Source organism: Macrosteles quadrilineatus, unplaced genomic scaffold (assembly GCF_028750875.1).
Source record: "Macrosteles quadrilineatus isolate MER2022 unplaced genomic scaffold, UCM_ALF_1.0 Scaffold_6__1_contigs__length_79288215, whole genome shotgun sequence".
Classification (NCBI taxonomy): Eukaryota; Metazoa; Arthropoda; class Insecta; order Hemiptera; family Cicadellidae; genus Macrosteles; species Macrosteles quadrilineatus.
The window spans coordinates 70,867,735-70,939,823 of NW_026542599.1; the positions used below are offsets into that span (position 1 = coordinate 70,867,735).

Genomic DNA, 72,089 nt, shown 5'->3' on the forward strand with positions numbered 1-72,089 from the left:
TCTTTCAATGCGAATATACAACAAAGGGGAACGGTCCAAACCCCATAATGTGGTTCGGGCGTGTTTAGCGTGTCTTATCAGCCAAGTGAGAAAAGTAATTACGCTTATCAAAAGTGGGAAACGTACAAGTCTTTCTGATAAGAGTTGCGACATTGTCCTTGGTTTAGTTCTTGCTTCTACTATCAGACTTCAGATAGAACTGGACGTTTCGTTCTATTGAAACGTACAAGCCTTTCTGATAAGAGTTTCGACATTACCCTTTTACTATCGACGACTTTTCGTCAAGTGGACGTACTGACTTCCTAATCTGAGTCATTCTAATAATTTTGAAATTCGATCGTTAATACCATGTGCACCACATATTAGCTGAGCAGTAGCAGTAGTTACAGTACCTATTTATTGCACAATTGAGAAGGGCAACGACACACCCCAACTGTACACCGTACACTTGCAGTTTGGTGCGTGCGAAAGTACAGTGAACGGTTTGCACGAGCTCGTAATTAGAACCCTGGGAAATGTGAAGTGGAGACGCATATGCCATATACATAAAAGGCATGTATCGAATAGTCAATATGAAACAAAAGGTATTGTTGTGAAAAGAAATGGAGAGGTTTCATTTTTCTCTGCCATCTAGCCTAAAGGAAACGTATCATACTGAATACACCTGAACTAGGCCGGTTTCGTATATCTCTCTAATTTTTTATAAAAAAGTCGGCAAGAAAATTATCGGTAGACTTATAATCAAGCCTGTTCGCACACACCGACAGATTTTTCATTATTTATCATTCCAACAACTTTAGAGAAAAATCAACAAATAAAATAAAGTATTAAGTGTTTGCAATATCAAGTAATTTAATGCCATTAGGGTATTTTCTTCCGTGTAAGCTTTCAACCCTTATTAAAGATGGGACCGCGACAAAGTCGGACAACAACAACCCGTTTAAGCCACGTTTAAAAGTGTTCTTCTTTGTCGTCGTTACACTTTTACGGTGTCTGACTTAATCGTTGTCCGACTTTGTCATCATACATACAGATTATTGTTCTACAATCTTTTGCTAGATTATGGCAAAATCAAGTAGGCACCTCGCTTAATTAAACAGATTCAACCAACGAATCTCAGAAATTACTTATAGAAAATCTTGCTATTTCTCTACTGGATTAGAATTGTCAAGTAGTTAAACGAAATAGAGAGTTAACACAAATACTGATCTTTACTGGAGGAAATCATTAAACAATAATTGTTTAAACAATAATTATTAGAAGTTAAGCGTATGCACAGTGAATGAACTATCGCATTTCAGAATGATTAGAATGATTCAGCTCACATTGACTAATAATGATACCATTGACTTAAGTATAGTGAAGTTGACATCCCGTGTACATGCTTGTAATTTACATCAACGTACTCTGTCGATGGCTTTGTTAATTTATTTTAATGGAATGTCATGTTCTATTCATAGTCAATGATGGCACTCAAATCAGAGGACGCTGAATAAAAAAAAATCCATAACTTGGATTATTCCGTAACAAGTTTGCATTCTCTTTCGTTCTTTTTTCATCGTATCAAGTAATTTAATGCCATTAGGGTATTTTCATCCGTGTAAGCTTTCAACCCTTATTGAGGTATTGAGTGTTTGCAATATCAATATTTTCTTCAACCCCTATTAAAGATGGGACCGCGACAAAGTCGAACAACGACAAACCCGGACAGTTTTAGTGTGTGTGTTTTTAAAAAAAGCTCCGATTCAATGGCGTCAAATAGTGTTTTTTGTAGTGTTACCCTGTTTAAGGTTTAAGTTTTGTAAAACAGTATAGATGTCAACTCAGTAGTGATGGCGGTCTGCCAAGAGCTAGCGGTTCCGAGAACGACCGTTTGACAACGCATTCATTTTTTTTAACTGGCTAGTTGCAGCTGTTGCGGTTTTTCAGTTTGAAAAACTACTTTTGTTAAAGATACATTTTGTGTGAAAATGGGTCACGTGATTTCAGGGTTCTAAGATTTTCATGAGTTAAAAAATTCCACAAACAATCATATCATTACCATTCTCAAATGAGATGGTAACGCCACCTAGGTGTGTAAACCCAAATATGAGTGAAGGAGAGTGTAGAAATTGAGATTATCTGTGTAGCTTTGTTACTGGCTAAGATCAGCTGTTTCATCAGTCAGGATCATTTGAAAGCCGGGTCAGGGACAGCTGGGTCCAGTTTCGGACCATCAAAAAGCTTTTGACTTTACTGAGGATCGAACCATCGACCTTTTGATTGAATAACGAGTACCTTAACCACTTAAACTACCCATAACCATAGACTAACCAACACAAGGGAGTGTTTTATCATTGTCTATTGGTTGTATTCATTGCTATTGGATTCTGAAGTGTAATAGAATAGTCAAAGGTTTTACAGTATCTATGCCCAGCATGTTAACTTAGATAACCAGTCACCAACAAACATATTTGTTAATACAATTATGACTTGCATATAACTGACTGATGTGTTATTTTCAACTATGATTTCACACTTTGTGTATTTGAACAGTAAATAATTTATCTTCATGTAGTTAAGATATGTTTTCTCTTAACAGTGGTAATGTATAAACAAACACTTGAATTAAACCATTGCCTTATTTATCAAACATAAAAATATCCGGAAAATCGACTATGCACATGTAAACAGCTTAATTTTTTAATTTAAATAAATAAATACAGTAAGTAAAGATACACTACAATTTAAATTATACTACTTATCTGTACATAAACCACCACCAATGTAATTTTTATTGACGCACAAAAAATGTTACACCATGCTTTAACGTGCAAAATACCTATATATTCCAATTGGTCGTTAGCCTCAGCTGGCAACATACGTCACAATGACGCACGAACAACACAACACAGCTGGAAGTCGCATACAGATGTGTCAACAAAACAGCTGATTGTTGGAACAGCTGTGACAGCTCTACTTCGTCAACTTATTAGGTGCCGATGTAGGTAAATAAAACTCGATGAAGGAATCAAAGATAGTAAAGTAATCCCAAATATCACAAAAGCGTCGTGGAACAAATAACTCGTACGGACGACCACAAACAAAAGTTTAAAATGTAGTTGATTGCATGATAGTTATACGAGTCAATCATTTCCATTCGGTATACGTTCGTAATTGAAACAAAATGCCGATTCCATATTTATTGTGAACTATTGGTTCGTTGTTCCAAAACTCCAATTTCCTAGTTAAATTGTTCGAAACAATCTATTCACCGATTGTTTACACAATTTTTCTGAGACGTTATATTGCCTAATATTTTTAGCTGCACTCATTTAACCCTTTGGTAACCCTTTGCATGGAAGAAACAACTAACCTGTAAGAACAAATTCTACTAAATAAGGTAACAAATAATTCAATTTTCTAGTTCTTGACTTGCCACTGGGAATATAACATACTTTCTGCTTACATTATTACTTCTTCGAGTTGTCAGTAAACGAATGTTTGCTAGTTCTGAACCGTATTTTTTTTGCGAAGGGTTTCTACAAAATTCACTTTTGGCTTAGCTGGAAGTAGGTTTTCTCTACAAACGCTTTTCACTAGTTCATTTGGAATCAGCACAATAATTTATAATAGTCTTGATATTGTTCATCAGAAACGGTAAAACGATAGTGCTGATGCGACAACTGGAATACTAGAAATCTGGAACCGCTGAAAATGGATCCCTGAGGAATACCGGGAACTGAAATCTCGCAGAGAAGACCTCCAGGAAATATGCAACAAGTTAATAATTATAAATACTGTCCGACCTACCACCACCATAAATACGTATCATTACATAACTCCTCAAGTTTAGCACAATACCGGGTCCACGGCGACTAGAAAAATTTAGGTTGGTGATAAAAATGATCAGTTCTTTTCTTGAATCGGAAGAGGCATCATGGTGAAAACATGTGCTATACATTGTTCTGGTTTAACAGATGTATCAAACAGCTGATAATTTGATAAGTTAACATTGCCGTTTATTCCAATTGCTCCAATAATGAAAAATGTGATTCTTTGTTGGCCGATTTCAATCAGTGGTATTCATCATATGATTAGGTATTTTTATTCATTCACCATAGTTAAGTACACAAAACTATAGTCGTACTAGCTGTAACCCGCGGGCTTTGCCCCGTTTAACTTCTTAATATTCAAGATTATCTCGTTCGCATGGCTCAATCACGTCCTGGTTGAAGTTTGTTCGTTACGCTCACTCACCTTTAGGTTGGAGCTCGTTCGCTGCGCTCACTTGCCTTCAGGTTAGCTCGTTCGCTACGCTAACTCACCTCCAGGTTGAAGTTCGTTCACTACGCTCACTCACCTTTTGGTTGCAAATTAGCTGTTGTCATAAATGTAAAAGAAATAATAGTGCTGCACCCTGTTGGTAATCCTTGTAACTTTAATGCTATTGAACATCATAGAACAGAACCAACTTGTTTAATTGAAACCAAAGTTGTTGTTAAGATTCAATAATTCCATTTCTCATAAGGTTAACACGGGAAACTCCAGAGCCACTGGGGCGGAGCCCGAAAGGATTTCTTAAATAAGAATATGCCTATATGTTAATCGGGAATGTGAGCTATCATCATGCCAAATTTCAGCCCAATCCGACCAGTATTTTTCGCGTTCACTTGTCACAAACATACATCCATACATCCAAACTTTCTCATTTATAATATTAGTAGGATTGTATCGTATTTTATTGTATTGTACAATACGTAAATTATAGACACGTTTTAAATAGTTTTAGCATTTTTGGCAACATGACATTACAGTATTGAAATTTTCGTTTATCGGTAATAGATGAGTGAACGAAGTGAACGAATCTATGTATCGTGTATAGCGGAGTCGGAGAAAAGTTGTCCGCTTGTCTGTGAGTGAGTCCGTGAGTCAGTGTGTTCGCGTCAAATCTCAAGAACCGTTGCACTTATAGCGTTCAAATTTTGCACACATAACTATGACACCAGTGGGAAGACCTCATTAAAATTCTAGACGATTCCGCTCAGTAGTAATTATAAAACCCTAAAAAAACATTTTTAAATTCGTCCCATAAGAATAACATTAGAAGCTACCTTCTTCTTCTTTTTATTTGTTTACATTTTGCGACCAACAATTTTGTTGTCTACTTAAGACAGAGAGAACGACTTTTCCTCTAAGCTCTTTAATTCATGGAGTAAAGAGTTTGACGTCTATGAATATATGCCATTATAATTTCACAACTTTTAGAATAATAAACTGAACTTTACTATACCTATTAGTCGGCGTTTGTTGTATACAGTTTATGTACAGTATTAAAACTCAGTTTTACCTCACAAATATGAATACATTTACTATCAAGCAGCTGTTTACATTGTTCAATTTAATGTTAGTCTATTTTCATACTAAAAACATGCTGTAGGCAAACCAACAAGCAAACCTATAATCCTACAGATCTAAAATAAAAAGTAATAATTTTACAAAATTAAATCACAACGGCTTTGGTTTATATTAAAGTTTGAGAAGTTGAATCTTACATAGGCCATAAGATGAGAATAGATTTAACAGATTTATTGCTGTATGCGCTTGGACGGAAATAAATAACCTATTAAATTATTAGGCCTATATGCTGCGTTGTTAAATGCGTGAGAAAATGTAACAACGTCATCGCTTAACAAAAATACTAGGCTTCACCTATTTTATCTGTAATAACTGTTTTTGAAACATGATCATAGTAGTCTGCAGGTAAGTTGATAGCTTTCACTGGTTTCAGCTACCAGGAAAAATAATAGTTTTCTCTGATAAGTTAATTGATTTGCCTACCTTAAATAATTTGTTAGGGAACTGATTAAAACACAAAGTTAATGTACTGATAAACAAATTAATTCTCATCAAAAAATAAAATTATAAATGTTCCAAATTTTAACAAAAGATGTATAGTTACGAATAAATCGCATTAAGTATAAGCAAAATCATTGATAAAAAGTTTACGATGCATACAGGATACGAAGTGGCCACCTCACGTTTATCAACCGAGTACGCTATCCACTACACCACGAACAATTTTAAAATCAATGATGACGACACGGTTGTGTTGTTCCTAGATCCCAGTAACTAGCCCGGCAACAATACTGGCAAACAGATGAAGAACTTTCCACGATCCCAGTGGCTAACCCGCTTCAACAATTACTGGTACAGCTGTTGTGCATACATCGGGTTTTGTTTGAATGTTGCTATTTGAATGTTGGATTGTAGAGTACTACCATTATACAACAGAATCCAGAAAAATTCTTCATACAAGAGGTAAGTTAATAATAATAAATATAACAATAATACTCAACAACAATAACAATTATAGCTGTTTGTTTAATAATACAGGTTGCTACAAAATTAATAACAATCTGTCCTTTGTGGCATACTACATTACTTAGTGAAATTCCTGCCGATGGATTAGGCTAATCGTTGCGTACACGTTGAAAACTATTAATTATTGTTAAATAAGTAACTTACTAGGCCTAGGCCTTTTTAGACCTGAAAATACAATGTTGATTTTACTTACTTAAATCGTTGTGGCTTTGGTTTAAGTTAGAGGTAAGTTTTTAAGCTGTATAGACCATAAAATAAGAAAGGACTTTGTGTCCACTTAGATCAAAATTAATAACCAATTAAATTAAACTTAGGCCTATATGCTTTGTGGTTTAATTCATAAGTATAGATGTAAGGACGTCGTTTGAAAAAAATACAAGAGGCCTAGCCTACCACCAATTTATCTATACTTACTAATACTTACCAACACTACACACTATTGCATAACATTAAACATTTTATTAGTCTACACAAATAAGTTGATAGGTTTCACTGGTTTAAGTTAGTTTAAATAATTTTACGAATCGATTACCTTAAGTAACTTAGCCTATAAAGAAAACCTATGTTAACTTAGGCTACCTTTAACAATCTGTCTGGGAAATGATTAAAAACGAAGTTAATAACAAATAATTCTGTTCATAAAATACAATTGTAAATGCCTCAAATTCTAAAAAAAGTAGCCAACAGTAAAGAATAAATCACATTCTAAGCAAAATTTTTGTCAAAAAGATAAAGCTGCTGATGGGATTCGAACTCACACCTCCAGGTTGTCAGCCGAGTACTCTATCCATTAGGCCACGACCACCGTTGGCTCACTATCCGTATCGTTGCGCTAATGGTGTTCCATAAAAGAATTGTGCTGGTTATACACATGTTCATATTCATGTTCACATATTCTTTTATGTGAATCAAATGTAGGTACCATTTGACTTTAGATAATGCATACAGACATTTCAATAATGTGAACATAATATACCATTGACTCGAGTAATTTTGTCTATGGTTTTACCTTTAAGTCAGGTATTTATCAGATTGTCAACATGAATTATGATTTTACTGTTCATCTGTTTACGTAACAACTTCAATAGCCTATGTAACCTAAATTTACTTGAAATCTCAGAATTTAAATTATCACATGCACTGAAAAATCAGGCTGAATGTCCATTCCATGTGGACAGACTATTTTAAACAAAATTATGCTAGGTAATCAGTTAATTATTACTCCTACACTCCATTTTATTTCATGGTTTAATAAAGCTTAAAGGTCATGTTATGAAGATGTACAGTACCGTACCGGTAAGTATTACATTTATTTTCCCATACAATTGACACATACAACAATAATCTTTGTAATATTAAGCAATTAGTGTGTCTGGTATTATTTATTGTTTTGGAGTTTGTTACATTAAAAACTAATAGAATTCAAATGTTTTTGGTGTAATGATACAACTAGATGCCTCGAATGAAGAAGAAAACAAACCAAACTAAGCAAAATGAAAAGGCTCGATTGCGAATGCAAAAGTTAAGGTAAGTGTAGGTAGAGTTTTACATTTCACAAAGAATATTTATTAAAACTTAAAATGATTCATGGTGGCAATAGAATTGTTGCATATTTTTTCTCATAGGCCTATTCCTCTCACTCTCACATTTGCAGTCGCCTATTACACCAAGTTAATTTATTACACATAAGCTCCAAATAAACAGTGAAAGATAATTATATAAGAATGAGAAGGACATTTATAAGTTGCCCAATTTCGGACGATATCTTATAATCATGAATGTAAACTTCGTACTTATTTATCTAAATAACACAACATATTAGACAAGCATATTAGTTGAAAGTTATCTATTGATTATAATTCCAGATCTTGCGAGACTCCAGATCAGGCGTTTCATCGCCGAATAAAAAACGCACAGCGAATGGCCATTAAAAGGTACGTATTATTCTCAACGCTTTTGTTGGAAGTGAAAAGTTATTATGTATCTTTGGAAATTACCCATATTCGTTTTCTTATGTTTACTTTTTAAGGTACATAAAGAATATTACTATTAAATTATACAGTCAAGGGGTATGTTTGTAACAATTTTTTATGTTGATAATTCTGGATGGTTCAGTTAATTAAACAAACTAGATTTGCATCTTTGGTGATAATAACAATAAAACTGCCATATTAAATTATAAGCTACCTAACAATCATTGCACAAAGCATTTGCACGTACAGTATCAGAAGACGATTTCTAGCCCAAATAAATTACATTGAGACTGTTTTAACAGCTTATCTGATCTGTGTTTTCCCAGACTTCAGCCTTACTATAGAAACTACAATTACAAAAAAGTCATACAGGGGAAATTTGTCAATGGTTCCACGCTTATGTCTTACCATGCTATAAATGGCTTCTTTCCATAGGGAAAAATCCCAAAGTAAAAGTGTTAAACTCCAATCTTGAGCTAAACCAACGGTAACTGCTATGAAAATTCTACAAATAATTCAAGGACTTTAGTTTTCATACTATAATGAATCTGACTTGTCCCTTTACATGTCATTATTATGTAATTGCTTTTGTGTAATACCTCTAATATATACAAAGAAGATATAACAGTTAATCAATTTTAGGGCTACTGAGACACCTGAAGAACAGTCAAGGAGAAGAAAAACAGATGCAATCCTTAAAGCCAATATCAGGTACACAGTTTAATATAAACATTAATTGTAAAACAAAAAAACATTAAATAATGCAAGATTTGCATATGAAATTAAACTAACCATGTATACGCAATATTTAGTATCCTGATTATTACACACAAAATACAAATAAAATGTGAATAACAAATATTTGGAATGTGATGAATGTTGCCCATATCTAAAGCATACATTATATAATCATGAATGGTTATATAAATTAATTTATTTATATATTTTATACAAATAACATTTTTGAATGCTATTTATTGATTATTCCAGAACTAACGAGACTTCAGATCAGGCGTTTCACCGCCGAGCATTACATGCGAAGCGGATGGCCAAAAAAAGGTAAGTATTATTTTCAATACTCTTGTTAGAAGTGAAAAGAATTTGTATTGTATATTTGGAATTTACCCATACCTTTTTCTAATGTTTACCCTTAATGAACAAAAAGAATACTACCGTTATAATTATACAGTCAAAGGATATGCTTATGACAATTTTTTTATGTTGATAATTTTGGAGGGTTGAGTTAAAAATTGATTTGCACCTTTGGTGGTAATACTTAAAACTGCAATATTAAATTATAAGCTACCTTACAGATCATTGCACAAAGCATTTGCATGTACAGTATCAGAAGATAATTTCTAGCCAAATAAAATTGCATTGAGACCGGTTTAACAGCTTATCTCATCTGCGTTTTTCCAGGCATCAGTCTTACCATAAGCTACGATTACAACTTCTTCATACAGGGGAAATTCGGGCATAGTTTTAAATGGTTTCGTGCTTATGTCTTACCAAGCTATAAATGGCTTCTTTCCATAGGGCAAATCGCAAAGTAAAATTGTTTAAAACCAGCAATCTCAAGCTAAACCAAGGTTAACTGCTATTAAAATTCTATAATTAATACATGGATTTTAATTTTTATACTACTGTATAATCATTTTGACTTGTCCCTTTACATGTCATTATTATGTAATTGCTTTTGTGTAATACCTCTAATATCTACACAGAAGGCATAACAGTTATTTTATTTTAGGGCTACTGAGACACCTGAAGAACAGTCAAGGAGAAGAAAAACAGATGCAATCCTTAAAGCCAATATCAGGTACACAGTTTAATATAAACATTAAATATAAAACAAAGACATTAAATGATGCAATATTTGCATACAATTAAATTAAACTAACCATGTATACGTGCTATTTACTATCTAGATTATCACACACAAAATACAAATAAAATGTGAATAACAAATATTTAGAATGTGATGAATGTTGCCCATATCTAAAGCATACATTATATAATCATGAATTATTATATGTATTGATTTATCTATATATTTTATACGAATAAATTTTTGAATGCTATTTATTGATTATTCCAGAACTAACGAGACTTCAGATCAGGCGTTTCACCGCCGAGCATTACATGCACAGCGGATGGTTATAAAAAGGTAGGCCTAAGTATTATTTTCAACAATCTTGTTAAAAGTGATAAAGTATTTTTTTTTGTATATTTAAAATTTACCCATACCTTTTTCTAACGTTTACACTTTTTTATGATCAAAAAGAACACACAAAATACAAATAAAATGTGAATAACAAATATTTGGAATGTAATAATCTATGTCTAATCTATGCCTGCCTTCTTTCTTACAGTTTAACTAACATATGTTTTATTAATTATTATGATTTGTAAACAGTGTCCAAATAAATACACATCTTTTGTAAAGTCCTATTAATTTGTCTTGTCTGTCTTAATATTTTTAACATGGAATGTGATGAATGTTGCCCATATCTAAAGCATACATTATATAATCATGAATTATTATATGTATTGATTTATCTATATATTTTACACGAATAAATTTTTGAATGCTATTTATTGATTATTCCAGAACTAACGAGACTTCAGATCAGGCGTTTCACCGCCGAGCATTACATGCGCAGCGGATGGTTATAAAAAGGTAGGCCTAAGTATTATTTTCAACAATCTTGTTAAAAGTGAAAAGTATTTTTATTGTATATTTGAAATTTACCCATACATTTTTCTAACGTTTACACTTTTTTATGATCAAAAAGAATACTACCGTTATAATTATACAGTCAAGGGGTATGCTTATAACGATTTTTTATGTTGATAATTTTGGAGAGTTGAGTTAAACAAACCAGATTTGCAACTTTAATTTTACCAGTAATACAGTTGATTAAAACTGCAATATTAAATTATAATCTTCCTTACAAATCATTGCACAAAGCATTTGCATGTACAGTATCAGAAGATAATTTCTAGCCAAATAAAATTGCATTGAGACCGTTTTATATAACAGCTTATCTCATCTGCGTTTTTCCAGGCATCAGTCTTACCATAAGCTACGATTACAACTTCTTCATACAGGGGAAATTCGGGCATAGTTTTAAATGGTTCCGTGCTTATGTCATACCAAGCTATAAATGGCTTCTTTCCATAGGGCAAATCGCAAAGTAAAATTGTTTAAAACCAGCAATCTCGAGCTAAACCAAGGTTAACTGCTATTAAAATTCTATAATTAATACATGGATTTTAATTTTTATACTACTGTATAATCATTTTGACTTGTCCCTTTACATGTCATTATTATGTAATTGCTTTTGTGTAATACCTCTAATATCTACACAGAAGGCATAACAGTTATTTTATTTTAGGGCTACTGAGACACCGGAAGAAAAGTCAAGGAGAAGAAAAATAGACGCAATCCTTAAAGCCAATATCAGGTACACAGTATAAGTAATAACATTAATTGTAAAACAATATGATATTGAATAATTTAGTATTAGCAATAACGCAAATAGAATTTATTGCGTTAGCGTTATTACACTATTTCATAACGTAATTCTATGAACTATGAAATTAAATGGCTGATTACTTTTCCATTATAATTTTGACAGATAAATAGACGAAATATAAAATTTGAAATAGGCATATATTTGATTTAAACAACAATCTTTCAATCAGGATATTTTAATCTCAATTATTTTGAATACGTTACTATTGGTATGAAAAAAAAAACAAATCTAAATACAAGTAAGTTAAAAGGAATATATTCATATCTTTGTTCTCATTCTAAATCATTCACAGGTTTATCGCTAAACAAATACATCCTCATTTCCACTCATCAAATAAGACAATTTAAAAACTGGATTCCTAGCTATAAAAACCAAAATAATTAAAAACATAATAAAGTCATATTATTTTAAAGTGAATTATTATTACAGCAGGGTTTTTTTAAAATCATAATTGTTTTATAGGGCCCGAGCAGAATCGATTCAAAGAACACCTCACCAATGGAAAGTGCTGAAAGCTCAGTTGTTAGTACGACGATATTGTTCTCAACAAAAGAAGCAGTACCAGTCAACTCTAAGAATCCTTCGCCGTCTCCGGAGCTCAAACGCAGCACATTTCCGGTCAATGCCTCACCGGCTTCAGACTAGGGAAAATTCTGAAGCTTTGGAGCAGTTATTTGAAGAGACAATGCTCTCTGTGGATTGGCAGAAATGTCCCCACTGTCAAAAATCTGTTCTTAGCCATAGAAAAAAACGCTGTGGGAAGCGTTGTAGCCAGTTTTCAGCTGTCAATGACATGGACCCGGGGCCAGTTCCGGAGGAACTGACCGGCTTGACGTATCTTGAGCAGCAGCTGATTGCCAGAGTACATCCTGTTGTCAGTGTCTACCGGATCAAGGGACACCAACTAGGCTACAGCGGCAACGTCATCAACTTCCCACAAGCGGTTGAGGAGTTTGCGGCCGTTCTGCCTCACCGTATCACCAGCTTGTCTGCTGTGATCGTTGTGCGGATGAGGAACAGTGCCACTGACTACGTGGACTTCCATGTTAGGGCCAGTAAGGTAAATATCAATTGTTTCTAGGGGTCCCGTGAGCAAACTGTACATTTTTGTATAATGTTCAAATTTGTTTTCATTAGCGATTAGCAGTTAGAGACTACTTTTTTTAATACATTTAACACATTTAATAACCTAGAGTTTACATTCCAATTTAATAACCTAACAAACTTATTATTTTGAAATAGGATATAGATGAACCCTCATAGAAATACGAAGAAGAATTCATGCAATATGTAAAACTAAAAATAAAAATAAGATAGACAGTGTTCTTCTTCTGTCTTATTCTAAATTATTCACCAGTTTCCTGATAAAGACCTAATGCAAAGCTAAAATATGCCAAAATAATGTTGTTTTTTTATACTCAGCTGGAATTGGAATGCTATAAAGTTAGATTGATATAATTCATACATTTTTTATGGTTTAATCTTGTTCGTCCAGCATTCGTATTTGTGTTGTTTTAAAAACAAAAGTGTGCCTTTAATTTTATTAGGTTTTCCAGCCAGAGGGGAGTAAATAATTACTAAAGAAGGCTCGGTTATTCTGGTGCTTTATTTAAGTACAAGTAGGCATGTTTTAAGAAAGATCAGAGTATGACGTGGTGTAGTTATTAAAAACATCACATAACAATTATTAATGAAAGAAAATTGATAGTTAAATTATTGATTCAATAGGTCAAGAATGCCCTTATGTGGCTCAAGCAGAATAACCGATATTATTTCAATATAACAATATCTGATGAAAATATGGCGTTACTGCCTGAGGATGGGGACGCTTCAGCATTTCTGCCTTCATTTTTTGATCCATCAGAAGGGGTGTCAGAAAATCAGGATCCTTTGGAAAATGAGGTATTATTATCTTTTTATTTAAAATCCGATCTGATTAATGAGATAAGCTTGTTTTGCATTTACTAATATTTGGGTTAGAAGTATTAGTACAGTATTTTAACACCATGATAAGATTTTGTTTATAATTTTACTTTTCCCATTATTGTTACGAAACAAAAATTAACATGAAGTCATACCTTTGCATAAGAGAATAATCTTTAAAAAACAATTATTTATTAGATTTTTTTGTGTATAGCAAATCCACTAGACTGGTGAATATTCTTTAGGAGTGATTGCAGATCATAATTTAAATGTATTATTTTGTAATTATTTTGTACTTTTTCTAAAAGGGGGTTAGTTTAAAAAAGTAGTAAAGAACCAAGAAATAAACAATTAAATTTTAAACTAATTTAAAAATATAAATTTATACAGGTAATAGAAACTAGCGTTCCCAGTATGACGACACCTCACCAGGATTGCCAAGTTGCGGCTGTTCTGGATTGGCCTCCCATCGGCAGTAACCCAATTGAGGAATTCAGGACTCCGGGTTACATTACACAAGCATTTCCAGCATTATTCCCAACTGGAAATGCAGATTTGTCTAATCCTCGAGAGAGTAAGATTTCCCCAACTGAGTACTTCAAGCACCTCATGCTCTTTCATGACCACCGATTTGCCAATGATCCTCGGTTCAGGTTAGTAGTCAAACAGTTTCTAGATTTTGAGTCATTTTTCCTAATAATTGTCTTCAATCAGAATAACCAGGTTAATCATGGCACTATAAGTAAACCTCAGAAAATATGAGGAATATTATATTTTTTGCCAATAAAAAACCTGACGTAACATTTTTTGTAAAAATTCACAAGTTTAAAATGGTAGGTTCTGTAAAGTAAATCCATTGCAATTTAAGAAAAAGGAGGCAACCCATGATCCCCGTCGTAACATATAGACAATAGAACATTTGATTATAGAAATTAAATATTTTTCAATAAATACAAATATGTATATATAGAATGTTCTTTTGAGAAATGATTAATTTATGGTACACAATTCCCTCAAAAAAACCTCTGCTCACACAATCCTGACCTAACTCAAACTGAAGTAATTTAACAGTAGTTTATAAAATGCATAACTGACAGTTTTCTCTTAGATATTAAAGTCAAAGGTAAATATCACATAAGTGGTAACACAAAGTATACCAAGTGCAAGTCTTTTGATATTTTCAAAATATTTGTAACGTTTGAAATTGTTATTATAAGTCTGTGTAATTTGTTTTAAAGGTTTTTTGCCCTTAACTCGGAAATGAGGTGGAGCGCCCTTAGATCTGGCAATTTGTTTGTACGGCGGCATGAGGAGTTGATTGGAAAATCAATTAAGGATCTAAAAGAAATGCTAAAGCGAGATCCATCCATCGTAAAAAAAATTATGTTTTATGCAAACAAGCTAAGAGGTAATTGGCATTATTTAGTCAACTTTATAATTATTATCTATACAAAGCTTTACTTGAAACAGCCTTAAAAATTTGTCAGTCACTGACTACACATAGATGCTTGACAATGTTTCTGTACCATATTTTTAACGTATAGAAATTCAAACATTTATGCATAGCATATTCGTTCTTAGTATCTTTTAAAAAATATTCATTTTTTATTCCGTTTACAAATTGAATAATAAGGGATTAATATGACTTTTCTTTCTAAAACTTGTGGAATTGATCAAGAACTTGTATTACCAATCTGAATACTGTAGTAGCCTTACAATCATCCGAAAAATATTTTTAATATTTACATTAGTTTGGTTAATATCAAGTAATAAAAAAGTTCATTACTTTATTTTAATTAGCCTATATCATGTTAAAACAGAAGTATTGCAATATTAAAATAAATAGTTTACTTTAAGGTTATCAAATTACAGGTACTCGGCCCTACTGGCGAGCTCGGCTGGGAGAGCTTCTTGACATGGAAGCACAGCTTGGCCTGCCCACAGTGTTTTTAACACTGAGTGCCGCTGACCTTCACTGGCCAGATATTTCCCGAATTTTTGGCAATGTTGAGGCAACTGATCTTGAAAGACGTCGACTTGTGGCAGATAACCCACTTACGCCAAGTTGGTTCTTTTACGAAAGAACAGAATTCTTTCTCGACCAAATTCTCTCGAGGCAGCTTGGTGTGAAGGACTTCTGGCGACGATACGAGTGGCAGCATCGCGGAAGCCCACATATCCACATGCTTCTGTGGCTGAAGGATGCGCCCGATGTCACTCGACTATCACAGATGACAGAGGAGGAATTAAATCAGGTTGTTGGGTGAGTATTGATCCTTAATATTGAAAAATTAAAATCAACAATTTAACTTGTTTATTTATGAAAATGTGTGATATAGTATTTCCATGTTAAAAACTGCATCCAAAACTAAAACTTTTGTATTTTTTTTTTGTAAAAAAACTTCAGTTCAAGTATACGATTGCGGCGGAGATGCTAATAGTGTTAGACTTTTAAAAGTTAGTGCTTTCCCCATACGCTTAAATTTACACAAATTGATACAGAAATTTATGTTTTTATATTTGATATTAAATATACCCCCGCCACAGCAAACCTGCAGACTAAGCGAATTTCCATTTGCCTGATTGGATTTACACTCAAATGTCTCTTTAAAATTATCACATGTATTCCCTATTTAAATATATTTAGTTTAACGAGTACTTAAGTTTGCTGCTACAAGAAAGATAAAAATGTTTTTTTGTTGTTAAACGGTAATACTGTCGTTTAGTAAGAAATGTATTTTCCAAATTTAATCAAAATATGTTCATAAACAAACAAACTATAACAGTTGATTTATTCTCCATAAGAATAACATGGGAATTTTTAATTTACAATTTTTTGGAATTTTCTCCATAACCATTAGGCGCATAATAACGCTTCAATATACTAAATTATATTTGTTTTTTTTAAGCTCTACGTAATAGTTTGGAATGAATTGTGAAATTTTGTGTTTTTAAGGTCGTAAATGGGAAAAACATATTTTTACCCCATAAGCCCCCGTCCCCATAGTCCAATCACGCTGGTTCGCGAACTCGTTTGAATAAATGTAGGTTTACACGTTTGTACCAAATTTCATCAAAATCGGATCATTTTTGTTTGAGTTGAGTTTTCGTGCTAACGGACACACACACACACACACACACATATATATATATATATATATGAATTCGAACGGATGGTGTTTTTGGCCTCTAGGGAGCTCAAAACAATAAAGTAAATCGGTCCCAGGTCCAGGTCTTACCATGAGTACTACGGTAATAGCTTATTCCCTATATGGGAAATTCACTAATACACACTATCAAGTTATTTAACTATTTTGTTATAATAGGTGAGGTATTTGAATGCAACTGTCACAAACAAAATAATATAATACAAATATTTAAAAAAAACATTTGAATAGAAAAAAATCATATAACTATAACACAACTAGACATTCCATCCCCATTTTAAAGTTGTCGCCAGCTTTTTAATCAAATTTGTCTTAGTTGATGTGAGCAACCTACAGATTGTGCTGGTATAAATTACTGATTTCTGCTGATTACACGGTGGTTTTTACCAAGTAAAACTAATGGAATGACTTATTATGAACTATAGCAACTACTGTTATGACCCAGTAACTTCTGTATCCAATACTCAATGCTATAACGATCATTTTCTTTAGGTATTTCGACAACCTGATTTGTACCATGAATCCGGGGCTCAACACTCCACTTGCAGAAATACATCCATGTCGGAAACGGTTGTTGGAAGTGGAAGACCGGCAAGTGGATCTCTCAGAATTGGTGAATAAAGTACAGCGACACACCCGCTGCTCTACCAGTTATTGTCTCCGAAAAAATAAAAGGACAAACCAATTAGAATGCCGGTACAAATTCCCATTTGATCTCAGTGACATAACCCACGTTTACACCAATGAGAAGGGAGTCATGGAACTTGTAACTAAGAGAAATGACGCACTTCTTAATAAATATAACCCGTGGACGTTGCAGTTGTGGCGAGCCAACATGGACATCACGGCTGTCATGTCCAAAGATGCCTTCCTCAACTATATGGCAAAATATGCCAGTAAATCGGAGGTAAGAAAAAATGCAAATATAATATTTTTTACAATGACATATTCCTAAAGTCTTGTACAAGTAATGTTTGCTTAAGTATAATATATGTATATATGCTTGCTTGCACAATTATCTTAATAAATGTCTTTGGGTATTTTCTTCAAATGCTAAAACTCACTAATTTACTAAAATTTTAATTTGAAAACTTGTAATGAAAATTTGAACAAAGATTACTAATATAAATTTTATTATAACATGGGATAGGTTATAAGTTTTAAAATGACACCTTGATCATAAAAATATATTAAGTAAACGGTGTAAAAAAGGATTTGACAGATAAAACCCCTAATGAATAAAAAATATACGTAAAAATTATACATAATTTGATTTACTTTTAATTGCCATTATACAATGTTCATCCCTTAAAAATTGGTACCATAAGGTTTGCATAGATTTTTATATTGTAACAATATTGTTAATTTATTATTATTATTGTTATTATTGTAGGTCAAATCTAAAACAATGGCAGAAATGTTTGAGAACATTCTAACTAAAGTAGATGACACTGAGCCCGCAAGGAAGGCTGTACAGAAGCTATTGGTGCAGACTTGTAGCGAGAGAGACTTCTCAAGCCAAGAAGTTCTCCATCTAACAACTGGGAAAAAACTATTTTCTGCATCAAGGGCTTTTGTAAAACTGAATTTCGGAGGAGGAGAGTGGATCCCTGCTAGAGTACATCAAGAGCCGACAAGTGAACATGTAGTAAGTGTATTAAATTATTAAATTACTGATCAAACAGGTATAGGAAAAAAACATAATGATAATTTTATTGATATGTTTTATCAACATTAACTGGTATAGATAATAAATATTACATAAACCTTTTAATTTTAGGTGAATAATGTGCTTAAGAAAAGTGTTATTTAGGTTTGTCAAATGCCAAATTTTCTCACAACAACATTGATATTACGGTATTTATTTTTGTTATAACAAATTATAAGATTTTTTAAACTAAGATATCTATATAAAATTATTTATTGAAAAGCTATTTCTAAGAACTACTCATCAAAATTACGTTAAAAAGTAAATGTTAAATATTCCACGATATGAAATTTTAAATTGAGAGTTTTAACACAAACAAACTGTTTACGTATTTAAATTAGTAACAGTTTAAAATCGTAGTTTTCACAGCAAATAAAATAAATACAATAGTTGTAATGAACACTCTTAAAAGGTCAATCATATATTTATTTATTATTTTCTAGGATGAACACGTTAACACCTCTCTCATAGAAAAGTACATCAAACGTCCTCTGGAGTTAGAGAATGTTTCACTATGGGATGTGGCAAGTTTATTTGTTCCAAAGAGGCAAGGAGCGTGGACTCGTCGACGTGCCCCAGCTATTGTTAGTGTCTTCCCTCGAAGGAAGATAACCTCTGATCCTTCATTGAGGGAGGCCTTCTTTCGACAGGAAGTGCTCCTTAAGGTCCCTTGGCGAGATGAAAATGTAGCAAAAGGTATTACAATCTATATAACCACAGTCAATAATCATGATAATTGTAATCACCTAAATTTTAATGTTTTATATAGTACTAGCAGAGTACCTGTCTTTCGTACGGGGTTGGAATACAAGTTAGAATGCTCATTGTAGTTAAACTCGTGCTTTGCGTCTGCAAAGGGAGAGGAAAATGTTTGAATATTTGGTTATTTTAATTAATAGCATGATATAGTATAGCACATCTACAATAGCCATAATGTTCCATTTCTGCCCCTGAACAATAAAAAAATTGAAATTCTCATTTTTTTAGAGCTTTTTAATGCTAACTGAATACAAACCCAGCAGCACAATATACACCCAGCACCTGAGCACAATATACCAAAGAAGCGCAATGTCTTTGTATAAAATTCGGTCTTGAAATATTTGAATTTTGGATGGGTTCAAATTAGATGATAATTCAAACTAATAGTGCTGCACCCTGTTGATATACCTTATAACTTTTTAATGCTATTTAATAACATAGAACCAACTTCTGTAGTTGAAACAGTTAACAAAATTATTTTGTTCCTTTTAAATAGGAATACTCATAAGGTTAACATGGGAAATTACAGATCCACTGGGGCTTCGCCCAAAAGTATTTTTGAGATAAGAATAGTCTATATGTTAATCGGGAATGTAAGCTATCACCACACCCAATTTCAGCCCAATCCAATCAGTATTTTTCGCAATTACTTGTCACAAAAATCAATCCATCCATACATATATCCAAACAGTCTCACTTATATTATTATTAGGATAGAATTTGTATATTGCTACAATCACGTCAAACCTGAATTGGTAGTCATGCTTAAATGCTCAACTATGTATTTTAGAATTCTATTAAAAAATATTAACAGAATGCTATTAATATTTGAAAATGGACAACATTTTCATACTTATTTAACACTCAGTGGTTAACTGTCATAATCAGTCGCTGATCTAAGAGTTAAAAACCAACAGTTGAACCAAGATTTAGGGGAAGTTTTAATGTATGATTTATTTATTAGAAGTAAATGAATGATTACGTTTGATGGAAAATCTGTACTTGTATAGATTTATTTTAAGCTCAATATTTTGAAAATCGTTTGGGTAGAAGCCAAATAAACTAGGAAAATAAATTCCCAATCTCCAATAAGAAATGTACAAGGAGGAAGTTGCTTTTGTGCATAAATATTTTTCAGATAATTAATGCCAATACTTGATTGCAAATCTGTACGTGTATACCTTTAATTCATGGTCAAAATTATGAAAATCAGCCGGGTAGAAGGGCCGAACCAACTTGGAAAAGAAAAAACCAATAATTTTTAATATTTAGGTTTAAGTTAATTTTAAATATTATCATTTATTTGCTTTTTAAAAGTGATTCTATCTCCGTTATTATTGGTTTATATTTAAATTAATAAAACCGTCCACAGTTGTCTTACTTTCTAACCTCAATATTCAAGTATACTCAATTTTATCCAAAGTTTGCGGGATTTGAGGTAACCACGGTCCCAAAGACTTTGGATAATCGAGAGTGTTACTGTACTCGTACATTATGATAAAATAATTTTGAGAGTCACGGTTACAGTGTAGCTGATTAATTAATGGAAAAACATTCAAAGTCCTATTCAAGAGGTCTTATTTCAATATATAGATTTGTATTGAAGTATATTGATTATATCACGCAATATCAAACTACTGTATATGTTTAACTACTTAATTTCGGTAGCTACAAAAATGCAGAACTTCTTTTACCAATTTTGTTTCTGGGTATAGAAAAAACTAATTAGTAGTTCGTTTATACTAAAAATGATAGATGTGACTAATTGTTAATCTCATTTTTATCACATTGTTATAGGTACTTTTCAGTCATGGGAAGAAGCATACAATTTCCTCCAAGTTCAAGGAAATCCATCTCTGGATATTCCAATTCCTGATGACGACTATGAAGAAATTCCAGCGTCACAGGAGGCAATTCCTGGAGACGAATGGATTGCTGTATCAAAAAAAATGCCGAACGGAGGTGTTGATCAAGTAGAGCCTGGGAGGCGCGAAATTGATGTTCAATACAACTGGAACGCCTCATCAGCAATATTTGATGATCCGGCTCTTCTCAGGAAGCATTTGGAATCCTGCAAACGACTTGAAATCGAAGTTCCGGAACAACAGTCCACTTCCATAGAATTGAATGCAGAGCAGCGCCAGGTGATAAATTAATTTAAACTTTGAGTTTTCATAAAACTTCATTTTCAATTAAAATGAAATGTTCCAATTAATTAGAATTACAGTAATATTAATATTATTGTAACAATGTATACAGTGCCATGGGTCAAATACTATCTGCGATAAAATCCTTTGATTAAAACCCTTAGAGAAATGGATCCTTGAAAAATTGCTTCATTATTTCTGACAGTAAATAATATAAAGATTTATTTCTTAATTAATAGTATCAATTTGGTTCATAGTTACCACGAGAGTGGTGAAAAAAATCAATACTAAGAAAACATGGATTAGCTGAAGTTGGGTTGATAACTTTATTGTTTTATGTTAAATTGAAGTGACTAAATTCCAAGGTTTCCAGTAACCACTGACTGTAGATGATAAATTATAAATGTGTAACATAGTGTTTTCTAAAATTTTCCCCATCATGTTTTATTTATTATCAATCACATAAAAAACATTTTTAGGTTTTGGCCATTCTTGATAGCCAAATAAGTGCAGAGCTGCATGGATCCCCTAATGATGCCATTCAGTTGGTTATCATACAAGGGAAAGCCGGGTGTGGCAAAAGTACAGTCATTAAGTCTATGACATCTCGCCTGAAAGAAACTCCTGGCCTGGGTAGTGCTAGCTATCTGTTGCTCGCCCCCACAGGGTCTGCTGCCCTAAACATCAACGGTAACACGATTCACGCTGCTTTGAGCATACCAGTCAGGACGTCAGGTTACAGACCTCTCGAGGGAGCTGCCAAGAAGAGGTAGGATAAAAAATTCAATGGATTTGCCTAAATTAACTCAATATATCATAGATTATTGTACAGAAAAATTGTTTGGATATTGATCAATTTATACTTAGTTTAAAATTAAATATAAGCATCAAGGGTGATTTAATTCATAACATTGATAAAAATATACAGTACCTTGAAAAAATCAAAAACTATTAAAAGTTTAACACGTTCGCTACTGCAATAGTACGAAATTTTCCATTCACATGGACCAGCGACGCACATATGCGACGGCCGGTTTCCACCCATAGACTGCCGTCGCATATATGCGACGGCTAGTCACATTAAAATAGACTGCCGACGCATATTTGCGTCGGGGTTCTAATGTTATTAAATTGCTTATATCTTTGTAGAGGTCTATTTGAAGGCACTGAATTCCCTTCAGTGGTCTACAGAGATGTCTGACGCACTACTGCGTCGCTTGGTCTGTGGATATGATGATTGGTGACGTCATATAATAGTTGGAAAAACTGGTCTTTACTTTTCTGCATCACTGTATGTATGTATGCAGTATGTATGCTGTATTATCCTATGTAACTTTTATATTTGTTCAGTTATAAACTGTTCTTGAATTATCTGTTTATTTCTTTACTTACTTTCACCTTAAAACACAAAAAATGAACTGTCGCATATATGCGACGTTTAGTCTATTTCAAGAAAACTATGATAATTTTCACTATTGTCTTCGCTGTAGACCGGGCGTCGCAAATATGCGACATTACAAAAGGCTATAAAAAATACAAATAAACAAGAATAAATTATTTACAAACACGATTGTAGCGTATTACAATGTAAATGATCACTGTTTTATAGGTTTTCGCCCGTGGTCTGTGTGTACTGTTATCCAAGTGGCAGTCGGTCTATGTGTAAGATTCAAATGTATACCTCGGTCTGTGGCAATGACCGCGGCGTCGCATATATGCGACGCTCAGTAGCGAACGTGTTAAGTAAACGGATTTTATACTTTTAACCATTGAATTTTGATTTAGGGAAAAATCAACTTAGTAGTAAGTGTAGATTAGTGTTATATTTCAATTATATACTGAGAAAATCAACAGTGGTAAACACATTACTTTGTCCCAATGTTTATATGACCCAATAATGGGAGAAAAATAAAATAACCTCCTATTATTTAAACATACTGTACATTAATAATATCAGTTAATATAATATTATAGCTTTATGTATATTAAATCTACTATATTATGGCCTAAATCCGCCGATTATAAATATCTGTGTCACATACCTGCGTACTCTATTCCCAAATAAAATGCTATATGTTACTTATTTCTTAATAAATGTTGATAAAACTCGGTATGTAGCTTCATATAGTTGAGATCTCCTTTGCTATGGCTTAAAATCCCTGATATAGCAAATAATAAGCTATAGCCCCAGGCAAAAATGATCGAGTTTTGATGAAATTTGGAACGAACTACAAACGTTTAAACATACATTTATTCAAACGAGTTTGCGAACCAGCATGATTGGACTAAGGGAAAAGGGGTTCATGGAAGGTTTTGTGGAGTAAACATTGGATTTCCCAATTTTCAACCCTAAAAACAAAAAATTAGAAATTTTTTTAAACCATTAAATAGAATTAAAAAAAAAAAACAAATAACTTAAGTTGGTGTATTGATAATTGTCATGCGCTTAATGGTAATTCGAGAAAAATTAAAAAGCTGTAATCATATGGAGCATAAATAAACAAATGTAGTTTGCTGTTTTATAGATATATTTTGATAAAATTTAGCATATAAATTTACTTTTCCCTATAGGCCCTACTATAAACATTTAGTAAAATTACCTCTTCCCTTCTCTGTAGCAGCAAACCTAAGAACTCGTTAAACTATGTTATTTAGATATTGAAAATTAATAATGTCTTTTTAATGAGATATCCAGGCAAATGCAAATTTGCTTAATCTGCAAATTTGTTGCAGTGGGGGTATTTATATTACGTTTACGTTCAACAAAATAAAAAATTAAATACTTTACAGATTCCTTGAAGACATGGATAAGATCCGTTTCATCATCATCGATGAGTATTCGATGATAGGACTTTCACTTTTTGGGATGATAGAGCAAAGATGTGCAGAATCCAAGCCTCAGTGTAACTCTCAGGTAGTAATTTATATAAAAGTTTTATAATGAATTTTGTTTTTGGCATTTACTAATAACATATCACATCACATTGAAAAATTATTATTCAGTTTGAACTATTGTTATTACTCTCCTCAGCCCTATATTGAGTTATACACAGGTTTGGAACTATTGTGATTAAACATTTTTTTCCACCTTCTAACACACATTTTTTTTAAGTTCAAAATCTTGTTTTTTAATTAAATAAAGAAAATGTCAGAAAATATAAGAAAATATATTTTGTGTACCAGAGGTAGAAATTATTAACATTTTAGTATTAGAATTGCATTCTCTTTCTCAATTCTGAAAAAATAATATTATTTGAGAATTTTTTGGGTTTAAGTGAAATTTAAAGCTCTAATTGTAGTACAATATTAATTACCTATATAGATTGCTTATGGATATAAAATAAATCTAACCAAACTAGCTGACCTTGTTTATAATTATTTATTAATTTTTAGATTTTTGGAGGGATTCGTATCTACCTCATAGGAGACATCAGACAGCTACCCCCAGTTGCAAGCAAACCACTCTATTCCCCATCAGCAAAGAGTGAACTTGAAATAAAAGGAGCATTTGCTGTGTCTCAGTTCCAACATGCTGTTGTCTTGACTCAGTCAATGAGACAGACTGATAACACCTTTAGGTAAGCCCATGATTTCGATAAAAAAAACTTTGACAATTATTATTATGGCATTTCATAGTGTAAATATTGAATTATGGCTAAATTGAATAATAGTATTTCATACTAGCGGCTGACCCCATGCCTTGCAACGGGATATAAAGCCCTACTTTATGGACAATACTTGAAACATTTTAGTTAAACTGAAACAGCTACTTACATATTAGTAAACATATTTCTGTGAAGCATTCTGTGGAAACAGTGTGGCACTATTTCAAATTATGACTAATGCAGAATTTTGTGATTATTCAAACCTACAAAACAGTTGGTGAATGTAATCATATGCTTAAATTATATTTACTTGTAAACATTGTCATTCCAAAGTCTGACACTGGACCTCTTAAAAATCTCTGGGTTTCGGAGTCCATATGTCATATATATACAAACGCACTTCGTCTTTTGTAGATGTAGATTTCGGCACCAGCATGGCAACCTATAAGGCCCATGTCATTTATTTTAAATTAATTTTATGTGCTTATTTTTGCCTTTATCATTAAAGAGATTCTGCACATCTACAGTAAAATATCTTTCTAACAATATGCGTAGATGTTCCCTGCGATGCAAACGAGCTGAGAAAAAAAATATAAGAGATTTTCTTGCCTATTAATATATAGATGATATATATTAATAGTATATAATTTCATGTATACTATGGAAATTCTTAATTTTTTAATGTGTATGTCATATAAGCATTTCATATGTAAATATACTGTGACTCTTTACTAAAAAAATAACATAGTTTTGAGAACAACAATAAACCATTACATAATTTATAATTATTTTTATAGGCAAGCCCTTGACGAGGTTGCCAGGGGTTGTTGCACGGTCGCAACATATGCAGTTTTCAGTAACCGCTTTTATATCAACTTGACGGAAGAAGAACGACGAAACTTCAACGATGCCATTCACATCTTTTCCCTGAGAATGACGGCTAAAGCTTTCAACCTAAACCGACTACTAGGCCTGCATTCCCCAGTAGCTCGCATCCCTGCTAAACACAACAACTTGGTGGCAAGTCAGGGAACTAGCGATGACGCTGGAGGTCTCCAGAAGGTGGTCTACCTCGCGGAAGGAGCTTTAGTTGTGCTCAAGGCCAACTTGTGGGTGGCTTCTGGGCTCGTCAACGGCGCCATCGGCGAAGTCGTGGCAATTGTATATGAGTCTGGAAAATCCACCCCAAATGATCTACCAATAGCTGTCATGGTGAATTTCGCCAATTATTCTGGACCGAGGATGCAGCGAGATTCATTTCCGATCTCTCCGATAATAAGATCATGGAAGAAAGGAAATGCAACTTGCACAAGAGAGCAGATTCCTTTGGATCTGGCTTGGGCAAGCACAGTCCACCAATCTCAAGGCCAAACATACGACCGGGTAAGTTGTCATTTGATTTTAGGCGGAATATAAATTATTATTCCAAAAATAAATAGCTATAATGTATTTTTATTATATACATGACGTTAATACTATGGCAATTCTTCATTATATTTAAAGGCAATAGTATTTATCAATCTACAGTTACGTTTGCATTTAATTTGCTAGGTTCGTATACCTAGACAATTCCATATACTATAATTACTATAATTTATGGTGCACGTCCAAATAATTTCAAACATTTACAGTTTGATTTGCTATTCATAATTCCTGTACCTGCTTTATAAATCCGTTAAAATATACCAACATATATTAAGTTTCCATTTCAATATATAAATAAATTACTTTTATTATTTTTTAATCATCTAAATTTCAAACATTAGGGCCTGGATAAGGTTTGCCAAAGTGTATTTCAATAGCAAAAATAGGTCTATGTGTTGTTTACGAGTAATAACAATCTACATATATAAAATCATGTAAAGTTTATCAAAGAATCTGTTTAATTTCCAAACAAGAAACTAATAACTTTTAGACTTATATAATATAAATGAAATACCTATGTAAAATTTATCGTAAAATATTTGAAATCATACCTCCTCAACTGAGCTAAATCAAAATATAATCGACAAGTCTATAAAACCCCCATTTTATTGAATTTCCCTTATGGACAAGAATCTATTACCATAGGTTGTGTGGTAAGCCTTTAAGATTGAAACCGTTATACATATTCGTTTTGAAGCCCCTATATGCCAAAAAACACTATTAGTTCATTTTAATATGTATATGACTGTATATATATTGTCAGTCAGCACAATAGTAATAAAGAGAATAGTTCGTTAAAATTTTAAACGTCTAAAATAACAGATGCTTAGAGATTCAACTTTCTAACAGAAAAGTTAAAATGAATTATTTGGTTTTTATGTAATACTTTTAAATTATTATTAGGTTGTCGTGGACTTGGGGCGTACAGAGTTCACGATCGGTCTCTCCTACGTTGCTCTCTCTCGCTGCAAGACATTGGATGGATTGGCAATCAATCCACCATTTATCAGAAAGCGACTGGATGATTTGCATCATAAGAATTCTTTGAAGGTTAGCACTTTTGTGACGAAATAAGTATACATAATATACAATATACATTAATTAATGTATTTCCAATTAATAAAATAGAATGATACTGTAATCTTTTTTATACTGTACTTATTTCCCCACATATATAGATTACAAGTTTAATCCGTATTTGGTTAATTAATTGAATAAAATATTCTCCCTAACTGGGTTATGTTCCTTTTTGGTTGTGTTTTTTAATGCCAGGGCAGTTGTGATGAAAATATTTAATTCATTCAATAGTAATGGATGAATTTGATTAATTAAAATTATAGGCTTTTATATCTGTTGATTCATATATTCTTGATTTTTTATCTTATAAAAAGCTAGCAGCAACCAAATTTTTGAACAGGACAGTTGACCTTAATTATGGGAAAATTGAATTTACATTCAAATCAATATTATTTTTATTCTCTTCGAAATGTCAAATTGTAGTTTCTACATATAGATATTTGAATGTTTAAATTCCCCTAAAGTACGTTCATGTAGCATCTGAAAAGATTTCATGGAAGTGAATACCTATTTGTCTACAAACAAATTCCAAATCTACCTTTGTGTAAAATTTCAGCCTAAGTTAAATTGTATGTATGTTTTAAACATGTATAAAACTTAGCATACATCCGATCCAAACAAAAATACAGAAATCAAATCGTGGTCATAATATTATAGATATAAATAAACTATTTTCGAATTTTATAAACTTAATAAAGAGTAACATTTTTAATTAAAATAATCATTAAAACAAGTAGGTACCTATTTAAAATAAATATAAATATAGCAAGTTTATTATACTTTCATTACCTATCAAAATGGATTTTTTGTGGAATGACAATCTCAAACCCCCAAGATCACGAAATATTTTAAAAAATAATAAGAATGTAATAAAGTTTTATTATATTGCAATATTTTACCATCAGGACAAACTGCAAGCAGAGGGTAACATCATGAAGATGGCTCAGGGTTTGCCCTTTCGGTTGTCATCATTTATACCTGTGAGGTGTCCACAACCACCTGCACCTGCTCCATCCCCACCACCTGTACCTAATCCACAACCACCACCTGCACCTGCTCCACCATCACCACCTGTACCTGCTCCACCACCACCACCTGTACCTCCTCCACCACCACCACCTGCACCTGCTCCACCACCACCACCTGCACCTGCTCCATCCCCACTTCACCAACCCAAGACTCCTGCTCCACCACAACCTTCTGCACTGAGGGAAGAGACAGTCAGAGTACACGAGGGAATTGTGACCGTTGTCGTGATGCCTGGCGACGGTCATTGCCTCTTCTCAGCTGTCCTTCACCAGCTTGGACTCTCTTCCCCCATTAACCCCAATCATATGGAATTTGTCAAAAATTTACGAAAAAGGGTTGTGGAGTATATTCGTCAGCAGGACTTGCATTCCGGTACATAAATATAACAATCAAACTAAATATACTGTAATATGTATTTAAATTAGGTAAAAAGAAATAATTAGCTGCTGAATCCCTAGCCACAATTCAAATTCAAATGCGACCACTAATAAAAATGCAAAATATTATATCAATACATCCCTTGCAGCAAACCTGTATAGTCAGCGAACTTTAATTGATTGAATTGATAATTTAAATAAATATTAAAATCAAGTTTTGTCATTGTATGTTCATGAAAAAAACGTACAGAAAAATTCCCTAAAATAATAACAAGCTGCTAACAAAATTCAAAACACCCCTGTTTTAGCAAACCTGCAGTATACATGAATTTCTATTTGCCTGTTTTAATTTTCAATTCAATCTATTTAAAACACATTAGGTTTAACAATTACCTAGGTTTACTGCTACAAGCAGGGTAAAAAGGTGTATTGTTAGTAAAATATTAATAGCTTAAATTAAATAGTATAATTATATTATTATTAATAGTATAAATTAAACAAATATACCAAGTTTGATCAAAATTTTTCGATAAACAAGCAAACCATAACAGTTTTACTTATTCTCAGCAGAATAGCCTTTAGAGTTTTAAAGAATTTTTTTTTAAATTTTATCCATAAACAACAGTCGTAAATAAAACTTCAATATAGCACATTAAATTAGTTTATTACTAATTATTTACTTAAATAACTAATTAATTATTACTTAATTTATTTATTTAGTCTATTTAGAATAGTTTGTAAAGAAATAGGATTTTTGTTAATTTGAAGGTCAAAAATTAGAACCCCCACTTTTACCTTATTCAACCCCTTTAAAACCCCATTACCATGGTCCGATCATGCTGGTTCAAGAACCTGTACAAAATTTTATCAAAATCATATTAATTTTCCTCGAGATATTGTGCCAACGGGCACACATACTTAGAGAAATTCGCTAAAAGGGAATTTCATGGTATAATTCAACTCAACTATATGAAACATCATACTAAGTTTTAAAAAATAAGGAAGATCCTAGAACTTTTCTTTATTTTCTATTAGGTCATTGAGAGAGTTTACTGTGTTTACCTTTATCAATATCCTGTTGCCACTCGACAATAAACTTGAGTTTTTCTATAATTTATTCAATTATAGGGCATACACAGATATTACAAACAATAAATAGATTATGACATACACATCTTGATTTTAGCAAATTTCCCTATAGAAAAGTCAGAAGTAGCTAATACCGTAAGTGGGATGATAAGACCTGGGTCCGGGACCGATTTACTCTTTTATTTTAATGTCCCTAAAGGCCAAAAACACCATTCGTTTGAATTATATATAAATTTATATATGTATATACATATAGATTTATATATATATATATATGCGTACGTGAACACGATAACTATTTTTTCAGATCTTGATGAAATTTTGTTTTAAGTGTAAGGTGGGATAAACTTGAATAGGTTTGCCAATCTGCATGATCGGACCATGGGAACGGGAGTTTATGGAGTAAAAATTGAGTTTTGCCACTTTTCCAATATACCTTGTTATATAAAAAAATCAACAAACTTCGAAAAAACGAAATGCAATTATATAGAAATTTTATTGGATAAAATTAAATTTAATATAGGGCTAATCAACATTAAACCTTAAGTATAACATTATTGTATCGATATTAAATCAAATTTCTTAAAATTATTAGGTTTAATAAAAGTTTAATGTTACAGGCCTTTGGCGCGCACAGCTGGAGGACTCTATAAGTGCCAACTTGACGAAATATCCAGCAGTGCGAAATGGAGTTATTGTTCCTTGGGAGGAAAGGTTGAATTGCTTCCTGGAAAATCTTTCTGTGGACGAGTGGGGTGGCACCGAAACCATTGTGACCATCGCTCAATTGCACAATATAACACTTACAACATATTTCGAAGACGGTGGTGATGGTTTTCGGTGTCAAAGGATCATCTCAGGGGGGGAGAGTGATAGGGAAATTGCTATAGTGTACCGGCTCGCAGCTGTTAGGGGATGTGCTGGCCCTGTGAGTCGAGTGCACTATGACAGTTTAATTTGTTTTAATTAAGTGAGTTTGTATATACGTATATTTTAAACTATTTATATATATATTTTTTATTTTTATTATTTATTGCTGTATTATTATTTTTGTAATTTGGTTAAATAACCAATATTAAACATTAATTGCATAATTTCACTACAATCATTTTATTTCAGTTTAAAAGTTTCAAATTCATTGGCAATTTCAAATTACTTGTAGCTTTCAAAAGTATGGAAAATGGTATTTCCAATTTGAAGTACTGTAATGTGTTACAAAATCAAAAGGTTATAGCTAAAATTTTATGAAATTTCTGAACACATTGCCATTTTCAAAGTAAAGAACAATCCCCATAATTGTCAAGCAATATCGCTACAATGTAAAGTAATTAAAACAAATGACTCCAGATTTAAAAATAATGACTTAAGTTTTATTTGAAATAAGAGGAATAATATTACACACACTTGAAATCTTAGTAGGCCTATTTATGCTCTTACTGTACATAAGGGTAAAATTGTAAGAGTAAAATTGTGTTAATAAAATAGTTTGTAACATACTCATTTTACGAAATCCTGAATTTTTGTGAAAAATTATTATTCCAAGTTCTTTATTCTTTGACAAATTGATATAACCATTGACAACAATTAATAAACGGTTACGATATTATATTATTCTTTGTTTCAAAATAATTATCTATGTGTGTGTATATTATGAAAGAAACATATACAAAAATATAAAAATTGTTGTACTAATGCACATTAAAATAACTATTCTGAGTTCACTCATCCCGTTACGCGCAGAATAAGCGTACTCCTAGTCTATTAAATCGAGATTTGAATTTCGCAAAATAATCTTTCAGAAGCAAAGAAGTCAAAACTCAGAGTAGTTATGTTTATTATTGATTCAAAATAAAAGTTAACTTCCTACTTTATTTGTATTGAAGTAAGGATTTTCAATAACATTACCCCTCAAAAAAGATGGTACACAGCTAAAATTAAATATTTAGATGTATTGCAGTTTTTCCCCTAAAGCAATAATTGTATGCAAAATAATTTTATAATATATGTTAATGTTGTGATGTTTCAAACATGCTTTGGTATGTTGTGTTGTTGTGTTTGGTGTGTTGTGTTGTTGTGTTTTGTGTGTTGTGTTGTTGTGTGTTGTGTGCGAAGTGGATCAGAGCGAATGTGGGTCGCACATGTGACACATAAATGTTTTGTGGACATGTTAAGTTCTCACACTGAACTGCCACTGAAAACAGATGTTGATAAGTATTTTTAGTGGCTTGGAGAAGGCCTTACTATGATATGCAATAATATCACACACAAAAATGTTAAAAAATTTATATTTTTTTAGTTACATACATCCCTTAAAACTTGCAAACCGATGATACGTAAACTGTGTACCATTTCAAAGGTATTGTAATACCTAGCAATTTTCAAATATTATCATTGCGTATATCTTTAATTTTCGAGTTCTAGCTAAAATTATGTTTCCCATTTAAACCTATCTTATTTTTTTTTCATTATGTGTCACAGTCTAGATACCAACGGCATTGCAAACAATTAACGTGCGTGTTATATGGGAATAACTCGAAAACTAAAAGAGATGGTGAAGGTTTGCGTTCAAAAGTTGCAATACATTTAAATAGGTGTGCAGTATGACTCTAGAAAACTGTGTTCCAAAATAAATTATTTATTTTTGGTTTTTGTGATGTTATTGTAATATTACATATCGAAGAAAAGCTTAGCTCACAAGGAATAACAAATTGAAATCAGAGTAGAGATATATGTATTTTCAAGAAAATGATTATAAAAATGTACAATATTTAAAAAAAATCTTATTTTTTAAACAAATAATAGTCAAATTCAGATTGCACCTAAATTTTTTATTAAAAATTACTTAAAATGGTGAAAAAGACATATGTTTGTAATTGACAATTGCTAGATTTGAACTAGTGAACCTCTGGATTTGGCACATCTTGCATTAAAAAAAACATTCTAAATGCGTTTACATTAATCCTTGTGGGACAGTTGTGGGATTGGTTTAGTTGTTGTAAGGTTGAAAATCTGGAAAACCCTAAACATTTTTTAAATTGTATTAGGAATTCAGACGGATGGTATTTTGACCTTTGGGGACGTCAAAACGAAAAAAGTAAATCAGTAGCCTTCCCACCATAACACTTACCCATGATTCCCTACATGGGAAATTCACTAAAACTAAAAATGAAATTTTATCAACATGAGGAAATGTGAAATCTGTCTATTGTTGAATCGTTTGACCCTTGCAAATGTACTACCGTAATCAATGAATAGTACTACTCAGTACTAGTATAAATGTGTTTTGCAGTGTATGAATGAATCTACGCTACAACTTCCTACGATTCTACTCGCCACATTCCTCTCGTATGAATGGACGGGTGTCCCGGACCCGGATATCACAGGTGGAGGTGAGTCAACGTGTGACGTCAGAAACTGTGACGTAGGACTAGAGAGAGACGGAGATAGTCTGAGAGAGCGCAGCACTGCACTTTCCTTCTCCCTCTGCTTCTGCCACACTCGTGTTGCCTGTTGACATTTACTAGGGAAATAAATTATACAATAGATTAAACATACTCCTTTATAATATGTTTATCATACGGATTATTATAGTCAGTATGATGAAACCTGTCTCCAGACCCTCCACTGCCATCAGGAGACAGGATCCACAACACAGTTGATAAGCAGGTCTAAATCGAGTGTTGTTTACTTTTTTGTTTATAATGTTTTTTCTTTGTCGTCTTTTTTCGATTTGATGATTTCATTTACTAGACGTATTTATGAAAACTCAAAATTCCGGGGGTTCTGGTGTATATAGACTTGTACCCCGACTTGAAATTGGCTAAGCCATCTCTTTGTGAAAGTGGTAAAACATTTTCTTTTGGTGGTACAAAAATGGTACAAAATTATGACAAAGTTAATCTAATAAAATATACAACTTGTGTTTTTGGCGTTGGTCTTCCTTGAATTCTGTTTTACGTATACATGTTTTAGGGGGAAACGGAGAACCGGCCACCTCTGGCCCTAATCCGCATTTAGAAGTTTGGTTAGGTTAGGTTAGATTATATAAATATAACCTCTGAATTTACGACCAGTGGCCGGAACCCCTACACTCGTTTTAGGGAAGGGGTACGACATTAGTTTATGGTTTAAAAAAAGTTAAATAATTTCATATCCGGGACTCGGGGTATTACCCTATGGTTCTTTCCATTCCTCCTGATCATAGGATGGTAAGCCAAAGTGCCCCATAGGACATTCAAGTGCAGACTTTATTCTGTAATACGAGGGTAGTTAGTCGGCGTGTTGTTACCACTATAGACTGGATGGCGACACGTTTACGCTCGGCTGTCTGCTCAATCCCCCCTCCGCAATTTTGGGCGCCAGATGGGCGCTCAGCTGCCGCGCCACAATTTATTGACGCCCGTAGTCCTACCTGGCGCCCTGCCGCTCTTCCCGTTTACTCATGGGCTTTTACCATTGGTTTTACTGACCAGCTACTATATTGGGTTTGCTATTGGCCATATGCATAGGCCAGGCAAAGGTGGCAGATGGATAAAACTGTTCCTACAGACAAGAGAAACTACTAACCATACATTACTTTCCAACTTCTATTCCATTCCTAATTTGTCTTCCTACTCAAAAAGCGTTTTTAGTCTTGAACCAACCAAAAGCTTCTAGCCGTCTATGAACTATGTTATTATAATTTACTCCCAGCAGTTGTAGTATTGACTTTAAAATAGAGCAAGTGTACTTCTAAACCTATGGTAAAATTTGAATCATGTTTTGATGTGGTCATGTTTGTGGCGTTTGAGTAAATATTTAACATTGTGAATTACTCCATTTTCTCATATTTTTAGGGAACATTTTTCGGGTTCCAGTTTTTAGTCAAGGGTGTTTGTGGATGAGTACTACAGACTACAAATGTAGTCCGATTTTGATTAAATTTGGCATGTAAGTAGTTAAGTACTATATTCCGTTCACAAAATTTAGGCGGTTCGAGGGGAAGTTTCCCCACTTTACTCATTGTAGCAGCTGATTGTAGTTTTGACAAACATCAGCTGTTGAGCTATTACTTTAATGGTAGAATGATCAATTTTCAATCAAGGTGATACATTTCTTCCCCTAAACCACCTAAATTTTGTGAACGGAGTTTAACCCATTGCCTCCAAACTTTTTTCATTTCTTTTAAAATTTAGATATTCACATAAACGGCTCGAACAATTTTGATAAAAATTCAGCATGTTATGATCCTTCTTAAAAGCAAATGGCGCAATTCCCATTGCTGTAAAAACGACTCATAAGTGATAGAATTTTTTTGTGATTTTCCTCATAATATACTGTATGGTAGATACTCCCATCGCGGCCTTTTACAAGCAAATGAGAGAAAGTATGTGTTAGATTGATGATACCGTTTATTAAAATCTATTAGCATAGTTAAGAAAATCTTTCACATCTTATTTTAATCTTGGAAAACCCCTCACTCCCACAGTCATATGTTCGTGCCTTAATCGCCCCACAGCCCGCAGCTGTTCTGAAATGTTTTCAATTAATTAACAACAGCCGCTACAATTGAGGCAATTGACGTACTTGCCGCAGACGCCGCCTCAAACCTTCGTGGTAAGTATAATTGATTTAAATTTCTGTCTCCATAGTCTGGGTACGCCTGTTTGGACAAGTGGAAATATTGCTATGAGGAGTTATTTTCTTTTGTTTGTTGTATGTGAGCCTTGTATTTTAATTAAGATTATTGGTTTAAATGTTGGTGTAGAATGTTTTAAAAATTTTTAAGCTTATGTTACACAACTTATGAGAGGGGAGTGTCTGTTTTTATCCGTAGTCGAAGATGAAAGCAATTCAATTATTTAAATTAGTACTTACGTATTATACAGACCACTACGATAAACTGACTTCCAAATAAGATTTTAACAAAATCTTCCTAACCTAAAACATAGTCCACCCTTAAGTTACGTTTTATAGGGAGTTACTGAGTTCGTCAAAAAGAAGTATTTGCAATGTAATTTTCTGATTTTATAATTTATTTTGTTCTGCATCATCTCATATTTTGCAATATAACGTTCAATTACGAAATCATTGGAAAATCTTAATATTACAGTTAACTCTTAAAATGATTTCTTATCGAATTACCTTATATCTATTGTACGGGTTGGTGTCTGACTTTTGACACAGATAATATAACCCCTACTAGTAGGGGTTATATTATCTGTGCTTTTGACCACTTTTGCCGATACTTTGTCATATCTTTCAAGACAGATCATCATAGGTCCATTAGATTATTTTAATACATGTTTTCAATTATTGGAAAATAATTCGATTGTGTAATACAATACAAAATAATACAAGTGTAGAAGGGCACGTTGCCCATATGAACCGTGTCCATATTTTGTTAAATGCAGGTTTACAGCAACTGGATTATTTTAAAATAATTTGTATGAAGAAATATGTGCATGATTTAGAAAGTCAATAATCTGCAAAATTGCAATTTATTGCAGACTTTTTAGAGACGTTACTTCGATGTATTCATTCAGCTTAATGAAAACACAATACATAATTTGAATGCTATTAAACTAACTAAAAGGGTTGTACATGTTTACTAGCGCTACTCAGCAACAAAAACAATTTAATTTAACTCTAGTTTAATTATCTCTTCTGGCTTGAATACATTTCTGTTGGTGGCTAGGCAGCTAAGGTTTGGACCGTTTCAGTCTGTTTTCGCGATGTAGTGAATGCTGAATGTTGAGTGGTCACTTGAGGCCAAGGACGTCCGTCGCCATTGCATCACATTCTCACACTGTCTCACAGTCTTCCCACTTCCAGTGGCGCAAAAGTTCAATCACAAACCATCGGTATTTGTTTATTTATCCTTTAGATTCTTCCGGAATTGTTTACACATCACGCAAAACTGGGTTTAGAGAGGGTTGTGGCATTATCAATGATATAAAAACCATTGGTGATTGGCGGGATTTAAACCTGGAATTTGGGGAATTGAATGGGATTTGGGAACCTGGAATTTTGGGAATTGAATGGGATTTGGGAACCTGGAATTTTGGGAATTGAATGGGATTTGGGAGCCTAGAATTTTGGAAATTGGATGGGATTTGGGAGCCTAGAATTTTGGTATTGCGATGAATGGGATTTGGGAGCCTAGAATTTTGGGAATTGAATGGGATTTGGGAACCTGGGATTTTGGGAATTGAATGGAATTTGTGAATCTGGAATTTTGGGAATAGAATGGGATTTGGGAACCTGGGATTTTGGGAATTTAATGGAATTTGGGAGCCTAGAATTTTGGGAATTGAATGGGATTTGGGAACCTGGGATTTTGGGAATTTAATGGAATTTGTGAATCTGGAATTTTGGGAATAGAATGGGATTTGGGAACCTGGGATTTTGGGAATTTAATGGAATTTGGGAACCTAGAATTTTGGGAATTGAATGGGATTTGGGAACCTGGAATTTTGGGAATTGAATGGGATTTGGGAACCTGGAATTTAGGAATTGAATGGGATTTTGGAACACTCCCGTAAAATCTTAAAAACACTAATGGAATCGCTATTGCGTATCTCACAGAGGAACGAATCTACAGTATTCCTTACTACATCCACAAGAGTAAAAATGTCACCGAGAAAAGTTCAAGGGACAACCAAGGAAGGTTGTGACCTTTATTGTACAATTTTCTTGAGAATACATGAATGCACAATGAGATAGGAAGAGTTCGCGCACAATGTGTTGGCCTCGTGGAAAGTTGCCACTCCTTCAGGTAATAGTAGAGGACCTAAACTGCTCCTTTGCGGCACTCCCACACATTGCCGCACGCCCACTGCATACTCCATGGACTCCAGAGGTTAATGAGATGTATGCCTCTTCATTAGCTTGAGAATGATTCCGGACGAGTGACAACTTGGTTAGCTTTCCAACAGTGTTATGTGGCTCGAAGGAAAACGAAGTGAGAGTTTTCTGGGGAGGTCCAAATCTGTATTTATCAGGATTGAAAGCTCTGGGTATAGCCTTATGCATTATGGGCGTTACCCTGAATGTTCTTATTTTAAATTGTGTTTATGGAAACTCTCATATTGCATAAGCTTGTTTGGGTTGAGGTGAAGGTGGTCGTGTGGTATTAGGTTTGGGTTTTCTTGGATTTCCCAACGGTTGATACCGATTTAAACGGATATACCCGGAAGTTATGAGCCAATTTCCCAGATACCTTTGATTAGGCTTAGTTAGGTAAGTTTATTTAGGATAGGTTGCGTGAAGGTTTCTTATTCTTTCTGTTTCCTCCCTCAACGACGACCCTAATTCTGAACGGCTAGTTCCCATGGGGCTGGAAAAGAACATAGTCCTAAGATTTGTTTATCTTTTAATTCAAGGCCTGAAAAAACAAGGAAATCAATTCAAATAAATCTTTCTTATTGTATAAACAAAAAGAGGCAGTGCAACATGTGATACAAATTGTCAGCAATATACAGTAGAACCTTGATAACAAGACTCTCATGGGGATTATAAAATATGTCTGGTTATCAAGGTTGACTTCTTATTGAGGTTTGCAATAACATGTGTTTAGATGTAAAATAAATTCGAGGGGATTTGAAACATACACTTGTTATCAAGAGGGACTTGTTAACGAGGCTCTTCTTATCGAGGTTCCACTATATAAATAATAGATGGTAGAGCGTATGAATCTACCCAAGAAGGTTGAGATCCGTTCTTGTCACATTCTGATTTGATACTTCGAAATCAAACACTTGAGTAAAAACCTAATTTTCTGTGATCTGGGATATATACATGGTTCAACCATGTGATCGCAAAAAATACTATTTGGGCACCTTCGAGATTTTTGGGATGGCCCAAAAAATGGATACAACTTACCACACTAACCCCACCCTATATTCTCGATCCCTCACTCTACTCGTCGCAGCCAGTTTTTAAACGTCCCGAGTAATCGTGGCCAAGACTAGACAGGACACTTGTTGTAGTTCACTTGGCAAGATTCAGGTGTTCAAGTGAGTCACGCTGAGTCAGCCAGACGTTTGCCAACTTGAACGTTCAACTTGCACCTGCTTAGTCTTCTCACTTCTCAGACAAACTGTTTATTGACGACAAAAAGTTGCCACGCGTGTGGTGTAGGCCTGCTGGAATAGCCAAGCAGTAATGTGACATAGGGGAGTGAGTTGGTGTATTGGTAGAGCGCGGGACATCGGAGTATGAGGTTTCGGGTTCAAATCCCGTCAATCACCAATGTGTGATAATGCCAATAGGAATATCCTGAAGTAATGTGTATGGACAGTTACGGACTAGAATCTAGCGTCCTGGTGGAGAGTGAAGTCGAGACATAAAAATTCTCCGTATTTCGAAGTGTGACTAATTGAATTGTTTCCCAAAACAAAACTATTCTCGGTTTCCAAAGCTGAATTTGTAAAATATTTGTTAATTTTGTTTCTTTTTATACGCACATTGTAACTTAATCTAAGTAAATTACACAACCATTGTCTTTCAATATTACAACAACACTAAAGGATATCTAGAGATGGTTTCCAAAAACCATGGAATAAATCTAAGACGTAAAAAAAGACGTTCTTGGGAAACCCCAGATAATGTTGTACGAACCCAGAAAGTTCCATTATAACTGAAAATCGCCTAAGGAAAATAAAATACTTAAATTGAATTGACAAACATTACAAATTTACAAACTATGCTTTGGGATGGTCAAGTTATAGTCCCTCCATCTCTATTTTTATACTGTTGTATAAAAATAGTAATACAGTTTACCGAAAACGTATACGTTTTACCATTGACTTTTGGATACTAAAGGTTTTACCTAGTATTAGTGTAAAATATTTCAGAGATTTTGCACCCCATAAATTCCATGCGTTAACGTAAAGTTTTCTTAAATTTAGGAGAAATGATAATCTTACAATGTTTGTTTGAAAAAAATATGAAAATCGTGTAGTCAAAACAACAATGTATTCAAAGTTTATTTACGGAAGCATAGTACAGGAAAAATATTAAATAAAAATGAAAAAATTAGTTCAGGGATGAAACTTTGGTTTTAACTTCGTTTTACCAATGGAAGTCAAGATCCGATGAGTCCCTAACAGTCCCGATGGGGGAACATGGTTTTTAGGGGGTGGGGAGGGGGAATTTTGATATAATTCATTATTCACGATGTGAAGTCATTTAGGAAGTCGTTTTTAAGGTTTGTATACACGGTGAATCGATAGGAACCATATTTAGGTCGATAGAACCACCTCCATAAGAGATTTAGCATATTGGTACATGTTTAGTTGTTATTTTTCTACTAGGAGTAGGGGGAATTTTAAATAATTTATGATTTTTGACTTATGACTTGTTGGGTGTCGTTTTCAATGGATTTCTACATGCCAAATAGAATGGAACCACTATTTTGTCAATATAACTACATTATTAACAGATTTGGAGTGCTATCTGACTGAAATAAAATAAATGTTTGTGCACAAAATTAATTATTTAATATTTAAACATAAAAATTAAAACTATTATCTAAACATCAAGTATTAATTGAATGAGTTTATTTTTACAATAAATTTAATTTTTCCTATTATTATAAAATACCCCCTCACAGCAAACCTGCAGACCAAGCAAATTTTCATTTACCTGACAGGATTACTATTTATTTTCTATTTAAATAACATTAATTTTAATGAGTCATTAGGTTTGCTGCTACAGGGGAGGTAATAGGGGTTGTTTTTATTGAAATGTTGATAGCTTAGTATAAAATAAACAAAATTGCCAAGTTTGGTTTAAAAATATATCCACAAACAAGCGAACTACAACAGTTTATTTATTTTCCATTAGAATAACATGGGAATTTTAAATTTACATTTTTTTAAATTATCTCCTTAACCTTAAAGGATAAGAAGTCGGTGAAAAATTACTTTAATTTTTACGGAAAGTAAATAAAAGAAACGTAAATAAAAAGAACCTTATTTACTAGGCATATACTAAACTATTTAATATTTTAAGCTCTAGAAAGTGGTTTGGAAAGGAATTGTGAAATTCTTTGTTGATGAGGCCAAAATGGGAAAACCCAATTTTCTCCCCATAAAAATCCCCATAAACCCCTGTTCCCATAGTCCAATCATGCTGGTTCGCAAACTCGTTCGAATAAATTTAGGTTTACACGTTTGTACCAAATTACATCAAAATCGGATAATTTGTGCTCAAGTTATCACGCTAAACGGACACATATGTATATGAATTTGAAAGGATGGTGTTTTTGACTTCTGGGGACCTCAAAACAAAAATGTAAATTGGTCCCGGGTCTAAGTCTTACCATGAGACCTACGGTAATAGCTTATTCCCTATATGGGAAATTCGCTAAAAACCTCGTTGTAACTTAGAATGTATTCCTTTGACTTGCTGAAGGATATAAAAACAGTATACATATGTACAAAACATATAAAACATATATACAAACTTTGTAGGGGCTACGCAAAGGTTAATAGATATTTACTTGAACTTTAAATCATAAAACATGGTTTAAATCCTGACTTAATGTCAATGTATTACAATGTATTATGGGTTTATGGAGACTTTTGTGGGGAGAAAATTGGGTTTTCCCATTTTTGACCCCATCAACAAAGAATTTCACAATTTCTTTCCAAACCACTTTCTAGAGCTTAAAAGATTTAATAATTTAGTATAGGTATGCCTTGTTGTACGCCTAACGGTTAAGGAGATAATAAAAAAAAATTAAATTTAAAATTTCCATGTTATTCTAATGGAAAATAAATAAACTGTTGTAGATAAATAAACTTGTTTGTGGATATATTTAAACCAAATTTGGCAATTTTGTTTATTTCATACTAAGCTATCAACATTTTAATAAAAACAACCCCCATTACATCCCTGTTGCAGCAAACCTAATTATTAATTAAAATTAATGTTATTTAAATAGGAAATAAATCTGACAGTTTCAAGGACAAATTTTAGTAGAAATCCTGCCAGATAAATGGAAATTCGCTTGGTCTGCAGGTTTGCTGCGGCGGGGGTATTTTTTATAATGGGGAAAATTGAATTTATTGTAAAAATAAACTCATTCAATTAATACTTGATGTTTAGATAATAGTTTTAATTTTTATGTTTAAATATTAATTAATTTTGTGCACAAACATTTATTTTATTTCAGTCAGATAGCACTCCAAATCTGTTAATAATGTAGTTATATTGACAAAATAGTGGTTCCATTCTATTTGGCATGTAGAAATCCATTGAAAACGACACCCAACAAGTCATAAGTCAAAAAACATAAATTATTTAAAATTCCCCCTACTCCTCCTAGAAAAATAACAACTAAACATGTACCAATATGCTAAATCTCTTATGGAGGTGGTTCTATCGACCTAAATATGGTTACTATCGATTCACAGTGTATACAAACCTTAAAAACGACTTCCTAAATGACTTCAAATCATGAATAATGAATTATATCAAAATTCCCCCTCCCCACCCCCTAAAAACCATGTTCCCCCATCGGGACTGTTAGGGACTCATTGGATCTTGACTTTTATTGGTAAAACGAAGTTAAAACCAAAGTTTCATCCCTGAACTAATTTTTTTGTTTTTTTGGTGAATTTTAATCTATTTTGCCTGTACTAGCAGGCAAGTTTATGTTGTTTGGGGGATTGTTGTGGAAAATTTCACCACAAGTGGTAAAAAGCAAGTCACGCTTCATCCGCCACTTCGTGATGAATTTGTATTTTCCTCATCTTTATGGAGCGTTCTAGCAACAATTCCCCTCCAAAACAGTTAAACATGTACCACGTTTTTCTAAAGTTTACTATAACATTGAGAAACAATCCACACAAACTTGTAGAATCTTTAGAAGTACAAAATTAATCTTACTTTTCTTTAGTCTGTACGATGGAACTCATCTCCCAAGATCAAGACAGGTTCCATCATACAGGCTATATTCATCACTTCCAACCTACACTGCACCCTAGCCTAGCCCCCAGGTAGAAGGAGGGACAGGAGACAAGTGCCATCATACAGGCTATAGTCACCACTTCCACACTAAGCTTCGCCCCTATACCTCGATGATCTATAAACCTATTACCATCCCCTAGTGAAAGCCCTACTGACCTTGGGCTTTGGGCACCCTCGTACGGGTAGCGTGGAGGGGTGCAAACAAACTTTATATTACGGAGGGTCTTTTATTGATCGGGTAGAATGGTCGTGTGCCGATTATTTACGGTTGATGCTTGCGAGGGTTGGATAAGGTTTGTTTTTAATTCCAAACCTCAGTCGTGAATTGGACTTTTAGATGTTACCTTTGTTATTCCATTGGTATATTCTTAAATACCAGAACCAAACGAAAGCTTAACTATTTCCTCTTTGTGGATAAAGTTTACTTGAAACCATAATCTTGGATAATGCTAATTTCAAGATCACTAATTCTTACGAACAAGTACGTATTGCATAACATTAGGTTATCCTACTTAATATTATAAATGTGAAAGTATGGATGTTGTGTCTGCAGTTCCATCACGTAAAAACTACTGGACCGATTGAGCTGACATTTTGTAGAGAGGTACTTGATAGTCTTGAGAAACACATATACAGTAGTAGGCATAAATTGTGAAAATCTTATAGGACTATATGCCCCGCGGGGTTCAATTTTTCTATGTTATTCTTATGAGTATTCATATTTAAAAGGAATGAAAGAATTTTGCCAGTTCTTTCAACTTAAGTTAGTTCTATGAGTTTTGTATTGAAATAGTTTAGATTAGTTTTGCTTAATTGTTTGGGGGTTAGTTTTTAAAACTATACTCACTCGAGATTACAAATTATAGTTTAGTTATTAATACACCGTAACTCAAAACAATAACAAAAATTCCGACAGAATCAGTATTTTCCCATGATTGACATAATACATTTGGCCGTGCTGTAACAAAGTATACCTAGAAGTACGATAATGAACATGAATAGATTCCGACTGTAACATCAACAAAAAACACAATAACAAAAGAAGCTTGTAAAAAAAGGTAAACATAGAAAACATAACAACGAAGTGAACATGCAAACTTGTCTGGAACAAATTTAACTAGTTTTGACAGAATAAATTTATCAAGAAAAAAACTTGAAGTTGTGTCAGTAAAAATTGCTAAATAAAAAAAAAATTATTGGGTAAGAAATTAAACCGCGTAAAAATATATTGGAAATTGTATAGGCTAACCATTGTCTCACTATAGATAAGTCCTTTGTCAATTAAAATTTGCACAGTGTGAAACTAACTCACCCCATTTTGAAGGTTAGATTAGTTTAAATATGTGCTTCCCTAACTTTCCCCAAACATTATTTTCACTCGTTCAAGGAATCTGTTTTCCTCCCGCCCCAGGACAGTCGGCCTAGTTTTATTTCCGTGGTTTTAACGTTAACTTTGTCACTGTAAACAATGAACGCCTTAATCAGCTGTCAGTGTCTTCAGCCAATCAGGGAAGAGATCGTGAGACACGTGACTTCCATTAGAACAAACAGCTGATAGTGTTGTTTAATGTCCATTTAGAATGCTTTGTGCGATAAGCTGTGACCCTAATCTTGCTGGACATAGAGTAAGCCTTTCTAGTTTGAAATCCGTTATGTTCATAGTTATAGGGGATATTTAAACTAAAATCCGATTTAGTATAGTATTAAATGAATAAGTATGCCGAATTTGGTCAGGACTTGTCAATAAACAAGCTAACCACAACAGTTCACTTTTTCTCAATACAAAAAACATGGAATTTTCAAATGAAGATTTTTTTTAAATTTTCTCAGTAACCTTTAATTATTATTGTACGACGCTTCAACAAAATTAATTGTTATTTAAGCTCTGTACGATGGTTCTAATGTAAATTTTGCTATTACATGCTAATGGTAAACATTTGAATGAACATTTTTGAAAAATTAAAAATCCCTCAAAACCTTTCAGTGTATAAAAATGCATACTAAACCCCCTATGATGGTTCGCGAACTCATTCAAGTTTATCCCGACACGTGCATGACAAATTTCATAACAATCGGACCGAAATTACTAAAGTTTTTGTGTTTATAGACACAAATGTAAAAGTGTAACATTCTACGAGTACTGTAGTGTTTTTGGCCTCTGGGGACATGAAAATTAAAAAGTAAGTTGGTCCCAGGATTAGGTTTTACCGTGCCACCTACACAGACCTCGACAAGACTCTCATAGAGATTAATACAATTTGTTACAAACGTTGACTTCTTATCGAGGTTTACAATTACAGTACATGTAATTAGGGGAATACATAAAATCAAAGGGATTTTAAAATTACACTTGTTATCAAGGATCTAATTATTACTGTAGGAAATTCACGTAAAACGGATTAGTACATGCAGTGACTAGTACGTGCTGAAAATTCCTTTTGTACTATTACCCTGCAACGAAATGTACACGAAAAGGCCTCACTATCGCAAGGGAGATTATCATTTCCTGTGAGTCATGAAGGCTTTGCCAAGAACTGTGAAGGGAAGTGTGATAAAATCACGTGATAATTTGTTAATGTGATAAATTTTGACAAAACGTGACTTTTGTCACGTAGTTCATAAAATGCACTAGAATGTGTTATTAAGATGTGAATGTAAGATGTTTTTTTCAATCCCATGTAAGTCAACACTTATTCTGGTAACGCTCGATTTGGTCACGTATCACTTAAAACAACCCTTACTGACTCAATTCTTGTTCGCTGAGCTGTAAGTTTTTCGTGATTTACTTCTGACATTCCTCTGGACCAAAGGTCTCTCAAGGCTTTGGTTGCATCAGCTGGAGAGCCGTAGTGGGCCAAGGTCCCTCTTAGATCACAGACTGGTAAATCCATCTACTAGCAAACTATGGATTTTCTAGCTCTTGTCCATAGGTACTGTATGTACATGAGGACCGAGCTTTGCTTGTGAAGAATAATTGTTGCATCAGCTGGAGGGCCGTAGTGGGCCAAGGTCCCTCTTTAGGTCTCAGACTGGTAAACCCACCTACTCGCAAGCTATGGATTGTTTAGCTCGTGTCCATAGGTGTGTACATGAGGACCAAGCTTTGCTTGGGAAGAAAAATTGTTGCAAAAGCTAAAGATCCGTAGTGGGCCAAGGTCCCTCTTTAGGTCTCAGACTGGTAAACCCACCTACTCGCAAACTATGGATTGTCTAGCTCGTGTCCATAGGTGTGTACATGGGGACCAAGCTTTGCTTGGGAAGAATAATTGTTGCAAAAGCTAGAGATCCGTAGTGGGCCAAGGTTCCTCTTTAGGTCTCAGACTGGTAAACCCATCTACTCGCAAACTATGACTTTTCTAGCTCGTTTCCATAGGTATGTACATGGGGACTGAGCTTTGCTTGGGAAAAATAAATGTTGCATCAGCTAGAGGTCCGTAGTGGACCAAGGCTCCTCTTATTTCATGACTGGTCTATCCAACTCGCAAACTATGGATTTTCTAGATATGTATGTACATGGGGACCGAGCTTTGATTGGGAAAATAATTAGCACACTCAACGAGCAATCTTACCGCAGACCCGGCCTGCCGAAACAGCTGTTGCACTAATTCGTAATGGAGCTTCTGCTCGATGTTTACCACACGTTCGTAATTACTACTACTACTATGAAAATTGACAAAAAGCCTGCAGGAGCGACTTTGCCACACACCAAAGCCACAGCCTTAGAGGAAGTTATGACCATTGATCAGATTTTAGGAAAATTGTCCAATAAATTTGGTTTACGATAAAATTTTGCTCTGGAGAAAGATTGATTATCCCAATTCAATTCAATAGTAAGTCCTTTCCATGGAATTTGCTCCGAATTATTGATCCGAATGTTTTTGTGCTGTTTGTATTTTTACGGTACACTCCTACAAGGAGGTCGCAACTGTTGTTTCATCATCGACGGAACCGTCAGTGACTGTATGCCAGACCAGCCTCTGCCTCGGAGCGAATGGTCTACAAAAAGATGTTACTACTGTATATCTCAATTGATATTATTATTGGCTAAGCACCTTTCATCGCAATATTCAAAATCAAGTCTCGCCAATTATTCACATAGGGCAAATTCCAACAGTGCCTCTTAAAAAGACCCCTAAATCCTCCAAACATGTCAAACTAATTTTTAAGTGTACATAGTAGAAACCATCTCTAGACTTTTGAATTAGTGCTGTATTGGCGTGCCCGAATCCGGTATCTAAAGATTAGATTAGATTATTTCCACATCAGGGCAATAGGCGCGATTTTTAGAGTGAGATTAGCCTTATTACGGGCCTAGATCAGCTGTTTAATTATCCAGGAATCAGCTGATTATTTTTTCTTCATTATAATTTCAATCAAAAGGATTGACTGAGAATAAAATTAAAACTATTAAAATTTAAACTAGCAGATATTTCTTCAAGAGTATGGTTTGTACGATTGTCAAGAGACTTCTAAAAACAATAATATTTTTCGTAAGTAAGCATGGTTTGTAGCAATGACAATATTTTATTACATTGCGGGTTTAATCAATGATTTTTCAATACAAATCGCTTAAATAGTGTCTATCCAATGTAGAACATTTCAGCTCCATACATTACATCATCGACCTACTATCACGTTTTAGCTACAACGTTTGCTACAACGCTAATAGTCAAAGATACATCTTTAATTGTTAATAAAACTGTTAGGTAAATATTAAACTTGACTACTATAATCCTGCAATTGCAAGAACCTTGAAATTACCATATCGCAAACTAAATGAGGTTTGCAGTTATCTAAACGGCTCACGCTTAATAGATAAAATGCCCATTACATTTCACCAAGAATGGAGATAGAATAATTACTTCCGCTTCTCAATTATCTAATAGGTCGATTTATGTGTTGGTTTTGGGAAATTTGTTTGTATTTACTTGGGAGGTGATTTAAACTGAATTGTTGTTGTCTGATAAAAGATCTACGGAAATATTCCATTATGATAGTTCGTTATGTAAACGGTTAAATTGACAAAATATTTTTGTTTTGTGTTGTGTTGCTACAGTTTTTAAATAATAGTAACAACAGTTCTTGCTATGCTCTGTTATTGCTTATTATTATTCATTTAGAGCAAAAAAGACAATAGTTTTTCTCACTTTAAATACCAGTAAAGGTTTGATTTCCCTACAGCACGTACATAATATAAAACCCCTACGGATTGGTTTATACATATAATAAACATCAATTTTCATACGAATAAACGAAAGAAACTTTGTGAATGTGCATTGCCCACTCATTATTGTCAAATCCAAGAATCCAAGCAAGGGAGGCACTGGTTTTATTTACATATTATTACGATATACATCGATGGTTAAAATATGTAGAAATGGGTTTCTTTTTCAGTTGCAGTACTGACCTACATTTCCTGATGCAGTACTACTTAATTATCATACGTCAAACCATAGATAAAACATACTCACTTAGGTCAAACCTACACATTGTATCTGACAAAAACAAAACTTACTTCTCATAAAAATCAACAAAATAAACCTTGTAGTTTACAACCAAGATAATCAGCTGAATCAACATATAACCAGTCATAAAATCCAACATCCACAACATTTTGAACTTTCATGTTACAGTAACTACTGAGAAGCTCGAGATGGTCCAGTGGTAGAGCTCGGGGCTTCCGAGCCCGAGGTCTCGGGTTCAAATCCCACCAATCACCAACGGATTTTATTCATGTGATGACGCTTCTAGGACTATCCTGAAGTTATGTAAACAATTTAGACACTAGCGTCCAAGTATGAGGCGGAACCTACTAACATAGATGAAGTAATATAATTATATTACTTCATCTATGCTACTAATGATATCGCAGATTAATTCTCTGAAGAACCAACAGATTCTTTCCCAAACAAACATTACTTCCTCCAAGAAAGAAACTTTATGAAAGTCCAGTTATCCCAAACCGTTTTGGAACGACACACAATCATATTACACCTTGCATTGCATGGTTATTTAACGTGTTTTGTCAACAGTTGCGCAAGCATTAACTCGAGTGGAGAAGTAAGTTATATTTCTCACTGTGTAATATCTATTCTCGACTGTGCGAGAGAGAGGGAATGTTGCCCTAGGAGGATTAAACATTAATCCTCCTAGATGTTGCCATGCCAATTGATGCGAGAGAGAGGGAGAATTTCCCCACCAGTTGGCTGAAGTTCGACAGTTTCCCAGAATCTTCAGATTCTGCTGAGCCGAGATACTTCGGACAATATCTCCTTTGATTATTAACTGTACAATTGTGAGGTTCTTAGAAAGATGTGGCTGTAGGCTTGAATACCTTTGAATAGGCGCAGTCTTTTGTGTTTGGCCGATGAAAGTAGTTCAATTCACTTACTAAAACTCTAGCCAGTTTGTTTTAAAATGGACGTACAGTAGTAGAATTGTGTAATCACCAGAGAGTGCTCAGTGACTGATCAATCAATTAATGGTGTTAAGGAATTCCACAGCTTCCTCTTAACAAGGCAGTGGCGTTGATCTGGCAACGTCGCACCGGCCGGCCTATTGCCATGGTAACAACAGTAATAACAAACGTTTAAACGTTTTGCAGTAGATGTGGTACGAATCTTTGAATATTTTGAAACACAATGAAGTAAACATAGAATTATATTTAAGTTTATAACAACCAACTTTTCCATCGAACCATATTATGGCAAACATAATAAATGCTAGGAAACTAAAGGGATTTCCTAATGATTTTTTAAGTATTGAGCTTTATCAAGGTAGTTTCCCATTGGATATCTATATTACGGTATAGTGGGTAGTATATTTGTTTTTTTTTCAGACAAATGGAGACTTTTTAATACACTTTTTATGTTGATCCACTTTAAAAGCACATGAACATGTATATTTTTATTTACCTTGGTCCAGTTTGGAATCGATATTTTTATTTTTAAAAATCAATATTTTATTTAGTACAGTATTTTTGTCTAGTTAGATTTTAATAGGTCCATCAAACACAATCCAATCACAATTTGCCTAATAAAACATAGGAGATTTTAAAATGACAGTTAAAAGCAGGAACCATCAATAATTACATCGGCTGTTCTTGATTACAGGTTAAGGCCATCGCGATGAATAAAAACGACAGCTAAGGCAATTATTTTCAAACCCCCAAAACATTCCTGACTTTTCCTAGGATCGCACCGGCAACCAGTCAAAGGGAATTTTATGATTACCTACTGTTTTCTCGCAGGCTTAAAAGCCGCTATGTATGCCTTTCAACTTGTATTTCCTCTTTGTTATTATAGCTAGCAGCTTCACAGGTTTAATACAACTGAATGAGTAATTAACAGTAGAGGCGAGTGCCAAAATTGGTCCATATGGTCCATTCCATGTGCCTCTTCCGGTATGTTCTGTAATTTGTATCAATTAACATCAGCGGTACATGCTAAGTTATCCACGTAGATTAGAACAGAAACGGCATGTATGATAAACATTAAACAAATGACGTCACTGGCCCCAAAGTAATATTACAATGGAAGTGTAAACAGTCCAAACCAGCTGTTGCAGCTATATGTACATCGGACTGAGTGAGTGAGGTTATGTTTAGTAGTCAGTTTGTTGAGTTCCTACAAAGTGAAGAGTGAAGGCCGTTGGTTTAATAGCCCTTGGATTCCTCTTTGTCCGCTTTGTTTATTCCTCTGTGCCATTGCCACAGCCACACAGCCGTGTGATTGCGACACAGTGTAAATAACTCAAACATTTTACACGTTTAGATACGGCTGGGCTGTTGTAAGAACATCTAAATAAAAAATAGTGTTGAATCGTTATAAGTTTTAGGTTAGTTTTAAGTGTCATAGAGAAATCCGACAAAATTCCACCTAAATTTATGGCGGTCTATCTAAAACCAGTATAGGATCTATTTCTGTATTCAAAAAATATGGTGACAATGTCAAGTCTTGAATAATTTCAAAATTTGTGCTAGCTTTATGTACATAATCAGCCATGCCCTGCTTGAGTTCATCAAAAAACAGAGCATAAACCTGACATGTCGCCCGCATAGGTATACAAATTTCAACGTTATTAATAGCAGTAAAATCAATCACTAACATAAATATTATACAGGTAAGGACTCAATCTGGACCCTTGTGGGACTCTGTAACAACCTGTTTGTGCTCTGGCATAGGCTAATGGTGTTTTGATTTAGCCTACTGTTTACTTAAGAACAGTGACATTAGCCGCAGCTCGTCCCTCTTGTAGAGTTTTTGTTATCAATGAAAAGTCGGTTGCATTCCAGTGTTATCAAGTGCGCAGGCCCGCGCTCAAGGCCACATCGTGCGCACAATAACTGATAAGGCGGCCTCTTTATCACCAAACAATCAAACCAATCATGGCGGAAAACGTTGTGAAATCGACCAGAAATTCTGATCAATTCACGATCGGATGGAAAAGAAACAAAACGCTCTGAGCCACGCTATGAGGATACAAAATTAATTGGTTATTACTGAACAAGTCTCAACTTCAGATTTCAATTTAAACAAATTAAAATAGGTACGGTATGCAGTTTAATTAAACCTATATAAACATAGGACATGAAGAAATCCTTGGAATCCTTGGACGTGGCGAGATAAAAATGGCAACGCCGCAATCTCGGCCGACTTAAACAGCTGTTGCAATTCATGCTGGAGAATGTTCATGTTCAATGTTTGTGTTTTACATTGGCAAGGTTAGGTCGGCCGGTGCGACGCCGCAGTCTTGCATTGAAGGAGATTATTTTAAAATGCATTTGCACTAAATACATTGGCACACAATGTTGTTATTTCTATTTCAAATGTTACTATTACAACTACGTAAAATTTAAGTTGATACCAGCATTGAACTTATTGGATATTGAAATGGACATTATGTCTAAATGGACCAGAAGCCAACGCTTGATACCAAAAGGACATTGATGAATAAAGTACTCACATGGACGAGTTATGTATAATATTCCTTTTTGGGGAGGGAAGGTCAGCAACGTCAATAAACTTCAATAAATCAATAAACTCATACCTGATACACTAGTCTAGGGAAGTATTGTGTTTGCAGGTTGGCACACCTGTCACCACCTGATGTGTGAGTCACCTTTGTTTACATCAAGGGTTGTATGAGTCACCAACATTGGGGAGGTCAGCAACATCAATAAACACTCAGACCAGTTACACCAGTCTAGGGAAGTTTTGTGTTTGTAGGTTGGCACACAAGTCACCACCTGATGTGCGTGAGTCACCATTGTTTACATCAAGGGTTGTATGAGTCACCAACATTGGGGAGGTCAGCAGAATCAACAAACACTACACTCAGATCAGATACACTAGTCTAGGGAAGTTTTGTGTTTGTAGGTTGGCACACCTGTCACCACCTGATGTTTGAGTCATCATTGTTTACATCAAGGGTTGTATGAGTCACCAACATTGGGGAGGTCAGCAACATCAATAATCTGTTGTACGTTTTCCCTCTGTTAATTTATTCCGGGTTATTTATTATGGTCGACGAAAATTATATTATTACTTTTCGAGAATTCTACACTTTCTCCACATTTATTTGAGAAGTTATTAATTGTATTTGAGAAGCAATTACTTGTATTTAAAAAATGTCAAATGTAAATGAGATTAGTCAGTTGAATTTGATAAAACGACAATTGTATTTGAGATTAGTCAATTCAATTTGAGAAAGTATTACATGGAATTGAGAAATCGTTAATGTATTTCAGAATTAGGGCTTTTAGTTTGAGAAGTGTTGATTATTTAATCAGCTGAATTTTGAGTTTGACTGTTTCTCGAATAAAATTGGAAAAGGTGTAGAAAAAAAAAAACAATATTCCTGAGTGTCGGAACACTTAAACGTGTCATCAGATTAAGCATGCAAGGGAGTATGCATAAATATGTTGTATTAATAGTCAAAGGTAATATCTACGTAGCTACAGTACTTATCTAGGTTTCACCTAATAAGTCGTAAATGATACACTAAAGCACCACAATTCATGGTCTGACCTCTTTGCATTTTGTTACAGAGCTAAACACCCGTTTGTTTAGAGCTAAGCAACTTTCTCTTGGACACTTTTATGCAACGCCTCTTCAAACTTTCCACTCCGGCACGCACCTTGTGAACTGCAAACTGAAACTGCACAATGCTATACAATTAAGTGCCTAATTTAATTTACTTCAGTACCTAGTTTCAAAAAAGGTCGTTCACTGATAGTCTTGGGTTGTTTTTTTTAATGAGCTCCAGCCCAATGTCAACAAACAAGGGGATTTTATAGTTTATAGTGGCAACTTGATGGACAGGCTAGCGATGTGCATCTCCTATTATTTCTCCAGTTGCATGAGCAATACAAAAATGTCATATAGCTTGTTATGACCCAGTAACCAATGTTTTTTTTCTTGTTTAGCCTACGCAAGAGGTCATACTTTCACTTACTGGCATTTTTACGAGAGGTATTGGTATTGTACAAGACTACAGACTACCTAAACACTTTTTGGGCAAGCGGTCCAAACCCATAATATGAGTAGTTTATGTTAATGTTTTGTTGATGTGCCGGGAATCGGAACACGTCCCTACCGCACCGAAGTCCAATACTCGGTCAACATCGCAATGAATGTTAAATTTATAGTTTATGGCCCAATGACCAATGGTATTCACTGACTGTTGCACACTGATGTACTTAGCATATCTGGCAACGCTGCGCCGAATTTCGGTTGTTATGACCCATATCTACATTATGTGACAGTGACCAAAGAAACTCTGGCAACGTCGCAAACAATGCCATATCATAGCTTGTTTGTTATGACCGAGTAGCCAACGGTATTGGCTGTTGGACACTGATGGACTTAGCACTATCTGGCAACGTCGCAACCTTGGCACGACGTCATCAGATCTTCCTCGTTTCTATTCTTCCGGCCGCCCACACCTACCCGCGCTTTCTGCGGCCCCGCCAAAGTTGTCACTAAACACTAGCTCATGTGTGAAATTGTGTATAGAAAGTCTATAAACATTTATGCTCTTGCTTGCACTTAATTCAGTGCCCTTATCTTTACTCTAGTGGTACAAATGCAATACATTCTCGATTATTGCCTGGTCAGCGAGAGGTTTAGTGTTTAGCTCGCCTTCAAATCTGAAGGTCGCTGGTTCGATTCCGGGTGGAATACATTCTGAGCCCAGATGACTAGTCACTGGGTTTTGGTTTGGATTATCAACTACAGTAATGATGCAGTCAGAGTTTAGATAGTAACAAAGAAAGTAAAAAATCAAAGTTGTTGATACATGGATAAATACCTTCATTTTATGTTGTTCCGGATCGGTTGACAATCAATAAAAGGTTAAATTACCTGTGTCCGCTGGTCGATCCTGATGCATCATAATACAGGATATGCATTTAGGCGAAGTTAAATCGCCATCGATCATCAGTCAATGGGGAAGCTCGGGATATTGTATTAGGACTGATGATGGCGATTTAACTTCACCGAAATGCATATCCTATTTTAGGATACATCAGGATCGACCGGCGGAAACAGGATAAATAGGCCCTACAATTTCCATTCCATAAGCAAGTTTTTTCAGTATCCCAACACATATTATAAGACTACTATTGCCATACACAATGACATGTATATGGGTCTTGAACTTTAACCCTCATTAAGATTCATAAGTTAAATTTCATTGCACAAATAACTTTAAGCTTAAATGTTGATGTACGGTAATTTCATACTTAAAATTTTTGAATTACCCATGTTAGGACTTGCTGAAATAGTCAACACTTACCTGATCCATTGAAGCATAAATTAATTTAAATAGACAATTTAAAGAACTGGTAAAGAATCAAAATATCTTCGTCTTTCCTCTTCAGTTAAAAGTGTAACAGGTGTTCTATTGGCTGTGTTCAGAAGAGGCTATTTTACTGGCAGTTATAATTTATCAGAAGTTCAGCTGGATAAATTAAGCTAGAGGATACTCCTACTCCATCTTTATTAAAATCAATGCCAACTACTGTACTAAAAAGTGCCCATCTTACAATTTGGACAGTTTAACTATAAGCATCTAGATAAAACAAACTCCCTTGTACTGGTTAGTCTATGCTATGAGTTACCATTTTTATAGCTCTTTAGTTGGCTAATTGACTTAAGTTTGAGAAAAATTGTGATTGTGGCATCGGAAATTAGGTATTTGGCAAAACCAGTAAACCCTTCTTGGAATCCACAGCTGTTAATTTCGCCACTTCTCCTTGGACAGGTTTCTGTATAAGGCACAACCTGTGACATGATTTCCAACACACCTGACTATCCACCATCTGGTGTAAACTTGAAATACACTTTTTAAGTTCATCTCATCTAAGTGGTAAACATTTTCTTGTATAGGGTCAACCGGGGCTAATATGAACAAAAAAAGTAAACTTTTGACATTAACTCAAAAATGGTAAATGACAGAAGAAAAGAAAAAATAGTAGTGTATACAGCTCTTTTAGCTGAATCTATTTATTTACTAACAAAAACCATAAATGTGACCATTATTAAAAAAAAAATTAAAAACCACTGTTCACATTAGCCCCGCTAAAAGGGGCTAATGTGAACAGCCCATGGGGCTAATGTGAACACTCTTAATAACTCTGTTATTTACAACACTAGGCATATGTGGGGGCTGTTGTGAACAAGCCTAGGGTCTAGTCTACCAGTTGCAATAAGTCTCAATATTTTATCTTAAATAGTTTTTGAGATATGAAGGTATCTTTGGAGAGCCGCGGGTCGCCCTACGGTAACCCTTTTTTTTAAAACCATTTATAAATATTATACAGGGCTAATAATAAGATATAAACAAGAAAAAAATTATCTGTCAACATACCTGAGTATTTATTAAAAATTTCTTCCACATACAAATTGTTTTTTTTAAAGCACTTAAAAAAACAATAATTTAAGACAATGCAAATTGTTCGTTTAGGCAAATGACAGTTTATTGCACTTTTAGGCCTATTAGGTAAATATAAAACTGTGGGCTAGGCCTATTCAACACCTTAACTGTTGTCTTTGTAAAATTAAAACTGTTTTATCACTGTAAGGCCTTCAAAGAAGTTTATTGAGGAACTTACGCCTCAAAAACTTCGACAATTTTGTCGAAGACATACTTATGTCTATCACTGGTTCCACATACATTAGGGGCTGGAAGTTTCCCCAAAATGTCAGTGGTAGAAACAATAAATATATCATCTTCTTTTTTCAGGAATGATTTTTTTTCCTCATCACAGGATTTAAATCCCATCACTTCGATATATGTATATATATATATATATATATGTATATATATATGTATATATATATGTATATATTGTTGTTCACAATAGCCCCCATTCACTGTTCACATTAGCCCCCCAACTTTGAAAGCTTATAACTTTGGCTGTTATTAATATATTTTAACTTTGGGAAAAGAAAAATAATCCCCAATTCTTATTTAACAAAATTCAGGCTTAAGATTATTCCTACAACCAATGTAAAAATTGTTATAACAAAAGTGTTTTAACAAAGTATTTTTTTAAAGTACCTAAAAGTCAAATTTGAAGTTTTCTCATTATGGACACAAATAATACAATAAATTTCCTTTCTAATTATATTTTTTTCATGATTAAAAATCCCAGATAAATGACTTTTTAAGTCATTGTTCATATTAGCCCCAATATTTTGGTGTGTTCATATTAGCCCCGGTTGACCCTACTTTTAAGTTTTTATTGATGAAATTGATATCACCTTTGACTATATAACCACAACTATAGGTTGTGGTTATATAGTCAATGCTATACACCACTTGAAGATCATCGATTTGAGACTCAAAAATACACCTAAAATGGCACTTGACATCAAATTTCCAATAGAAAATAACATTGAGAATGTTTTTTGGTGAACAATTTGAAAAAGTTATGTTGAAGTAATGGAGATTAAAATTTCCTAAAGCAAAAAAGTCCAAAAAATGTTCATTGTTTTCAAAGACTTTTTAAAATAATCTTTAAGTATTTGCAGTCAAAGCTAAACTTCATCAACTAATAACTAGACTTATCTCTCTGCAATTTCTATTAATAAATTTTAATTGTTAAATTTTCAAGCACTAATATTGGCACATTAGATAAATTTATGAGCATTTGTAGTAAAACTAAGTGGTAAACCCTTACTTACATCAGATAAGATAACTATTAGTTAAACATTTTAAACTGAAAAAGGAAGGAGTGAAAACTCAAAAGTGATGGTAATAATGGTTTATTTCATCATATAAACATATCTTTGAAAACGCAATTGAAAATATTGAAATCTTAGTCATAATGGATCACATACTTTGTTATGATTGCAACACACTGTCAACTAACTGGATATAGCCTATAGTATAAAAATAGAAAGGGGCTCAGTTAGCATACATATAAACACACTTCAGTATAAAATGTATAGCAGATCAAAAATACACAAGGCACGACATTATTATAGTGTATAAGAGACGCATAGCGATTGTATAGTCTCTGTAAAAGAACACCTATGATTTAAGAACTCAAACTAATTATGATCAAAAGAAATTTTAGATTATTGCTCTACATTTACAATATGGCAAATAAATGGTATTCAAAGACAATTGCACATGAAATAACATTATAGTATGGCTCTATGGTATGACAACCTGATTGAACGTCATAAAAATAATAACTGGATAACTATATCTTTAGTGTACAATAGTTAAAAAACATATAATTGTAACAAATATATTAAATGATCTATCCATAAGCTTTGAGATTTTAAAATGTTTTTAAAGTTTTTCTAATGAATTGCATGATTACATCAACTTTAGTTTTATAAATCTGCAATAATACTCATTTGGAGCAAATCTTACATAGGAATGTGCAAACTTACAAGCTATATTCTATCCTAATTTCCTAATTTAATCACAGTCATAATCTAAAAGGTACAAATTAGACCACAAGAACGCTGAGGTTGACACTTAAAGAATTATTTTTGGATGGATGTAGTGCCTACAAAAGTATATCTATTGAACTTTGAAATTAAAAAAAGGGCACGGAGATAACAGTACCCTAGGCTAAAGTTTAACACCAGCAAATATTTTTTTATTACATTCCCTCGGTAATCATTTGAAATATAGGCTATAGCCTATATTTTTAATTTGTATGATAAGTGTGCCAAATGAAACATTTCATAATTGTTTAGCAAAAAACGATCCTTGTGATTTTAATTATGCCTTTATAGATTTACAAATTAAACTAAGTATACTTAAAACAATAATTATTGCATGAAGTGGACTTTTTAAAGCAAAACAATTTAAAACTAAAACATTCAACACAACAAAGAAGTTTACTGGCACGATTGATTTGCAGTAAACTCTAATTGAAAACCGAAGCTAATTGGTAGACAAAATTACGTCATGAACATATGTTATTTAATAAACTGTAAATAGCAGAAAATAATAGTTTCTTAGTCAGGCTTCTTTCAAAATAATTTCTTATTACAGTACAAAATTGAGAATAGCCTATAAACACAGTTTAAAAATTTGATATTTATCGAACACAAACAGGACCGAATGTTCCAGTCCCAGTCGAACTGACTCGGGATGATCGTCAAAAGGTATGTGCTATGCTCATGACTGATTGATTGCTTAGTTGAATAATTGTGAATTAATTGGAGCAAAAAATCTGATAGGCCTAAATCGTTATGAAAATGGATTAAAAGTGTAAAAGTAAACACAATGGTAACAAATAATATAACAAGCACTGCCTAATAATTTAGAGTGACAAAGCCTAAATTATTGTATAAACTCGGGCCTAGTGATCAGGGAGCGACAAGAAAAGTGACTTAGCGAGCATCATTTGATGAAGTTGCAAGCCCTAGGAGTAATTCAAAATGCTACGTACAGCAACCGGAGAATAAGACGAAGTAGAATCGCCCATTATTCTCTTATTGCTGGACGTACCACCTGAAATCAGCTGATTTGTATAGAGCACAAGATGAGTTTGTTAGATAAACTCGGTTATAGGAGCGAGTTAACGGAATGTACCACGTTATTCATTTAACTGTTCCATGACAGATTATCAGGACATCAACAATTTTGGCTGGTAATCTGCCAAGAATCAGGTAGCGTGTTACTCAAATTTAATTTAGGCTAGACCTAAAATCTGTGTGTAAACTAAAAGGGTACGGTACCGTAGGTCTTGAGTTACAAGCTTCCGTAAATGTTTGTGCTGTATGAAGTAGCGAAGTAGCCTACGTAAACGTAATGTTAAGCGGAGTGTGTTTGAATAGAAATGGTAAAATTTAAGTGTGTTTTAGGTAAGTTCTGGAAACTGAAAAATAACCATTTAGAGATAAATTTACATGTTCAGTTCAGTAACCCTATACAGTAATCTAGGCTTTGTAAAAAAAACTGGGAACGGTATCACGTAATGCTTGCCTCACGAGTTTTGACTAGAAATAACAACAAAAACAGTTGAGGCCACATTTTCTAAACCTAACCTATAAATAGCCTCTGTTATACTGCTTACAACTATTGGTTAACTTAAAATTACTTTATACACAGCTCTATGACTCATAGAGGATTAATTGTGCCCCTGAATCAACCTTACTATCAATATAGTAGGCCTAACAATAAATCTTCAAGAACATTGAATTGCTCTCAACGGCTGGACAGATGGTCAAATAAAAGATTTTATCTTTATAGACAGAATTCCAATTTTCTGATTGATTCATAAGTTCCAACCTTGTGAAACATGAAATAGGCCTACGGTCATAAGCCTGAATGGAAATAGCCCAACTTACTTGTTTGATTTATAAAGTCCGAAACATATCTTTGAGCACATTAAATATTAAAAATTTTGTGGCACAGAAGGAAGATGACTTCAATATTGCTTGATTATATCTAGTATATAAATATATATACATAAAAAATATTAGCTTACAATCCACGGGTGCTAACAGGCAGAAAAATGCCCTGACGATAACACTATTTGGCAACCACTCTGTACATGCTCCAAGACTTGTTCTTTTAGCGAACAAACGTGTTCTTTGAGCTTAGCCACTACATTACTTAACTCACTGTTCTCCGTCTTCAACCCCCTGACCTTATCCTCAAGTCGAGCGATCCTCTCCAGCTTCCGTCGTCTGCACTTGGACGCTGCCACTCTGTTTCTCTCCCTCTTCCTCTCCAGTTTGTATCTCTCCTGGCTCTCCATGTCGATGGGTGACATCGGAGGTGTAGGTCCCAGTGGTACAGTCTGAGGTTCCTCCTTGACGGTGATGTTATCCCCGTTGGACAAGAGGCCGAAGCTAGGAGGGTACTGGGAGTCGAGGGTCATGTAGGTATTTCCCGAAGAACTGCTGCTGCTACTACTCCTGGGTAGATCGACATGTTGAATCGCTCCCTGACTGGAGTCGCTGTGGTGTTGGAGTTCGTGCAGGGCCTCTTCAAACCCTCTGGTAAACGCAGCCTGCTCCTCAGTGATAGGTTTGGGGAAGAGTCCCGGCGTGGGAGTAGGAAGTCCAGATTGACCCATTAGCATCTTCTCTATCTCGGGTGTGTTGATGTTGAGCTTCTTGTAGTCCGGTGACGACAACATGGGCGCCGGGGTGGACACAGGAACCAACTTCATCCTCTTGACGGGCTGGCCGCTGTTCGCGTTCAAGTCCAAAGTCATAGTTCTCTTCAGAACCTTAACGTTATCACCACAGTATCGCTGGCGCATGGTGTTTTCCTCGTAGAACGTAGGTTCCATCCTCGTCGCGTTACGAACCATTGGTAACACACTTACAACAGCACGAAGGCCACGCACATCACTGGTAAACAAACAATGTGAACTTGTACAGACGACGTGAAACACTTCTACACAAACAACACATCCGTTCAACAGCCGGCTCACAACCAGAGTGAACCCGCGGCTTGACAAACAAGGAAACAAGCCTTTATCTCGTGACTCACTGATTCTATTTCTGGCAACTACGTCACTTTCCGCCACTCCGATTGGCTGGCGATGACGACATTCAATATTCTACGAAGCAGTCGGCGCGCTCCTATTGGTCGCGGTGGTGCGCCCCGCACCCGCGCGCTGGTGGCGGAGAGGGGCATCGTTAGTGGCGGGTTTTCAAATATTGTTTTCTTTAAATTATTTCTCCCCAAATCTAACGCTTCATCTTCATTAATGTATGTTTAGTTTATGAATAAAACTTACAAATTAACGATTTTGTCCCCTTGTAGTCGTCGATTTTATGTTCGCATATCTAAGAAATCTATAAACAATGTAATTAATAAAAAAATGTGTGTTTATCTTCAAGAAAAAATGAGCGCTACGTTTTATCAAAAACCATTTTGTGTTATTCTGTTATATAAAAGTGTAAAAGTGTTTATTGCATTACTCTGCAATCCGTTCTATATTTTAGCCTACCATAGAATCCACAGAATAAACACTTATTTTGAGTTTTAAGTAATTGATCAGTTTATTCAAACTCTACATTCCGTACATCATTAAAAAGTTTCATTGTACGGTATTAAAATGTTTTCACCTCAACAGGTTTTTACATATGTGTGCAATATAACTGAAACCAAATACGTATCCACATAATTGTGTGAGAAATATATTTATTGATGACACCAAATTTATTATTACAACGTTTTTCAAGCAATCATTTATGATTAATTATTACAACAAAACAATACCTTTAAAAATTAGTTATATGATTTCGTGTTCAATATTTTCACCATACACCCAAATTTATATCGAACTACCAAGTAAATTTAACCCACTGAAAAAGACATGGTCTTTAAAGGATCATATAACAATTATTCACATTCAATAAGCTTAAACACCTAACCTAAACAAGTTTTGAATTGTAATAAAAATGCCCAATTGAGGGTAATTGCGAATGATTTCCCCATAATATGGATTCCGTGGATTTTATTTGCTCCTTCATTATTTCACCGCTCGCCTCACGACGTGAAGGCATGCAGATTGTGGAATTTGATGTGAAGGCGCCAGGCGCACGCAATCCAAGCATTAACCTTAGGAATTTATCGATGCATTCTTTGAACTTGTTAACATTGAATGATAAGGTGCTAAACATTATGCAATTATTTGAAATGTTAATTTTTATATTCACTGAAATTTATTCGAAGATTAATTTGGTTAAACATATTGCTCAGTAATTAATGGATTCTAGTATTTTTAAGCAATTGCTTTGACCTATCGTATCATTTTGTATTACTGACGAGTAAAGAAAGACCATAAAATATACCCTAAAAAAATGTGTATTGTAAATGTTTAAGTCAATACTTGCGCAATTACAAATTGAATAAACACTAAACATTTTGCAATAGGATGAGACACATTCAAAGTCAATGAGTCCTGTTTTGGTTGTTCTTCAGCTTATTCTCCACACATACGAATACACAAAAATAGTTCGATTTCTCTGCCCTATTGGATTTGGATTTAGTACACAAAGGACCATCCCACCTGATTTTATCAGGACTCAAAGTTGTAAAACATTGCTTTTGCTTTCTAAACCAAGGCCAAGTTCTCATGGTTTTGCCGTTGATGCACTATTATTTTTGTGCACGTTCTACGTTTTTGGCTTTGGGTCAACCTTCTGTCCGGAGTTTTTTTTTTACTATTTCTCAATCTTTACTCTGCTATGACACAATAAATTTTCTTAAGCTACTATGTGCCTAAGATTATCATTAATTATTGATATGAACGATTCTGAAGGCACTATTTTTTGTGAACTTGTTTAAAAAATGTACTATAATATAATTAATAAGTGTTTCTGTTCCCTGAAACCAAAGTTTATGAGTTTAATACTCGTGTTCAAAATTTTGCCAACAATAGCTACTAAAACAAAAATAAAATTTGCTTTAAAAATTAAAAAGTCAAGAAAATCTAACATTTTGTGTGTAACGATATATTCCAAAACCCCAAAAATTTACAGATTTCCCCAATTATTAATTGTACTTTTTATTAATATTTGGTATAATTTTTAAAATGTTTAATAAACGTGATTTGATTTGATTTTACTCCCATGTCACGTAGTAAAATAATGTACTGTACAATAAATAATTATAATACAAAGCTTGAAATTCTATAAAAATAATCGTTGGTCCAGATTTTTCATATGAACAAGTAGGCCAATGATCATAGTGGTCTGAGAAAACACCAAACTTTCTACATCTACCTATTGATATTGTTGATTATTTTATTTTCAAAAAGCTGTACATTAACAACATTTTGTTGTGTAACAATCTCTCAAAGATGCCAGTAGCAGGGATGCAGTATTGCAGTATTGATTGTTTTTTCTGTGGGACGCCTCCCCCAACACAAGTCCCCGATGTGGGTCGTTGGAGGGGGGTGTTAGTCGGGTAGGGGGGGAAGGGGGGCGATGACTCACCGTTTCCACGAGCTGTCTGGCAACATTCAAGGCTATCAAACAAAACACCTCTCTCTCTCTCGCTCTGTCTCTCGCCCCTTCCTCGTAGTGCCGATTTAATTGTTGTGTATGGCGCGTCCCTTCACCCGCCAAATAGTTCCGCGAAACCGAAAACAGCTGATGTCTTCCCACCTTATTACGGGGAAGGGAGCAATTTTTAGCGAACTTCCCTATCCTATAAGTAGCTATTTATTACAGGAGCTTTTTATTCCCGTAGGTGGTGCCGTTACCCGGAATTGGGATGGCTTTGTTTCATTTTTGTGTCCCTAGTGGCCAAAAACGCCATTTGTTAATTTTTGGTCAGTTGTGGTAACTCGAGTAATTTAGCTCTGATTTTTATGAAATTTGGCATGGATGTGGTTGGGAAAATTTGGGTTTCAAGCTTTTTACCCTTTAAAAATGAAAATGCCCGACTCATTAAAACCCCCGAGTAGAGTTAAAATAAAAAATAGTATTGTAAGTAATATAGTCATAGATTAAGTAATTATATTAATTCATCTATGATTGTATACTGCATTGTCGTATGATTAAAGGTACTGAGAAAATTAAAAACTGTACTCCCATGTTATTACATTGGTCTATTAATTGTAGCAATACCTTGTTCTTGAATACAATATACAGGGGAGGAAGTAAAAATTTATTAAAATATTGTTCAAAGTATTTCAGATGTAACAATAGCAGCAATACAACCCACCGAACAAAAACCGTGACGTGTGTAAAATAACCAATTTCTCCAGTTTCAAATCTCCCGCGCTCCCCCTCCACGGCGCAAACGGCACGGCAATGATTCGTGTCCGTCCGCCATTAACTGGGTCACGGCGCCGTCGGCCGTCCTGTCCTGCCACCAGTGCGATCCGTAACGGTTTTATATCGTTTGATAACACCATTTATCGTGATTAGGTAGTGAAGTGTACTAATTCGAGATGGGCGACGATAAAGAAATAGACAGTGAATTACTCATATCGTTGGTACGAGACAGGCCTGCACTATGGGACAAATACGAATCAGCTTATAAAGACAGAACAGCAGTGAAAGAGGCTTGGAAGGAGGTTTGCTGTGGAATGAACGAAGAGTTCGAGGATATGAGGGAACAGGATCAAAATGAATTTCGTAAGTAGTTGCTTTGTTTGACTTTTTCATAGATACTGTGCGAAAAATAATTTTAGGTGAATTGCTCACTTAGGTAAATTCTGTAATTTACTGGTAAACTCGCTAAAAGGTGAAATAATTAATGCTTATCACTATGATAGCGATTTTACCAACACATGACTTTAGATTGGAATCAGATGACCAATAAAATAATTGCAGTCGTGGAAGAAACTTCTAAGTGTGTAAAAGAACCAATGATCAATCTGATTATGACACTTTGCACTTTGAGGCCAATGTTTACATCGTTGTTTGATGTTTGATCAGCGTTTCTGTTTCCACAAGACCAACGACCAAAACAAAAATCCCGCTTACCGGGCCGAGGAAAGACCGTTTGATGGAATGGATGGTCTGGTCAGTCACGTTTTATCCCGCATGGATTTTGTGAAAATCCCGTTACCGGTACCTTCCGGTGAGGTTATAACGTAGACATAGACGTGCCGACGTGCCCATTCCATGTTGATCTAATTATAATACTGTATATCATAGATCTCGTTTAAACTACAATACCGCCATCCATAGACTAATAGACTATGTCTAATCTATGCTGTGGCCTCTGGGGTTAATTTTTATCTTGAAAAATATCAGAGCTTTTAAATTCCGTTTTATCCCGCGCGTGGTCTAAAAATCCCGTTTTCGGGAAAACAATCCCGCGTGTGGACACACAGTGACTGAGCTGAGATCAGCTGTTATATTGTTGACAGATCGTTATTTGATTCGTTATTCTTTTGGAAAAGCCTATGGCAAAATCTTTAAATAATGTTTTCGCTGTTAATTGCATAGAGTTTTAGTGTTATAGTCTTACCGTTGTTTTGAGAAGTATTAAAAAAAGACATGTGTACAAAAATAATAACTGAATTGTTATAGTCTGATGGGGCAGTCAGGGACAGAGCATTCAGGAGCATGTCTTTTATTTTTGGCAGTTACAATGCAGTTACTGAACATTAATTGTCTGTTGTAAAATTAATTATGATCCCTTTTTTTACTCAGATGTTTAGCAAGTTTGTAAAAGATTACAACACTAAAACAACACTACATCAATGATTTTTCCCCAATAGGTTATAATATACAAATATTTGAATAACTACAAAATACAGTACAAAAGTCACTTGCCATTGTTCTTATTTAAGGTAGTTTTTAGCGAAATTCTCCAATGGGAAACACTATATTAGTTTAAATCTTTATATAGGCCTATCCATGATCATGATAACTTGAGTAATTTTGGTCCGATTTTCATGAAATTTGGCTTGTAGGTGTAGGGCGTGATAAACTTGAATGAGTTCGCTGACCAACAACAAAACAGTCTCGCGATTTGAAAAAAGCTATTTTTGAACATTTTGAAACCCCATAATATCTCTTTTCTATGACTCAACGAGTCATAGAAACAAGATATTAAGGGGTTCAAAATGTCAAAAAAAGTTTTTTTTTCAATTGTTTACTCTTGTAACATGGAAAAGCCCGATTTTCAATACAACAATCATTTAGAGCTTAAAAAACAGATAATTTTGTACATTGATGCATTGTTGTAAAACTGAAGAAGGAGAAAATTTAAAAGAAAACTGAACATTTAAGATTCTCATGTTATTCTTATGAAGAAATAGAAAACTATTCTAGTTTGCTTGTTTATGGATATATGTTGATCAAATTTGACATATTTATTTAATCTTTTACTATTAATATTTTGACATAAACACTGTTAACATTCCCCGTAGCAGCAAATCTAAGTACGTGTTAGCCAATATCTAATGCTATTTAAAACTCGAATAAATTAAAATATGTCTGGTTTATGGAAATATTTAAAGTAAAAATCCAATCAGACAGATTGAAATTCGCTTAGTCTGCAGGTTTGCTGCGGCGGGGGTATTTCTACTTCGTTTGGACTAACGATACTTGTTGTTTCTTTAGATAGAGCAATTATAAAAAGATGGGCCAACCTACGAGATGCATACAGCAAAGCGAGGCGAAGAGTGATAGAAAGCAAGAGGAACGGTACGAGAGTGAAAAAATACTGCTACGATGAAGACATGCAATTTTTGAACAAAATCTATGATAAAGAAGGGTTTGATGAAACACAAGAAGAAATTGACCATAGTTTGTTGGAAGTAAAGATCAAGAAAAAGAGGAAACGACCAAATCCTGAAGAAACACCCAGAAAGCCGGAGGAAGATGTTGAAATAATTCCGGTAACCCCATTTGAACCATCACCTCTTAACTCACAATTGTGTTTTTTTCAGGGGATTCTACCCCATTTGAATAACTTTGATGAAAACGAAATATTAGAATTTCAAATGGGAGTTTTACAGCTGATTGCTGGCATTAAAAGTGCAAGGCAAAATGCTTAGTAAATATCTTTGGTGACGTATCATGGATGTCAGTGTCTTACCACTCTTGGCTACCGAGGATAGATTAGTTAAAAATATATTTATATTCTATAGATCTGTACCATAAACAATAAACAATTGTTTGAAAAGACTGTTAACTTTGTTTAGGGTCTAACAAATGTTTATACTCAAACTGAACTCTTTGACTCAAAAAACTTGACCAAATATATCAATTAGTCAGACATAAAGTTCCTATTTTCTAGCTTGGTAGGATATTGATTGAATTTGATTTTGAAAACACTTTTATTGCTGAAAACTGTTTTACCGTGACCGCATTGATTTTATTGTATTTTTTTACTCACTATGACCTGTGCAAACTAGAATAGGCTACATTGTAACTAAAAAATCTTTTAACTATCATATTTAATTTTAATCTTAACAAACTAACCTGTCTCGCACTTTTTTTGTTATCCATTCATCTAATTAAAGCAACTTGGACTAATAAAATCCAGACAAAATATGTGGTCTAACTCTTTGGCAAGAGAAGCGTTGGTCAGGGAAAAAACGGTGTTCATTATTGACTCTGTGTATTTGTATTTATTTATTTCAACGGACATCTCTATTTTACAAAAATTTACTATTTAAACAGATAAACTATTTTAAGTTGAATGCTTACCTAGAATAATAAGTACCGGTACCGTAGTGCAAACAAGGTAATTTAATTTTATCTCAAAGTAATATATTTTGCCCGTTTATAAGTAAATTAATATCATAATTAGTTGAGAATGACACATTGTTTTATCATTCAAAAGTGGCGTCATACGGGTAAATAAATACACCATATATTTATATTTGTTTTATCTTTTAACCTTGTATCCAAGTGATGTAGGCTAAAAGTGTGGTGTACGGATTTATAGTCTGTACGATGGAACCTGTCTCCTTACATCTACCTAGGACTGGCCGTGGTCTTAAAATATTATGGTCAGTCCCCAGGTATATGAATGGTCAGTCAGACTGGTTCCACCATACAGGCTATAGAACATTGGGTGGAGATATTATTTTACGGAGGATGGAAATTTAGCATTTTTATTTTTTAATGGTTTTGAATTAATATGGTTTGGAATGTGTATAGCTGCATATAAAGAATATTTGTCATTTCCTATAAAGCTTTGAATTTATTTTTACTAATTTTTAATTTTCCAAAATTCCTAAGCTGGGCCTAAGCTACAGATTTCTGTAAATATTTAAATGATTGATCACAAATTCTTGCCAATTTTTGGCAAGACTTGTTGATGAACAGGAGCTTGCTTCCTGCCATTTTTTATGTTACCCATTTTACTTATTGTTCTCATATTTGTTTGAACGGATTGTAAAATAAATTCTGATAAAAAAATCTCATAAATCAACAACTACAAATAAATATAATTTTGTTGTCAACTTTTGTTTTAACAACTTTTGTTACTTTAATTATTTTGATGAAGAAAATTAATAGTTTTACTTTTACCCTTGCAATTTGAAATTTTAGCAGGGAATCTTAACAATACATTTTTATGTTTATAACTACAAGACTAATATTTTGTTTATTCTCTGTCACATTAATCACAATGAAAATAGTCTTTTTTATACAAAACTTATGAAGTAAAATACCCATTTGACAATAGTTTTGCAGCAGAATTCATCCAGAACAGAAGATGTTAGTTACCAGGATAAGCCATGGGTTTACGTTTACCTTATGGTTTATGGTTTTGTAATCTTGTATGTTAGACAGAGCACAGAATCACAAAACTCCTTTAATTGGATGGTTTGTATTTTATTTATCCTGTGATTGTTACATATCTGCTTTGCTACCTAAATTAAGATTTTAAAATTGATGGTACTAAGGAAGAAATGAACCCCATCATTGCTATGGTAAGAAAATATTGGTATTAGACATTTAAGAATATTATCAAAGCGTATTATTATTGCATTAGGATATATGATGCCGGACTAAAGGAAGTATAAAATTAATTGAATTAACACATTTTGTAACTGCTTACTGTACTTCCTTTACCATCAATTAAACTCTTTTTACTATTTTTAGGTTATTTTTACCAAATTTATGAGAACATCAATAAACACTGATTCAGTGTGTGATTGTTTTCTTCAGTTTGATTGATATGACATTTAAAGATTCAAAATTGAAGTTTTATAATGCCAACACACCAAAGCAAACAAATTGAAATTAAATTTGATTTAGGGCCTAAGGCAAAGCTGTGTGATTGAATTTGATATAAAAAAAATATAATAACATTACTTTAAAGTGATGTAAATTAATTATTGAGATAAAAAAGTGATCAGGATAGGTATGTAAAATATGGCATTTTTGGTAGGAATGTTCCCATTCCCTTTCTGGACCCTTTAAAAGTACAATTTAATAAAAAGAAAACAAAGAACTTAAATTAACGATAGTATTTCGGGGTTTATTATTCGGTTGAAGGTTAATTAAAAAACGTCATTAAGGTTGGGCCACTATCATAGTACAGTTGATTAAATTTTAAAGACGTTGGCGTTACATTACAAACTTTCATTTTAGATAATATTTTTAATATTTGTTAGAACAGTCAAGCTGCAGTGGTAAGTCACATTAATTACAAAAGGGAAATAGCTTGGATAAACACAAGGGTGTGCATATCTACATACTTTATAACTGAACAGGAACAGGTACTTATTGAAGAAACAGACACAAGCCCAGTTCTTTTACAAACTGAACCCTTAAAAACCGGCCCTGTTTTCAAGAGTTTCCAGAGGTATTGAATTTCCCTTATAGCCCCTATGTACTGAATAAATTAAATTGTTTGCATCTAAGTTACACATGATGGCTGAAAGGTTTGATCATTTTCAAAATGTGACAGCATGAACATGTTATAAGAAAAAAAGTCAGATTTTTGGACCACAGGGGCCGTCCACATATTACCATAGACTAAACCTTAACAAGTAGACTTCTCATCTGATTGTAAATTTTGAAGTTCGTTTTCGTGTCTAGTTCATGTTGGTGAAATTGATCGCTACTGTAGTTTCAACAACATTTTGTTTCTATTTAGGGCTAAGTTAATGATTTTTGCTTTACTGTTTGGACTTCGGGGTGAGTTATTGTTTATGATTATATAGTTGTATTTGGTTAAACAAGGTTTTAAATGTCTGAAATAACAAGAAACAAATTGTAAACAAAACACGACCTCTACAGTACACCGGGTGGAACCAAGTGACTGGTTTTATCTATGGTTTTATCTATGATTATAATTTCTAAGTTATAAAAAATACCCGGAACACGAAACACCGAAAGTACAGTACGACGAGGCATCATGGAATAAATCTATGCCACCATCTTGTTGCATAAAGAAGAAGAAAGTGATCCTGTCAGCTGTCTGCTGTCCTGTGGACTCTCCTGTCACCTGTCACTGTCACTTCACTCTCCTGTCACGCAACTAAATAAAACTGACTCATATGAATGAATATGAATATGATTGGGACAGGTTAGAAGTGTTTACGTTTACAACAGTTCCAACTTTGTCTAAATTCGCTCAAAAATTTAGTCGTTAACCCAGTTAAAACTGTTTGAACTAGCCTAGGCCTAATAAGTTATTTTTCCAGAAATGATTGAATCATGTTCTAAACAACGCATGCTTCTTGGGATCATATGTCTTGGAGGGTAAGTACCTAGATTAGCCTACAATAGGAAACTAGGCTGCATTCTTTTATGTAGTAGTTACAACCATTTAAAGATGATCACCATTCTGTTGTATACTGAGTAGCATAATGAAAAGAGACTCCAACAGTGGATTGGCTCAGTAACAGGTTAGTTCAAGAATCACCTCTTTCAAAGTGGCAATTAGAAATAGCAAACAGCCTGGTAAAAAGGCCACTGTACTCGCTGGTAGTGGTGGGAATCACCGAATGAAAATAACCGAATCAATCGGTTATTGATGCTGATTAGACTAATTCGGTTATTTTATCCTGGTTCGGTTAAATTAGTCTTACCGAGCGATTCGGTGATTTAGTTTGTCACATCTTTAGGAAACTAAAATTTATTCGGCGATGCGTTCGACTAAAAATCACCGATTGACGCTAAAGGACTAAATGCCATTCAATTCCCATAAGATAAAAATTAGTTGTGTTTTGTGACAGTGAATAATGACTAAAATTGATTCGGTGATTCATTCAACTAAAAATAACCGATTGACGCAAAAAATAACTGATTGATTATTCGGTCATGGAAACCATTCGGATATCCCATCACTACTCGCTGGAGGAGCTGAGCGAAGAGCTACTAGAAGTCACTTGAGGAATGAGAGCCCCTAATCCAGGAATGTTTTATTTTCAGCCACAGCCTAGTTTAAGTTTCTTGTAACTTATGTAGGCCTATATAATATGTAAAGTAGTGTTTTAAAATGTAAGCTACATTGACACAATCTGTCCAACATTGTCGTACCATATTCATATTTATTTGAGATGGTCATCGATGAGGATTCAAGTATAAAGTATTAGGTGCATCCAAAGCAATTCAGAGCAACGCTTCACCAAAGCCTACTCAATAGGTCTTTGTTTCGCTGAATGAACTGCCTGACAAATCAATTAAGCTGCTTAACCAAGTCACATCCATCAGCAAAGTTTGATTTGTAAATAAGTTAGCCTAATTATTACCTATTATAGGTCCATATATTATGGCAAGTTTATTATTAATACCCTATGAGATAATTCAAAATAACAGACTTGAGTTATCATAAATTTCCAAATATACAAGTATTGTGTGTAAATGAAGGCTTTCAACATGCTCCAGGCGCTGCCAAGTGAGCTTTTTTAAATGTGACGCCACTGACCAGGGTTACCACCTTTGGTTATGAAAAATCGGGACGGGTACCCTTACATCCCAGATTAACATAGGCATAGGGGTCCAAAGTCGGGACTGTCCTGATAGAATCGTGACGGTTGGCATCAACCTTGCCACTAACTGCCAATTTACAGATACCTTTC

General features: G+C 34.0%; 4 protein-coding genes across 4 annotated transcripts in view; 3 read left to right on the plus strand and 1 right to left on the minus strand.

Moving 5' to 3' along the window:
* Positions 1–8,283: 8,283 nt before the first annotated feature.
* LOC128997621 (uncharacterized) lies at positions 8,284–29,010 on the plus strand. Its single transcript, XM_054423260.1, has 21 exons — positions 8,284–8,297; positions 9,327–9,395; positions 10,435–10,503; positions 10,948–11,016; positions 11,735–11,803; positions 12,338–12,935; positions 13,604–13,777; positions 14,189–14,451; positions 15,037–15,206; positions 15,671–16,061; positions 17,458–17,872; positions 18,359–18,613; positions 19,117–19,369; positions 21,230–21,576; positions 22,059–22,348; positions 24,370–24,493; positions 24,973–25,157; positions 25,982–26,567; positions 27,513–27,659; positions 28,592–28,955; positions 28,988–29,010. The coding sequence occupies exons 1-21, from the start codon at positions 8,284–8,286 to the stop codon at positions 29,008–29,010; spliced, it is 4,875 nt and encodes a 1,624-aa protein (XP_054279235.1).
* A 31,099-nt stretch (positions 29,011–60,109) lies between these two features.
* On the minus strand, positions 60,110–61,052 carry LOC128996756 (transcription factor Jun-like). Its single transcript, XM_054422208.1, has one exon. The coding sequence runs from the start codon at positions 60,933–60,935 to the stop codon at positions 60,114–60,116; it is 822 nt and encodes a 273-aa protein (XP_054278183.1). The 5' UTR covers positions 60,936–61,052; the 3' UTR covers positions 60,110–60,113.
* A 3,273-nt stretch (positions 61,053–64,325) lies between these two features.
* LOC128996975 (uncharacterized) lies at positions 64,326–67,906 on the plus strand. Its single transcript, XM_054422545.1, has 2 exons — positions 64,326–64,722; positions 66,664–67,906. The coding sequence occupies exons 1-2, from the start codon at positions 64,536–64,538 to the stop codon at positions 67,098–67,100; spliced, it is 624 nt and encodes a 207-aa protein (XP_054278520.1). The 5' UTR covers positions 64,326–64,535; the 3' UTR covers positions 67,101–67,906.
* A 2,805-nt stretch (positions 67,907–70,711) lies between these two features.
* LOC128997622 (protein JTB-like) overlaps positions 70,712–72,089 on the plus strand; it is a 4,003-nt gene continuing 2,625 nt past the window's right edge. Inside the window, exon 1 of the mRNA XM_054423261.1 lies at positions 70,712–70,767. Within this exon, the coding sequence (XP_054279236.1) occupies positions 70,712–70,767 (56 nt within the window). The remainder of the gene's footprint in view (positions 70,768–72,089) is intronic.

Bases quoted from the DNA above. Each gene is read 5' to 3' on its own strand.
- LOC128996975 (XM_054422545.1), top strand. From the start codon at position 64,536: ATGGGCGACGATAAAGAAATAGACAGTGAATTACTCATATCGTTGGTA. The intron at 64,723-66,663 runs GTAAGTAGTTGC...TTGTTTCTTTAG, and splicing joins ACAGGATCAAAATGAATTTC to ATAGAGCAATTATAAAAAGA.
- LOC128997621 (XM_054423260.1), top strand. The intron at 15,207-15,670 runs GTAATTGGCATT...ATCAAATTACAG, and splicing joins TTATGCAAACAAGCTAAGAG to GTACTCGGCCCTACTGGCGA. The intron at 25,158-25,981 runs GTAAGCCCATGA...TTATTTTTATAG, and splicing joins CAGACTGATAACACCTTTAG to GCAAGCCCTTGACGAGGTTG.
- LOC128996756 (XM_054422208.1), bottom strand. From the start codon at position 60,935: ATGGTTCGTAACGCGACGAGGATGGAACCTACGTTCTACGAGGAAAAC.